At 40.8% G+C, this 69313-nt stretch overlaps 13 protein-coding genes across 16 annotated transcripts; 8 read left to right on the forward strand and 5 right to left on the reverse strand.

The window, feature by feature from the left end:
* Window positions 1-3025: 3025 nt before the first annotated feature.
* LOC308121543 (claudin-3-like) lies at window positions 3026-4029 on the reverse strand. Its single transcript, XM_080482818.1, has one exon. It carries the CDS (start codon window positions 3996-3998, stop codon window positions 3348-3350), a length of 651 nt encoding a protein of 216 aa, XP_080338944.1. The 5' UTR covers window positions 3999-4029; the 3' UTR covers window positions 3026-3347.
* A 3608-nt stretch (window positions 4030-7637) lies between these two features.
* Window positions 7638-9093, reverse strand: LOC308121536 (claudin-4-like; the record flags this gene model as incomplete). Its single annotated transcript, XM_080482809.1, has 1 exon — window positions 7638-9093. The coding sequence occupies one exon, from the start codon at window positions 9091-9093 to the stop codon at window positions 8419-8421; it is 675 nt and encodes a 224-aa protein (XP_080338935.1). The 3' UTR covers window positions 7638-8418.
* Window positions 9094-14746: 5653 nt separating this feature from the next.
* Window positions 14747-18748, forward strand: LOC308121537 (claudin-like protein ZF-A89). 3 transcript variants are annotated; one of them, XM_080482812.1, is made up of 3 exons: window positions 15063-15799; window positions 17196-17300; window positions 17380-18748. In XM_080482812.1, exons 1-2 carry the CDS (start codon window positions 15213-15215, stop codon window positions 17224-17226), a joined length of 618 nt encoding a protein of 205 aa, XP_080338938.1. In that variant the 5' UTR covers window positions 15063-15212; the 3' UTR covers window positions 17227-17300; window positions 17380-18748. The 3 variants fall into 3 exon arrangements, with proteins under 3 accessions (XP_080338936.1, XP_080338938.1, XP_080338937.1); XM_080482811.1 differs by having other exon boundaries at window positions 17064-17300; window positions 17380-18741; XM_080482810.1 differs by lacking the exons at window positions 17196-17300; window positions 17380-18748 and adding an exon at window positions 14747-14797 and having other exon boundaries at window positions 14943-16201.
* On the forward strand, window positions 17418-18053 carry LOC308121539 (claudin-4-like; the record flags this gene model as incomplete). The annotated part of the gene is made up of 1 exon (XM_080482814.1): window positions 17418-18053. One exon carries the CDS (start codon window positions 17418-17420, stop codon window positions 18051-18053), a length of 636 nt encoding a protein of 211 aa, XP_080338940.1.
* A 1137-nt stretch (window positions 18749-19885) lies between the features above and the next one.
* cldn29 (claudin 29) lies at window positions 19886-20518 on the reverse strand (the record flags this gene model as incomplete). Its single annotated transcript, XM_080482815.1, has 1 exon — window positions 19886-20518. One exon carries the CDS (start codon window positions 20516-20518, stop codon window positions 19886-19888), a length of 633 nt encoding a protein of 210 aa, XP_080338941.1.
* Window positions 20519-22072: 1554 nt separating this feature from the next.
* LOC308121880 (claudin-like protein ZF-A89) lies at window positions 22073-22732 on the forward strand (the record flags this gene model as incomplete). The annotated part of the gene is made up of 1 exon (XM_080483406.1): window positions 22073-22732. The coding sequence occupies one exon, from the start codon at window positions 22073-22075 to the stop codon at window positions 22730-22732; it is 660 nt and encodes a 219-aa protein (XP_080339532.1).
* Window positions 22733-24186: 1454 nt separating this feature from the next.
* LOC308121542 (claudin-4-like) lies at window positions 24187-26200 on the forward strand. Its single transcript, XM_080482817.1, has 2 exons — window positions 24187-24926; window positions 25089-26200. Exon 1 carries the CDS (start codon window positions 24319-24321, stop codon window positions 24874-24876), a length of 558 nt encoding a protein of 185 aa, XP_080338943.1. The 5' UTR covers window positions 24187-24318; the 3' UTR covers window positions 24877-24926; window positions 25089-26200.
* LOC308121881 (claudin-4-like) lies at window positions 25847-28093 on the forward strand (the record flags this gene model as incomplete). Its single annotated transcript, XM_080483407.1, has 3 exons — window positions 25847-25981; window positions 26782-27024; window positions 27671-28093. 3 exons carry the CDS (start codon window positions 25847-25849, stop codon window positions 28091-28093), a joined length of 801 nt encoding a protein of 266 aa, XP_080339533.1.
* A 2486-nt stretch (window positions 28094-30579) lies between these two features.
* LOC308121541 (claudin-4-like) lies at window positions 30580-31711 on the forward strand. Its single transcript, XM_080482816.1, has one exon. It carries the CDS (start codon window positions 30702-30704, stop codon window positions 31332-31334), a length of 633 nt encoding a protein of 210 aa, XP_080338942.1. The 5' UTR covers window positions 30580-30701; the 3' UTR covers window positions 31335-31711.
* Window positions 31712-32629: 918 nt separating this feature from the next.
* LOC308121535 (claudin-4-like) lies at window positions 32630-34442 on the forward strand. 2 transcript variants are annotated; one of them, XM_080482808.1, is made up of 2 exons: window positions 32654-33256; window positions 33341-34436. In XM_080482808.1, exons 1-2 carry the CDS (start codon window positions 32908-32910, stop codon window positions 33868-33870), a joined length of 879 nt encoding a protein of 292 aa, XP_080338934.1. In that variant the 5' UTR covers window positions 32654-32907; the 3' UTR covers window positions 33871-34436. The 2 variants fall into 2 exon arrangements, with proteins under 2 accessions (XP_080338933.1, XP_080338934.1); XM_080482807.1 differs by having other exon boundaries at window positions 32630-34442.
* Window positions 34443-35789: 1347 nt separating this feature from the next.
* On the reverse strand, window positions 35790-46610 carry LOC308121882 (uncharacterized protein; the record flags this gene model as incomplete). Its single annotated transcript, XM_080483408.1, has 10 exons — window positions 46345-46610; window positions 45946-46074; window positions 45606-45741; window positions 45047-45139; window positions 43555-43751; window positions 39459-39581; window positions 38945-39073; window positions 38615-38750; window positions 37305-37397; window positions 35790-35986 (listed from the first exon to the last, which is right to left on the reverse strand). The coding sequence occupies exons 1-10, from the start codon at window positions 46468-46470 to the stop codon at window positions 35790-35792; spliced, it is 1359 nt and encodes a 452-aa protein (XP_080339534.1). The 5' UTR covers window positions 46471-46610.
* A 1052-nt stretch (window positions 46611-47662) lies between these two features.
* Window positions 47663-50213, reverse strand: LOC308122204 (methyltransferase-like protein 27). Its single transcript, XM_080483897.1, has 6 exons — window positions 50062-50213; window positions 49145-49273; window positions 48835-48963; window positions 48542-48677; window positions 48355-48450; window positions 47663-48251 (listed from the first exon to the last, which is right to left on the reverse strand). The coding sequence occupies exons 1-6, from the start codon at window positions 50116-50118 to the stop codon at window positions 48049-48051; spliced, it is 750 nt and encodes a 249-aa protein (XP_080340023.1). The 5' UTR covers window positions 50119-50213; the 3' UTR covers window positions 47663-48048.
* Window positions 50214-51339: 1126 nt separating this feature from the next.
* On the forward strand, window positions 51340-60102 carry nf2b (NF2, moesin-ezrin-radixin like (MERLIN) tumor suppressor b). The gene is made up of 17 exons (XM_080483720.1): window positions 51340-51636; window positions 51807-51920; window positions 52488-52613; window positions 52862-52984; window positions 53284-53367; window positions 53682-53750; window positions 53893-53975; window positions 54104-54179; window positions 54396-54533; window positions 55344-55418; window positions 55504-55617; window positions 55694-55816; window positions 55903-56120; window positions 56649-56751; window positions 57235-57359; window positions 57453-57621; window positions 58447-60102. The coding sequence occupies exons 2-17, from the start codon at window positions 51831-51833 to the stop codon at window positions 58492-58494; spliced, it is 1764 nt and encodes a 587-aa protein (XP_080339846.1). The 5' UTR covers window positions 51340-51636; window positions 51807-51830; the 3' UTR covers window positions 58495-60102.
* The last annotated feature ends 9211 nt before the right edge of the window (window positions 60103-69313 follow it).

A 69313-nucleotide genomic window follows, 5' to 3' on the forward strand; every position in this document is an offset into this window, starting at 1 on the left:
TTCACTGTGATTTCGGTCCCTCGTTTTCGTCATCCCTTGTTTTTACCACCTGATCTCGTTCCTCCTGAGTCATTATAATAACCTTTTTAATAATCAGCATAATTGTGTGTTTTTTCTGCTGATAGTGTATCTGTTTTACACAACTTTACAGGCCATCAGTTGTGAAAGTTAAAATATCAGCGATAACCCAGGCTGAAGGTTCCTGGAGTCTCTATCAGGCACCTGGTGGACTTTGCAGCCGGATCACCTTCCTGCTGGTGAGAAACCGACGACCTGTCAGCTCCACGTGTTGCTGCTGTCAAGAGAGGTTGACAGATTTATGAGTGGCAACATGAATGGGCAGTTACCTAAAACGACAATGACCTTTACTTCTCAGAACTGCAGCTTTCTATAAAGTGACCTTTCAAGTGATTTCTATATTCTTTGAATTGTGGCAAACGATTCATAAAACCTTGTATTCAATTCGAAATCAAATCAAACAGAAATTAGCTATGATTCATTGAATCAAACAATCCTGATCCAAATCCAAAAATGATGCATTAAAGATGGCTGGCCTCTATTGACCTGGGCTCAGGAAGCCAGTCAGGATCTGGTGTGACGACCTTTTGCCTCCTGCAGTGCAATACATCTCCTTCGACCAGATTGTGGAATGTTGGTCCACTCCTCTTTAATGGCTGTGGAACTGGAGCACGCTGTCGTATATGTCAATACAGAGACCCCGATGAGGATGAAGAGCTTTCCTGAGATGGTTTCTGACAGTTTATGCAGAAATTCTTTGGTTTTTTTGAGTGTATTTCCTTTTATTGCGGCCAGCTTGAGGCCCACCTGTGCAATAACCCTGCTGTCTAATCACCATCTTGATATGAAACACCTGTGAGGTGGAGGGATTATCTCGCCAAAGGAGAAGCGCTCAGTAAAGGCCCCTGCATATTCCCTTTTTGAACCCATAAGAACAAGAAGAAAACTCGGCAGTGACGTCAGCCAGCTGCCGAAAAAAAAGCTTTTTCGGCAGGACTGTTCATGCTCCGATAAGAAGCTGCTGAACTCGCAGGCCACGCCCCCTCAAAGCAGCCACACGTCTGTGATGCGGCGTTTAAACTTTTCAACTGCACAGTTTATTTCTCGCCTCCAGTGCTTTCAGAAATACATTTCTCTGAACTGTTTCAGTAATAAAAGAGAGTTTTTGTCCGAGCGCCATGTTGGTCTGGTTTTAACTACAGGAGCTGCCAGCCGTTCGTGATGCATTCAGGTTCATCATGTAAGCCTGCCCTCCGACATTTTAACGAGCTGCGGCGCTCGTAGAGTAGCGATGTTACGAGCTAAATATGATTAAAATATGACTTAGTCATGAGCGAGCTGGAACACACATGCGCAGCACACGGCAGTGCAGAAGTTTCGGCAGTGCCGAAACAAATTCCTTAGGCCAGAGGGAGCTGGAAGAAGGAAATTACGTCATTTTGTTCGGCAGTACCCCGCACTGCCGAACTTTCGTCTGGTTCTTATGGAGTATGAAGAGGCCTTAACACAGATTTAGACAAATGTGTGAACAATATTTAAGAGAAACAGAACCTTTGTGTACAAAGAACAAGTCTCAGATGCAACAAACCAAAATGTTGCATTTGCATTTCAGTGTATTAATATATACACGTTATAATGTAACGTAATATCCAGCTCTTATTTTAGAAGTAATCATTACATCACAGTGTTCTAGTAGAAGGGAACATCGATGCTTTTTTGTTGTGTGACCCTGCTCAACACATTCTCAAAATACAGGGCTGAAAAACCGGTCTGCCTCCGAACTAATTATTTCTCTTCAAACTGCAGCTGACAGGTGGAACTGATATTTTTTCAACAGATTAACACGGCCTGCAGCATCTGCCACACCCGCCCACCAAAACAGCGTGTCTCTGGATAAACTGATGGGTGAATGAAACTCACCTTCTGGCTAAACAAAGACGCCCGACTCCCAAAGCCCTGCCCAACGTTTAGCTTTTTAGACTGTTTGATTAAAGTGGATCACTGTTTGCTTTGGTAGCAGGAGCTTTGTGACGCGCCTCCTGGAGTTTCTTTGAGCTTTCAAAAAGGGTTAAACATGTTTGTTCTGTAAAGCAGTTAAATTGCTTTTATTAAAATATTCAGACTATTAAAAACACATCAGAAAAGTCCAGTATAACCATTGGACATCCAGTAAAGCATCTTATCTTACGATACAGCAGTTTGAAAAAAACAAAACAAAACACAAACAAACAAAGAAAATAACAAAAAAACATTCCTCCAAAAAAATAAAAGCTGCAACCACAAAAAATATGCATCCCTTGGGATCACACACTCACACACTCACACATACACATTAACAAACTTGCATTGAAGACCACGGCTTATTCAACATACAAAATAATATAAATATATTTATGTACATGACCTTTAAAACAGGTTTGGCCTACAGCACAACATATCACATGAGTTATCGTTTTGAAACAGACATATAGGAAAATATGTAGCAATGTTAAAATACACCTCAAGTACATTTTTATAAGAGAATCATAATTTAAGTTCACACACATATATGGACACAAAGGCGTCTGGATTTTAGTGAAACTGTGAGGAGGCAGATGAAGTTTGTTTCCTCGGGCCAAATCAATGATCCATCTTCAGTTTCAGTCTCAACAGAAACTCTCCTAGTCAAATATTACATGCCAAACATGCAAGCGCGCGCACACATGCTGAACAATCACACAACCAAATTCATGTAAAATGAGAGCTGTCATTGTGAGAGAAGGACACACACAATGTTTTAACTGCAAGTTTCAGTGGAACACGACACCACGCGGCTAACGACAGAGCGAAGCAGGCAGGTAGCAGGTGTTTTCAGAGTCACACTCCTGGGGAGGATAGGTATATACACACACACACACACACACACACACACACACACACACACACACACACACACACACACACACACACACACACACACACACACACACACACACACACACACACACACACACACACACACAACAGGTGAACAACATTTCAAAAAGAATAAAGTTAGAATTTACAGTCTGTTTTCACAAGATAGGAGGATGAAGAAGCAAAGCAGAAAGGTCAATATTTGCACACACGCACACACGCACACACGCACACACGCACACACGCACACACACACACACACACACACACACACACACACACGCACACACACGCAGACACGTACTTCATCTCGGAGTCTTTTAAAGGGCTTCACCCTGTTGTTTCAGACATTGAAAAAAATAATAAAAAGAACAAAAACACCCATGTGCCACAATATTTTTTAACTTAATTTTTGAATCTGTTGGTCACACACTTCAAACATAGTCTTTTCTGTCATACCCTCCCCCGCCACTGGTGCTGCGGGGGGCAGAGTAGGCCATCCGAGGCGGCTTGTACTTCTTCTCTTTGGGTGGGCAGCTGCTGCACAGCATGGCCCCTCCGATCAGGAGCAGAGCGGCCGCGCCCCAGCCGATGTACAGGGATGCTCCCAGCTCCCTCCTCTGGCCATTGACCAAGAGCGGGCTGTAGAAATCCCGGATGATGACGTTGGCGCTCCAGGAGACGGGGATGAGAACCAAAAGGCCAGCGAGGATGAAGAAGATCCCGGATATGATCATCACCTTGGCCTTGGACGGCTCATCCTCGATGCAATTGGTGCACTTGGCGCCAACGATGGAGATCATGACCCCCAGTATCCCGAGAATGATGGAGATGATGGTCATCGCCCTGGAGGCCTGTACCTCTGGAGATAAGGCCAGCATTGAGTCATACATCTTGCACTGCATCTGTCCTGTGCTCTGCGTGACACAGTTCATCCACAAACCCTCCCAGATGGTCTGAGCAGTGATGATGTTGGCTCCAATGAAGGCCGACACCTTCCACATTGGCAGGGCGCAGGTCACTATGGCAAGGACGAATCCAAGGAATCCAAGGGCAATGCCCACAATCTCCAAACCCATCGACATGGTGGCTCTCTGTCTGGAAACAGGACAAGATTTAAATAGCGGGGCCGCAGATCGCCCAGCAAACGAAGCCCCTCCGAGCGCAAGAAAGAGGCTTCTGCTGTGCTGCTGTGAGTAACTGCGAGCACCTGTAAGAGGGCGTGATGTGGCTGTGGGATGCTGCCACGGAAACAAGAGATCCTTTATACTTCATGGGAGCGAGAGGAGGAGTCCCCTGGTGATGATGTCAAGGGAAACGCGTGTCCACACACACACACACACACACACACACACACACACACACACACACACACACACACACACACACACACACACACACACACACACACACACACACACACACACACACACACACACACACACACACACACACACACACACACACACACTAGTAAGGACTGGATGGAGGCAGGGCAAGAAAGGAGAGATGTAACAGAGGCAGGGTGTGCCCGTGTTTGGTTGCAAGGGGGTTGGGCTTCAGTAGATTAACTGGCTTGTTACTGTTTAAAGATGGCCTCCATGAGAACAACCATTGATTACCACATTGTGTATTTCTAAACATGTGTTAAGGCTTTGAGTTGACAATATGCAGAAAGCAAATATTGTGCAACAACTTTTCACTGAAATAGCTTTTAGTCTTTGACATGATTATGCTGAGTAGATTTGTTTTCAGACGGTGAACACTCTCTGTTTCTACGCGTTTGTCGTTCTTGTTTTGTAGAAAATAAATTGCTTCATGACTGTGATCCATTTGTGAATGTGTGTATGCTGCCATCGGAGCCCTGTGAGCAAACTACAGACCGACTGAATCGGCTTCAAAGCAGTTCACTACTGCCTCATTCTCCACCTGCAAAACTTTTGACAAGTTTATCTCTCTGGACTCTGGAGGGAGTGTGAATCTGTGATGGACTGGTGATCTGTGCAGCGCGTGCCCCGCATTTTTCATAGTTCGATTGGATCAGCTCAAAACCCCCAGGTTGGATAAATACATATAGAGGATAGATGCATGGGTGGAAGAGAGGAAAGCAAACGTTAACAACCTAACCATTTTCACAACACAATCTGTTAAGTGCGTCTGCTACAGAAACACATTGAAGGATCAATAGCGACAGATGATCCTGACGAGTTACTTCTACTTCACTGTTTAGCAGCAGTAAACAATAGTTTGGTTTGCCCTGGTTTAGAATTTGGAACTGAGTAAACTTGTTCCAGATGAACTGACGGGTTTTGGCCTCTCATGAGATGTGTTCAGGCCTGAGACCATTTAGTGCTTTTTAGACAAGTAACTAGATTTTGAGGACTATCCTTTGACCCAGAGGGATCCGTTGTAGAGTTACACAAAGCATTAAGCTCTACACAGTCCAGACCAGTTTTCTAAACAAATCGCCTCTTGAACTATTTCCTGTGTCTTATTCCTTTATGCACTGCTCTCAGATTGAGATGTTGGTCGTAGCTGAGAGTTTATGACTAACACATGACTATCTGCTCTGTTTGAATTCCCAGAAGAAGAGCTAAATAACTCTGATCTGACCCTGGTTACTGGTTAAAAACAAGTCATTAAAAAGCTTTGTTGACCGCTTGAAACAGTCACTCTGGCTACAAGCCAAGCCAACTTTTTCATCTTTATTTACTTCCTGCTTCCAGTGATGTGGGACTTTTTTTTTTAAACAGTAATGATTCGGTGTCAGGAAAACAATCGAAAAGCCTTTAGTGAAACTGGAGGAACTGCACCAAGAGCAAATATGAGCAGAGAGAAAACACAGCAGGCGGGTTCTCAGACACCTTTAGCATACAGACAAGATGATCTTCTTGGTTTCGTTAAAACTCTGTCCAAACACTTCTGTGAGCTCACCATATGATGAACTGAACAGGTAAAAAAAAAGAAAGAACATTAATTAAAAATTCGAACAAATCTCATGGTATTTGTTAAAATGTGCAATTGTATTTGGATGAACATGGGTGAATTTATAGTTGAACGGGTATTTGTTGAAATAAAATGTGATTCAGTTATTTCATAATAATCATTATTCACAAAAAATGTCAAACAAATTAGATTTCCATTAGATTATTCTGCTTAATATCTATAAAGTAATTATAACTGGGTTTGATTAAGAGGCTAATTCAGTGCTTTTGGCCTCCATACAAATAAATGCATCAAAACAGTTTGTACTCGATTGTCCTCACATTTGTGCACTGGACCTGTCACTTGAAAGTAAAAACACAAACAAACCTGGCAGGTGATCAACAAGGAGGCTGTTTGTTGTTTCATCAGGAGGATCTCCATTATACTTTCTCTTGTGTTTATGTCATAACATTAAATAGTGCAGCTCTTCTGAGGTAAAGGCCAAAAAGCCTGTCGGCAGCCTTTTCCTGTGTAATCATATCAAATGTCTTCTCTGTTAAAGAATGTACTATACAAACGGATACACTAACAATTAACAACAGTAAATAAAAAAGTCATAAAATAACAACAAAGAAACTATTCAGCATTATAAAAACTGCAATACACTTTTGTTTCCTCCATTAATTCCAATCAGGTAGTTTTGTAGCTTGACTCTTATCAAGTATGTGATAAGCATGTTTATTGTATCTGTGAAGGAGTCAATTATTTTTGATACTACTGATTAAAGAGACTAAAACCTGCAAACATGATAAGACATGAAGGAACAGTATTGTTGAAATAAACCTTTTTTGAACTCTAAAACTATATAAACCTCATTGAACCTCATAAAACGTCCTACAAATAAACCACTACGTCACGAAAAGTTGTACAATTGGAGTTTTTCTTAATGATAAGTTGAACAATATTACCTGCCGCTGAGAGCAGGCTTATCTTGTGTTTTTCAGAAGAACTGAAACCAGTAAAGTAATGTCATGGCGCAGCGCAGGCTGACCGCTCAATATTTGACTATTCAAAATAGGAAAAAGTTGGTATCTGTGGTCTAGACTCCGACTCAGACGACAGAGGGAATTAAACTTCCTCCTCATGATGACAATTGTAAACATTTTCGACCTGCTGGATGGATATATCACACAAAAAGACAACCGTGCATTTCTGTACACAACAATTTTTTTAAGCTTATGCTTCCTCCTTCTCCTTTTTCAACACGTTTTCTACTGCAATGTATCAGGTTTTTATTTTTAAATTCTACTTATTAAGTTCAAAATAAAGCAAAAATGAAAATGAATGAAATTAAATTAAATGAACGCACACCAAACAACATTAGTAAGTCAAATTGTGATTTCCATAACTCATACATGAGAAATGTTTAGGGAAACTTAGGGGACACTGAAGGTCAGTTAGATAATTCTATAAAAAGAAATGGTGAAACATACAGATATTTAGTTTTACACCACTTTGTAAAATTAACATGTTTTTACATTATCTTTATACTGGCTTTAAAGTAACTCTATACTTTATTTTAGTGAGTGCCTTATAAAAGCTTAAAATGCATTTTTTTTAAACATAAATACAAAAATGAATGCTGATGGATTATATGACGTAGTACTCATTATCAGTGACCATATGACTAGAATTTTCTTCCTTTTTCTTCCTATAAACTACCGAATCAAAGCCTGGTCACGATGCTAAGATTGTCTTCTCATTTCTCTTGAGTACTGAAAAACAACTCATATAATGTTTGAAAATCATTTATTTCCATTGTAATTTCTTTTTAAATCATCAGAAGATCTGTACACAAAAAACAACCAAACCAACAAAACAAACAATATAATAAAAATAAATGATATTTCACAGCAATAAAGTTAAAGACAAACGTTTCAAATACAGTAAAAAATGAATGAACACAAAACATTCAGTGCTATGAAATGTGATCCAGATGAAAAGTAAAACAAAAACAAAAATAAAATAAAAATGTTCATTTGAAACAAAGCAACTTTATATGACTTTCTTTAGTCTTTTCAAGCTCCACTTTTCTTTGGACCTACATGTGAGCTCGACTGTTACTTAGCCCATGTGTGTGTATTATAACAACATCCAGAAATGTATCTTACAAAACTCCTTCAAATGTCTCTATTTACTTTTGTATGAAATTTACTATTTGCAGACTGCTCACAATGATGAACATCCACAACAGATAACAATAAATATAGAACACAACATTGTTTTTCTTGGTTACATCTTCTCAATTCATCACATTCTTCTTTTAACCGTATTTTGCCCTTTGATAATACACTCCTCCTCTGTCATGCAAATGAAAGTGATGTGTAAACAATACCATCGAGTCTCGGTGAATATCTTCCAAATCTCCCTGGAAGAGTCAAAAACATCTAAACAAATTTATGGCATTTAACATCTACAAAAAGTCATTTTTTTCTTTTAGCTGAACAAAAGGATACCACCATTGTACCTGTACAAGGAAATCAATAGTGAACAAATAAGCAGGATAAGCATGAAAAGTCCTCACACGTAGTCTCTTCTGTTGTAGGAGCTCTGAGCCGTCGTCGACATCGGCGCCGCAGAGTACGCAAAACGACTCTGGGGGTGTATGCTGTACCGTGCTGGCTTCTCTTCTCTTGGAGGGCAGCTGCAGCAGAGAATGGACCCCCCAGTCACCAGCAGGGCTGCAGCAGCCCAACCTAAATACAAAGCCGCCCCGATCTCCATCTTCTGCCCCGAAGGGATGAGTGGACTGTAGAACTCGACCACGATGGTGTGCGCTGACCAGGAAACGGGCACCAGCTGGGCCAGAGCCGCCGCAATGAACGCCGCCCCGGAGGAGATCATCACCCTGGATTTGACCCCCTCTTCCTCAATGCAGTTGGTGCACTTTGCCGCCACCATGGAGAGGAGGAGCGCCACCACCCCCACGATGATGGTGACCACGGTGAGCGCCCGGGCGGCCTGCAGGTCCTGAGGCAGAGCCAGCATGGAGTCGTAGACTTTACACTGCATCTGTCCCGTGCTCTGAACCACGCAGGTCATCCACAGACCCTCCCAGTACACCTGAGCCGTCACGATGTTGGCGCCGATGAAGGCGGAGACCCTCCACATCGGCAGAGCGCAGCTGATGATACTGAGCAACCAGCCCACCACTGAGAGCGTGATACCGGCCAGCTCCAGTCCAAAAGACGCCATCGTGACCCTTTTCCCTCCTCTTGATTCAAATTCAAGTTAAGTTTCCTTTTCTCAGTTGGTCCTTCTGGTGGGTCAGATAATGCAATAATTTGTCCTTTGAGCTCCTCTTTGTTGGTGTTTCAGCAGCTTCGCGCGCTCCTGAGGTAGTTGCGACCACTGCTGGATCCACAGCTGTCGGTTTGCCACTTGGTCCGTCCGCCTCGATCTCTCCGCTCGGTGTACGTGTCTGCTCAAATGTTTCCTTCCGGTGATCTGAAGCTCTTATTGAGTCGATGATCTTAATCTGTATTTATTAACCAGAGGTCTGTCCCTCCTGGGAGATGACATCACTCGCCAATTCAAACCAATCAGATGAGCGTTGGCTTCGTTTACCACATGGGTGTGTTGTTGAGAATTTCTGAGTCTTTCTTTTTTTTCTTTTTTTCAAATGACAACAGTTTTTATGGCTTAACCTTTTGCCCATGGTAGCCCCGGGTGTGTCTGTTTTACTGCTGCCAGTAGGTAATGAGTGGCCAGAGCAGGCCTTGTTATGTGGTTGATAGGTGACCACACAAGACCGTAACAGATACACAAACATGCTTTCTACTCCACACATGTGTGGAAGTGGTTTGTTCATGTGTGGAGCAGGTGATTGCCGGCAAATACAGATGAAGGTGGGAGAGGGAATTCTATTCAACTGTACCTGCTGTTTTGGATATATATTCCTGGCTCCATTTATGTTTACTTGAAATGTCTTGTGAATTTATAGCCAGACCCATAACATGATGTGACAGTTTTTATAGGAGAAACATGATCCATCTGTACTGGGCCACACACTCAATAAAATGTGAGTTAATGACAAACCACAAGAGCTAAAAACACATTTTATAGATGTGTGACTGATCCTGTGAACTATACTCATCTACTGCATCTTTGTTTGTTTTTTTATATCTATGCCATAACTGGAGATGACACAATGTCTGTGCTCATTTAAAGACGCCTAAGAGAAAAGATTTGTTCGAGGAACCGAAATACGTGCAGAAAACCAATACAGGGGCAGAGAAAACATGCAAACTCAAGCCAGAAAAAACCCAGACAGGAAATGAACAGTGGTGTTTTCAAAATGTGAGAGCAGAGTGCAAACCACGACATCAAGTCGATTTGTTGGTAATCCTTCTGTACGCATAGTCCTCACTCATTAAAGAAACAAAGCTATTAAAAAGAGTAACAGATATACAAAACTGATTTATTGGATCAGAAATGTGACAAACAGAGAAGACATTTGGTATCCAGAGAGGCTGCACAATGCAGTAGATACTGTTTCCTGTGTATCACACTTATTGACACACTTAACAGTGTGTGTGTGTGTGTGTGTGTGTGTGTGTGTGTGTGTGTGTGTGTGTGTGTGTGTGTGTACATGCGCACATTATCACACTTTATCATTAGTCAACAATGTTTCTGTTAAAAGAAAAGGCACAGTGACCACAATGAGATAAAACCTATAAAATCTTTCAGTTTATCTTGAATTCAGGAAGTAAACATTCAGTCAGTTAAATCTTTACTGTGATTCCTGCATATCGGTGAGGTTAAACAGGAAATACATTCAAGTATATATCTATCTTTTGTAAGGATTAACAGGAAACTACATATTTCTTCTTGGTCAGTCACCTAATGCAATAGAAACCTCAGAGAGAAACTGCAAACAGCCATAAAAAGCAAACTAGATAAGAAATTCTATCAAAAATAACCCAATATCTCAAAGCCTTTGTGTGTCTGCAGATTTGGAAGCAGCTACTTTCAGATTATGTTAACCTCTTTTTGTGTTGGCCCTTGGTTTCTGCATGCCAGGGTCTGCAGTTTAACCAGTCAGGAAACAAGTTGCTCATTAACTGACGTCCATGCCCTGCAAAGCCTAGCCTGGAGAATATTAGGAACGAGTTACTAAGGTACAAATGTGTGTACTATAAGAGGCGTGCATACTGTGTGTACTGCTGAGGTTACTGAAATCAATTAAATTCCAATATAAGATGCATATGGAATTTCTCATTCAGGTAGTTTTGGGGTTTTATTTTTTTTTTCTCTTGAAATTTGATGTATTAAACATCAGTAACTTTCATATTGTTTAGAAAAAAATTGATATATACAGATATATATATAAAAAAAAAAAATAATAATAATAATGCTGAGTCACCCATTTCTCTTTTTCCTCATGTGACCCATTTGAAACGAATGGTAAAACTACAAATGTAGGCCACAAGCCAGACCAGAAACCCGTTAGAGATTCATTTGTATTAAAAACAAAACTCAAGAGTTTTTGGACTACCTGGCTTGACAAATAGTTGATTTCACTTTTAAACAGCACTTCTTATAAATACTATTACTGACATTTTTCCATGTACCTAAACTGGCTCAGTTTGGGGAGTTTTGCCGTCCAGTTTTATCTGTCAAAAGAGTTGATAAATGAGTCTGAGTTACCAGAAGGATTCGTGTTTCCTTGTTGTTTTCCTCTCTGTGTGCCAGAGGATTTGTGGGAACATACAAACAGTCGATCTTTTATCATGGGAAGCTGGAAGTGTTGAGAGCTTCTTCTGGGGGCACACTGCAGGAACAACAGCCTTATCTATTTGGTTGTCTGCCAAAGAAAGCTCAAATAGTGACTGCATAGGCCTGTGACGACTACCAACACACAGATCACCGTAACCTAAATACAGGAACAGTTAGAAAATATCCTTCTGAGTAGAAGTACAAAGGTGGATCTAGTGATACTGAAATAAACACACCATGCATGCAGATCACCTGACTCAGGTGTTGTCTTTCAGTGCAGAAATGTAAACGGGCTCTGACAGGTTGACTGATTTAGAAGGTTTGCACAATAGTCAGATGCAAATGAAAACAACAATGGGTCAACATCTACAGGTCTGGAAGGGAAGCAGGTGTTAGATTTCAGATCCGTATAAAGTACAAAGCTGTTAAAGACCCAAACTAAATCTGAAAGTTTGGATAGTTGAGTAAGGTTCTGTTTACCTGACAATGATTACCTCGAAACTTCAGAAAAAATTCCCGTACACGTGGAAATACCAGAAATGCTGTGAACACTCTCGTTTACATGCCAGGCCACTAGTTTGTGCCGTATTATTTGTGATACAACATGCAACCAGAAAACAGTACAATGGAAACTTCCTTTGTCGTAAAGTCCCACTCTGGTGAATGAAAGAATAGAAACCCAGATGATGGGGTAGAAAATGTACATTTCATTGAAGAAGCGCTGTTCAAGCTGTTTTCAGTGATTCCCAATGCCATTGCCATTTTTTTCATATTCAAATAATCCTAATTATAGTCAACAAAAATGAGCAATGTGCAAAAAGTTGACTATTTTTTTAAGGCAACCATCGCTGCTCTATATTGTTCTTGGCCTTCTCTGTCCACTTTATCCAGACCTGTCTTACAGAGGACTGGAGCCTGTCACAGCAAACACAGATGAATTACATCATAAACAGCTTGGTAGTTCATTGTGGGGCAAACACTGAGACACAAACAATCGCTCACAATGAGCTTCTTACACCAACAGCCAGAATGGAGTCAATCATTAAACCTGAGATCCTGAGAAAACTCTCACAGGCTCAGAAACAAGTGCAAGCCGCCACCCTGCTGCCCGTCTGCTCCACTATCACAGAAGTATTGATGCATTTGATTGCATTCCTAAACAGTTGTTAGACTGCCTGTAAATGCCTGTATGGGAGAAAAATGACATTTCCTTACATTGCACACTGTGATCATATCTGCATATGCCATCAACAATGATAAAAATCCTTTCAGATGAATTAATCAGTTAAAATGAGCGCCTTGTTAAATTCATATAAGACTGGCACACAATTAAACATGTGTTCGTGTGTCAACTGATTTCCAAACGTAACAAGCAACAGTTATTTTAGGTGAGCTCAACCTGAAGTTAAGGCAAGTCACTAAAGGCGAGTACTCGTACTGTTAAAAACCCATTTCTAAGATACATTTGAGATCATTGAGGATCGGGACACTATTTGGTGTTTTGACAGAGGAGGATGGTAACTCAAAGGTTACAAATTGACAAGCATGAAACTTGCGCACAGATACGACCGAAACTGAAACACCCCCGTCAATCCTATTAAAGATAGTAGAGCTCTTAACCTGCCCGGCCTCTATCGGGATGAGTGAGCAGCAGTTAAATGTTATGGAAACCGTTTGCCTGACTGAGCCTCATAAACGTGCTACACCCCATGTTTAAACATTGCAAACTAAATGAAAATGCACACACATACACACAAGCTGAGACATTGCACTGACTTACACTCATTTCCTGCAAACTCTTATCAATAGAATAACTACTGTTTGACTTCAGTAGCTTTAATCTAACTCGACGTTTGATGTAACCTAAAAACACCCAATGGTTTCAGAGTTTGATGATTAACACTCTGGGGGCTTGAAATCCTAATATATCGTGAGTGTGTTAACAGGTTTATATGCCCACAAAGTAGGTCAAACACACACACACACACACACACACACACACACACACACACACACACACACACACACACACACACACACACACACACACACACACACACACACACACACACACACACACACACACACACACACACACACACACACACAAATTAATTTATTGTCTCGTTTCTGATTGGCTGGAATCTGGAATTCCCCTGGCAGCCTGTCATTCAGTCACAACCATGCAGCCGGTGAATGGCGATTTAGTCTCTTTGTCTCTTTGAAGTGCTTTGAATGTCAGTCATCGATCACCTGGTCAAGCCACACTGTTCTGTTAGAACTTTGTGAGAAATTTTTGTTTTTATTTTCAGGATTTATTGTTGAAATGTACCAGCAATTTTCTGGGATGCAACACAAAAGTATCTAGGAAGAACACAGTAGTGGTCAGCACTCTCACCTCACAGCAAGTTCATTTGAATAACAGGTTTGGTGGAATTTCTGGGCAGTTTGCTTGTTGTTAAACTCACTGTAGAAAATGACAGACATGTTCACGCTCCAGGAGGTGCTGCCTCCTATTGGACCAAGTGGGGAACTGCTGGCAGAGGGAGGACCAAACTTGAGAGGTCAATGCTTTTCTTTCAAGTCTCTATTACAACAGTTAAAAGCAGGAAAAGCCAGACATGTCAAAGACGATGTTCATCGTCTCACTCACTGCTCTTTGTTGCCCTTTCTTGCTGCACCCATCAGCAGCTTCACATCAAGTCCAAGCTCTTTTACTGTGATCTTCTGTGAACAAAAGGTCTTGTGTGTTCACACTTAGTCAGTCCTAAGTGTGATTCCCAGAACACACACACACACACAGAGTCCGAACATGACAGAGCTTTACTTTGACCTTTAACACCGTGAAGTGTTGTAGTTTTATCAAACATTATTCTCTGTATATTGTTTTGCTCACAGCCTATCATCATGTTGTAAAATGACAGTTTGATTTCCCTCATAATGTGCCTTAAAAAGGAATTACTGGAAGACAGTTGAGCAATAGCATTCTGCATATTCATACGTTTACTCCTGTAGCATTTCATCAATAGTTTGAGCAGGTGTAATACAATAACGTCACTGCAGACGTGACCATATTTGGGCAGTCCAAAGCGGTTGTCACAGGCGATGAAGTCACTCACAACAATACTCCACCCACCTGCAGGTTAGGCGAATCTTGCGGGAGGGGATTGAGAGAGGACAGGTGAACAATGATATGCCCTTTAACAATAATGTGTTTTTTTATTATCTAATAAAATGTGTATTTTCACCCAGCTTGTGCAGTAAGGTTTGCTTGTGGTGCCACATGTGAAAGAGAGTGATGTTTGTTTTTGTTAAACACTACACAGGGAGGGTAAACAGGTTGTTGGCTGGTGGAGTTGTCCATGAGACTTGAAGAACAGGAGCTGCCTTCCCTCCATGGCTCCTCCTCTTTCACCTCTTATGTACCGACTCTGCTTCATATCCTCAGTCATTCAGCAAACTGATTGACAGAGAGATCACCTCCATCACAAAAGACAGACAACCTTCAGCCGCTCCAGGGGAAGAATTACATCACAAAGAGACTGTTTCTGAAAAGAGGAAGAAGTTTCATCTGAAGAAACTCAGAGAAATCCACAATGGTGTCTGCTGGGTTCCAGATTCTGGGTACTGCTCTGGGGATCCTGGGCTGGATTGGTGCCATCATCGTGTGCGCCATTCCCATGTGGAAGGTCACTGCTTTCATTGGCAGCAACATCATCACGGCGCAGACCTCCTGGGAAGGCATCTGGATGAACTGTGTGCACCAGAGCACTGGCCAGATGCAGTGTAAAGTCTACGACTCCATGCTGGCCCTCAGCTCTGACCTGCAGGCTGCCCGGGCCCTGATGATCATCTCCATCATTGTGGGCGTCATGGCCATCCTCCTTGCCATCGCCGGGGGGAAATGCACCAACTGTGTCGAGGACGAATCATCAAAAATGAAGGTGGGCATTGCATCTGGGGTCCTCTTCATCATAGCTGGGATCGTCTGCCTCGTTCCTGTCTGCTGGTCCGCCCACACCATCATCCGAGACTTCTACAACCCGCTCCTGGTCAGCGCCCAGAAGAGAGAGCTGGGAGCCGCACTGTACATCGGGTGGGGAGCAGCTGCCTTGATGCTTATCGGTGGGGGGATGCTTTGCAGCAACTGCCCACCTAAAGACGGGGAATCCTACACTGCGAGGTACAAAGCTCCCCGGTCCGAGGCCTCTGCACCGTCGTCTGAGAAAGGTTACGTCTGATACAGCTCCAGTGAAAAACAACCTCCACAATGGAGCATTTATGGGACAGAAGCACTGTTGGTACTGTCGGTTGAAACTTCAGGATCTGAGCTTCTCCTCATGAGCGTCTTGATGACAAAAGAGAAACCACACCCAAAGGAGAAAACCAGTTGTAAAGGCTTATTCCATGGGTTTACTGTATGTGTTTTATGAATATTAGCTAACCTTTTCTTGTTACTACACTTATTCCGTTTTTTATTTTTATTTTTTATGCTTATGTATGGTTATGTGGATTGTCTTTATGAACCATGTGTATGAGATTCATTATGTGAGTTTTACTGTAAATAAATTTTTTTTTAATTGTTTGTGAATCTGAGCTACTTGTCTTTGCCCTTCAATTTCACACAGTACAACTTATCTATTGGTCTCAAAATTATATAAATCAAACAAATTAACTTACTGAATGTATTTATATTTTTAACCTTCCTGTTTTTACTCACTGTCTGAGGCATAGATGTTAACGATTTGCTCTATTACCCGAAAACCTGAATCTCTTCGATAGAAAAAACACCCCAACGGTACTTTGAGAAGCATCTATTGTCTGACTATCCTGTTAATCAGGTTTAGGTGCGGCAAAGAGGGAAAGAAAAGAGGACAGCAAAATGACTGGAAACCTGTTCTTTGTTCGAACTGTGAGCCTACAGGCAAAGGAATTTGCACTTTGTGTGGATTCGAAAGATAGGGCTGGAAGAGGAGTAAAAATTACTTCCCCTCGTCTATGAGATTTAAGTTTAAGAGATTAAACTTAACTGTAGTCATGCAGATCTCATGTTTCATGATGAATCGCCTCTAAAATCTTCTCAATACCACATCGAAGTCAAATAGCGAGGCTACCTTGGTTTGTCTCCTGTTTTTTCTTCTATTTTGAAAGTATCCAACACCAAGTCATGTTAAAAAGGGGACATCAGAGGCCAGTCCTCTGTTTCTGGTTTTCTTGCGCTTCCTTTGAAAAGATTTTAGCTGAACATGCTGAAAAAAACCCTCAAGTTTCGAGTGCATGTTTGCTCAAGGTTTCGAGATGACCTGTGTGTGTGTGTGTGTGTGTGTGTGTGTGTGTGTGTGTGTGTGTGTGTGTGTGTGTGTGTGTGTGTGCGTGTGCGTGTGCGTGTGCGTGTGCGTGTGCGTGTGCGTGTGCGTGTGCGTGTGCGTGTGCGTGTGTGAGCACAGCTGGGATCTACGGCTATTGTTTCCTGTCTTAAAGCCTTGCTGGAGGTAACAAAGCCTGTATGCATGGGAACAATGAAAAGAGAGAGAACAAGGGTCGTGGATATCACTTCTCAGTTTTCCCCCTTTGTCCAGTAAGGACAGAAACTCCACCCTGAGAGTTTGAACCACAACGGGAGGCATTTATCTTCTCACAGTCGGACCTCAGTGCCTCACAGCACACTAAACGTCCTCAGCTCGGTAAGGCAGCGTTATTAATCCAACAGTGTTTCATTTACAGACAGTTTGATCATCTTTAATGCATGTTTCTTTCTTCTAGTATCTTGTGCAGAAGTTTGAGGCTGCAGGGGCATAACCATGGCTTCACAGGGCCTCCAGATCATGGGTGTGCTGCTGGCCTTTGTCGGCTGGCTTGGAACAATCATCACCTGCGCCCTGCCCATGTGGAGAGTCACCGCTTTCGTCGGGGCGAACATCGTGACCGCTCAGGTGATCTGGGAGGGCCTGTGGATGACCTGCGTGGTCCAGAGCACGGGCCAGATGCAGTGCAAGGTGTACGACTCCATGTTGGCTCTGCCTCAGGACCTGCAGGCCGCCCGGGCCATGGTGATCATCTCTGTGATCGTCGGGGTGTTCGGCGTCCTCATGGCCATAGTCGGCGGGAAGTGCACAAACTGCATGGAGGACGAAGTAGCCAAGGCCAAAGCCTGCATCGTGTCTGGAGTGATTTTCATAATAGCTGCTTTGCTGATCATGATTCCAGTGTCGTGGTCGGCTCACGCTGTCATCAGAGACTTTTACAACCCCCTGGTGACTGCGGCTCAAAGGCGGGAGCTCGGAGCTGCTCTTTATATCGGTTGGGGGGCCGCGGGGCTGCTGCTGCTGGGGGGAGGGCTGCTGTGCAACAACTGCCCCCCTAAAGACAGCAGACCCTACATACCTGCCAAATTCGCCCCTGCGAGAACCGCATCGTCAAATGTGGACTATGTGTGAGTCTTTTTTTCAACTTTCTGTGTAATAGATGCAAAAACAGATTCATTCCTCAAACCTCAGGAGTTTTATTTGTACGGTCAAGTTCCATATTTTCTATAACTGACGTATCTTAATGAACAGTTCCTGTCTTTGGTTTTTAATGTGAATCTTTAAAAAAATAAAAATAAAAAAAATTCTTATTTTCACTGATCAGTGAACAGTCTGTGAACATTTCTGAAATGGAGTAAAATGATACTTCTCATCTCAATACAAACAAGCTCTTAGGTTTTGTTTTCCTTTAACACGCCGACAATGACCCACAGCGTTGCTGCTGTCACACATCCATCAAAGAAGAAAGGTTTGGTATAATAATATCACCATATTCTTAAACTGTTGGTCAAATAATTTTTAGAAGTGTTAAACGTTGGTTATTTTCTTTTTAATCAATGATAGCCAGTACCATTAAGAATTAGCCTGAACAAAAGAGTTTTGATCAGAAAAGGATTTCAATTATTAGATTCATAAGCTCTAATTTTCCTTGTCGGAGCAAATGCAGTTTCCTATGGTTTGTCAAAGTTTGTCACAACCACCATCTTGACTGATTGCGTTTAAACTGAATTTGATAATGGAAAATACATGTGAAACTCTTTGTTTGATGTACTGATGACTGCCAGACTTCCTGTTGTCCTCAAATAAAGCTTCTTTGTTCATACTCCAGCTCACTTTTTCCTTCCTTTGCCTGCAGAAATGAAAAAGAAACTCACTAACGTCTCATGATAAAGCATGCAGGAATCCACAGGCGTTTACTCCCGAGACTTTGCTGTATCTGGTGGAGATGTTTGCCATGCTGTAATCAACGGCTCCATTATCAGGACGCTGATTTACAGTTTCTTTCTCGGGCAAAATAGATGTCGGTGTCAGAGGCAACACTGTGCTGTGTATGGTTGGAGTCATGTTGCTAAGGAGCTGTTTTATATCTGTAGAGAATGGATATTTGCACTTTGCTCAGTAAGAGTACATCTGCCAACTCCTGTCAGCACGATTTATCCAGGTCCTCTTTAATGGTTTTCTTTTTGTGTACGGATTTTTGGTTGCACCCAGTCTGACAAGAGAAACAGTGCAGCCCTGTAATTATTAACCATTGTTCAGCTGAAGTGGACACAATCAGACTTTTTTCAAAAAGGGTCCTCAACAAATATGGTATGGAGAATTTTTCACAAGCGTCTCGAGAAGCCAGGATAAAATTGTGAATGAATTGAGTTGCATTTTAATGCAGAATAGCTGAACCTAAATCAAATCTTTTTTCTATAATTAAATTGACCTGATGTGTCTATAATGCACGCTCTTCCTTTGAGACTTAATCACTAACAACACTTGATTTTACCTGTTAAATGTATGTTTTTTATAAACAAGTATGTTAATATCTTTAAACAGGGTCATTAATAAAGATACTTTGTTCTATTCTTCTAAATAAACAATTTCAAATCATACAAACAGAACTGATGACAAAAATATCTTTTATTGTCACAAATAAAACATTGAAAATTAAATTTAATCATCACATTACAAACACAAGTTATGTTTTAAGTGCTTTCTGTTGCAAAATATTTCTCAAAAATGAGAAGAATTCAAGTGAACACAGAAATCCTTATACAAAACAATAAAAACAAATAGCATAACTACATCCTCGCTGTATTATTTTAACATACCTTTGAGTATCAGGTATCGTTCGGAAACAGGAGATCACATTGTGTTAGTCAAAGGTTGTTAGTCAGAATGCAAATCTAGACTTGAAAAAGCAGGTGAAGTCTGGTCCTGGATGAGGTGTGCTGCCTCTAATGCGATGCAGCAGTTCAGACAAATTCCTTTCCGGGTGTTGTAGATTTTGGTGGGGAATATTTGGCCCCATTATAGTGGTCTCTCCTTGCTGGGCACTGACAGCAGAGGAGAGCGCCACCGATCAGAAGCAGTCCCGCTGCCCCCCAGCCCAGGTACAAGCAGGCGCCCAGCTCTCTCCTCTGAGCATCAGGCACCAAGGGGTTGTAGAAGTCCTTGATGATGTTGTTAGCGGGCAGAGAAACAGTTACAAGACACAGCGCTCCACCCAGGATGAAGAAAACGCCTGAGGAGATGGCCACTCGCGCTTTCGCCACTTTGTCTCCAACACAGGTGGTGCATTTCCCCCCGACAACAGAGAGGAGCAGGCCGAACAGAGAGGAGAGGATGGCGATGACCACCATGGCCCGTGCTGCCTGGAGGTCAGGAGGCAGAGCGAGGAGGGAGTCGTAGACCTTGCACTGCATCTGACCCGTGCTCTGCACCACACAGGTCATCCACAGTCCTTCCCAGATTGTCTGAGCCACCACGATGTTGTTCCCAATGAAAGCAGACACCTTCCACAGGGGCAGCATGCAGATCAGTATGTTTCCAATCCATCCTAGCACCGCAAGCCCGACACCCAGAATCTGCAGTCCTAAAGATGCCATCACTCTTTGCTGTTGTTACTCTTTTTCTCTTGCTGTGGTTCTGCTCTTCTTATGAGTGCCAACTAAAAATTTCTCTCGCTGCAGAGACGTTTTACGTGACTACAAAGCCCCCCCCCCCCACCACCATGTCACCACCCTCAAACCCTTCACCTCCGTCCTATGGGAGGGCTTGGCTCCACTGGTCAGATATAAACATCTATCAAGCAGCCTTTGACTTCAGTGGCGTCTCTCCCCCACAAAGAGGCCCTGCAGAGCCCCTGAAGAGCTCAGAGAATGAAAGGGAGCTTTAATAGTGTTGTTACATCAAAGATGTCCATAACTCAAACATAGAAACAGCATGAAATTACAAAAAACTGTTGTAAAATTAACCTTTTTCAATGGTGAGAGAGCAAATGTCAGATGTGTAGAAAGTCTCACAAATAACACATGGCTGCATATTAATATTATTTAAGGGAATAAAACCATCATTGCTAATTACTTGGAATAAAATCTTTCACAGGTCTCTATTTTATGTTTTTGTTTTGTGCATGGATGTTTGACACGTCCACATGAGTACATATGACAGACAGGTCTGCTGAAGCTCACAACGTAATGAACACAGGTCACCCAGCTTGACTTCTGTGCCACTAAAACATGATGAAATGTGGTGGTAAAGCTGACTTTAAGTGGCTGTTACTTGGGTTCAGTAGGAAGAATGAAAATATAAATGTTATTCTGATAAAATGCAAATGTGGAGACAATCAAGTTTAACTCAAGTCATCACAAGCACAAAAAATACACTGATTACAATCCAATGTGATCAAATGCAATATCTTAAAATATTACGAAAGAATTAAGGAAATATAGCTTTGTCTTGTGATTTGGGATGAATATAACAGATTAAATCACAATGTAATCTCTTCAACTGAAGACGTTTTTTTTTTTTTTTTAAATCAATGATAGCCTGTACTATTAAGTATTAGCATGAACAAATGAGTTTTGATCAGAAATGGACTTTGGCTGTTAGATTTATAAGATGTCATTTTTAAAATGTGTTGCAGTGAGTTTGTTGCATGTCTCTAGTTTCCTATGATTTGTCAAAGTTTGTCACAACCACCATCTTGACTGATTGCAATAAAACTGAATTTACTAATAGAAAATAAATGTGAAACTCCAACCCAACTGCCAGATTTCCTGTTATCCTCAAATAAATCTTCTTTGTTCATACTCCTGCTCACTTTTTCCTTCCTTCGCGTGCAGCCACACTTGAATGAAACATAAACTCACTAACTTCTCATGATATCTTCATATTTTCATGGTATAATTTAAGTTCAAGTTGGGTAGTTTATGTATCTGTAGCGGCAATCATCCAAACACATTCAGGTTATACAACGTTCCACTGGAGACTGAGCTGATGAGACTCACTAATTGACCACAGGTGTTTCTCATCAGGGCAACTCCAAAGAACCAACCAGAACCCAAACCTCCATGTGGATATAAAAGCTGCATGAGCGAGCTGCCTTCAGTTGATTTGTGAACTACATCAGACTTCTCCTGCCCTCTGACTGAGACAACATGACGTCTGCAGGTCTCCAGATTCTTGCCATTGCTCTGGCGTGCATTGGGTTTATGGGTGACATCATCATCTGTGCCCTGCCCATGTGGAAGGTGACTGCCTTCATCGGGACCAACATTGTGACTGCACAGACTTTCTGGGAGGGCCTCTGGATGAACTGCGTGAAGCAGAGCACCGGACAGATGCAGTGCAAGGTCTATGACTCCATGCTGGCTCTGCCTCAGGACCTGCAGGCGGCCCGGGCCCTGGTTGTGATCTCCATCTTGGTGGCGTTCATGGGAATCCTGCTTGCTGTGGCCGGGGGAAACTGCACCAACTGCATCGAGGACGAGCTGGCCAAGAGGAAGGTGGCGGTCGTTGCGGGGGTCTTCATCATCATTGGTGGGATCCTGTGCCTGATCCCTGTGTGCTGGTCTGCCCATGAGATCATCCGGACCTTCTACAACCCCATTATGACCGACGCGCAGAGGAGGGAGCTGGGAGCGTCGCTGTTCATCGGCTGGGGGTCTGCTGGCCTTCTGTTGATCGGAGGAGCACTTCTGATGTCTCACCTCTGCTCCCAGGACCAGCGGGGAAAGGACCGATACCCCTACAGTGCCCACTACGTGAGGTCCGGACCACCAAGCACCTCAGGACCAAGTGTGAATGCCTACGTTTGAATCTGCAACTTGTCGGACTGCACAACCGCAGCTTTGAGACACTGGACTTTAATCATTTATGGTGGATGCAAAATCTTATTTTATAGTTTTTTTAATAAAGTTCTTTTAAGTAAAATTTTTTTGCCTTTGTCATTTCAAGGTAGTCAAACTTCACTCATTTTTAAACTAACATGGATTTTGCAATTCTAACATGCAGCCTCTGCTCTGCTGAATGAGCACCAAGCTGTTCAAATGTGAGAAATGGCTTTGGCCAAACTTTAACACAAAGGGTTTTCAGTAGAATGACAGCCACAAAGGAAGTTCAAAATGCATTTTGACATTTGCACTTTTCACCATGGTGAGCAAAAGTCTTTGAAAACGACTCTACAATTGTCAAAGAAGCCACATTTTTTGCTTTGATCGGGTAGAAATGTAATCTCTAGTCTTTTGACCGGCCTTCATGTCTGGAAAGCGCCAACTTTAATGCATTCTTTAGTTTTTGGAAGGAACAATCTCTGCAGTCTGATCCTTAAGTCTCCATGGCAGGAAAAGAGCAGTTTAAGCTTTATTCAAAATGGCAGACTTAATTGTTGAAACAAGGGGTAATGGCTAAATTTTCATGCCATACTTTTTCTTTCCTCTTAAATCCTTTCATGCACTAATTGGCAAGATGTTGACTTATATTGATTTACTTTAGCTCATGGGGAAATCTCTGCATAAACCCATTTGTCTAACCTAATCTGTGCATACTTGGTAATGGTGGGCTTATTGTTCTGGTAAAACATTTAATGGACTCAAAAATACATTATAATTGCAATTTGTTTTTGATGGTGAGGAGTTACTCTAACATTTAGGAAACCTTGCAGAGGTCTCAAACTCAGACCCTGGAGGGCCTTAGCCCTGCATGTGTTCCATGTCTCCCTCCCCTGAATGTCCTGATGGTTCAGCACAAACCCAGACAAGCCGCTCATTGCAATCAGCTGTGTGGAAGCAGGGAGACATGGGGAAACATGCAGGACTGAGATTGAAACCCCTGAATGTGTTTTGGATAGTTGAAAGGATTACTGGCACATAATTGGGAAGTTCATCTTAAAGGCCCTAGCTTGGAATCAAAAATGGGATTTCTTTCCTTAAGCCCTTTAAGTCTTTCTCTGTACTATCCTGTTGTACCACTGCAAATTTCTCCACATGCGAGATAAAGGGATATCTTATCTTAAAATTCTGCCAGTAAAAAAGTCCAATGATTTGTTATAAATTTGGGGGAAAGTAAAGTCTAATGTGGATTATTCTTTACATTACTGGATGGGTACTTTAGTGCATTTAAACCTTGTTCCTTTAGTATTGAATCACACAAGTGTTTGTTTACATGATACCTTTTAACTTCTTTCTCCTACTTGTTCAGAATTCACTGTGAACAGGAATCAGGTCGAGCAGGAAATCCACAAACCAAGTCTCCTCCCTGTTGCTTCACTAATACCTGCAGTGTAAAAGAAAAGACGCACACTGCAAAACAAGTCGAGTGAAAGCTAAAATGGTGTCAACCAACGCTGAGGGTTGATTCCGTTGCTCCGGTCACTTTCAAACACTTGGACTATCTTTTGGACACCATGCAGACTCAGCTCGTCGGTGTGTGTTTGGCCATCATTGGATTTCTCGGCACCATCCTCATCTGTGGGCTGCCAATGTGGAAGGTCACGGCTTTCGTAGGTTCAAACATCGTCACCTCCCAGATCTTCTGGGAAGGTCTGTGGATGAACTGCGTCGTCCAGAGCACGGGTCAGTCTCAGTGTAAAGCCTACGACTCCATTCTGGCTCTGCCGCGGGACCTGCAGGTTGGGAGAGCTCTGATCTGCAGCTCCATCGGCGTCAGCGTGGTGGCCATCGGGCTCATCGTGGTCGGGGCAAACTGCACCAACTTCTTCCACTATGACAGGCGGCACAAAACCAACATTGGCCTGTCTGGAGGCGTGGTGTTCATAATCGCAGGACTGCTGTGCATTATACCTGTCAGCTTGACGGCTCACAACATCATCACAGGTTTTTTCAGCCCTGAAGCTATCGAGGAGAGGCGGGGCGAGCTGGGAGCCTCCATATACGTGGGCTGGGCTTCTGGAGCCCTGCTGGTCCTTGGAGGAGGGATACTGTGCAGCACTTTTGGATGCTGAGGACATGTTGCATTGGAAAGAAAGCAACAGTGACTGATGATATGATGAAGGTGATCATTTGCATGTGATGCCTTTTATTCTCCTTTAGAATTGCACTATTCCATTTTCTAAATGTGAAAATAATGTAACAAATCTATTCTTGTATGTTTCAAAATGATAGAAAAAGAATCGGTAAGAGTGCAGCTGATGTGTAAAGATTCTTTTCTTTTTAGGCAAACATCGGTGTTGATTCATCTTGCACTCCACATTGTTGACAGAAGAAAAAGACCAACGCTGTCCTTTTAACTAGAATCACTAATATTCATGATTGTATGCCTGTGTATAAATAAATGTTCTTGTATGTTTTACTTTGACCTACTTCTTTCAGTAACAGCACTCAGAATGTCTGAAATTAAAATAAATGATAAATAACAAACAGATTTAACATTCCAGTGTGATTGACCATCTCAGGTCTCATTTGATTTCTTCTGTCATTTTTTTTTACATCTTATCAATACATTTGATTGATGTGAGCTTCAACTTTTTACTTTTGCAACAATTTCTGTAAAATCTGCAAATCAAACATTTCTTCATATTTTATGTCTCAAAGAAATAGAGGGGAAAGCAATGTTACTGTAAAAGATGCAATGCCCAACTTCAGCTGCATCCTTAAAGGCCAGAGAAACTTGCTTATAGTTCAGCTTAGGGCTGTTTGAGTACTTTCTTTATTGACAGACCCTTTAAAGGTTGCCTCTCTCCAGACTGCATTTGCATTTCCATGTTGATCTTTGTGTCATCTGACTTTTTAAGTCTTTAAGGAAAACACCCGTGGAGCATCGGTTACTCTCTCTTACACCTGACAAGAGAAATGTTTTTGCAGAGTTTCTTTTCACAGAAACTGTGCCGGGTTTTGTATTTTTTGTGTTGACGGAGAGTAGCTTTGTTGTGTTTTTCTGGTTTTGCTGCAGCAGAACTGTGTATTTTCTTCTAAATGGGGGGTCAGGGCAGGATGATTGGAGGTCTGGCTTTTTGTCTCTTGGGTGTTTTAGGAGTGTGTTTGACGTGTGGGCTTCCAATGTGGCGGGAGACATCTTTTGTGGGAGCAAATATTGTGACTGCACAAACGGTAAGGCCATATGGTTTTTACATATTGATGGTTATGCTGGCAGGCAGATGTACTACTATCTATAAATGTTGATATTTGTTCCAAAATTACAGAATCAGCTAATTGGAAAAATCTGAATAAATTGATTCAAATCATTCTGTAATTTTCATTCCAATATTCATTACATTGAGTGACCGTATTGTTGGCCTGTTGAGGTTTACTCAGGATTAAAACTTTGAGAAACAATTGTGTGAGCAAGGTTTCCTTTACTACAGTTTGTCACAGATGTGCTCCTCCACAGGAACCTGTGTATTTTCCTAAGTTATTCAATTAAAAATTAAAGATTAAATTAAATATGGGGGCATTTTCAGGCTGATTGGCGACCAAGAAGTATAGAACTAGACATTATTACTTCAATTTATTGTTGAGGATATTTAAATGTAGATAAATGTTGCACTATGTGATATTTGACGGTGCTACGTTAATGTTTATTAGTGAATTCTTTTCACAGCTGAATCGCCTATCTTAAATAAACTGGTAGAGGTAGAATTAACAAAAGCAAGATGATGAAATAAATACAAAAACTAAACAATTAAAAGGTTTATTTCCATTCCGATCTCTAAATGCTAAAGAGAACTGTCAGTAGTGGTTTTATCTTTCAAATTAGTTTTCTGTGAACTGCTCACGTATAACTCTTGATACCCCTCGTGTATCTCCCTGACTAAATGATCTACATTCATCTCTGCTCTCCTGGATGTCATCATATATTGTGTCTTGTCCAGCTTACAAAATGTTAATGTTGGTCCTTATCTGTCTCTGAGGTGTGGGATGGTCTGTGGCTGCACTGCATTTTCCAATCAACAGGCCAAATGCAGTGCAAGAGACACACAACGTCCATCACACTGACCACTGACATCCAGGCAGGACGCGCCCTCACACTCATCTCCATCCTTTTCGGGATTCTGGGCTTCATCGTCACTCTCCTCGGAGGAGGAGTAGTCAACTGTAGCGGGGATCCCCCCGAACCACTGGAGCCTCCTTCCAATTCTTCCTCCAAAAAGAAGGTGATGACGCTGATGATCTGTACATTAGTTGCACAGATGCTACTTAAAAAAAAGCAATGACAAATGTAATTTATTGCTTCTGGACCTCCAATAAACCACAAATTACTACATGGTGTGATGCATGTGTATAATGTAAGTTTAGAGGTAATAGAGTAAGTTTCACTCTTTGTGTGACAGAGGTGGAAAATCTGCTTCAGGTATATTTTAAAATATAGAAATTCTGCATGCTTTGTCAGGTCTGCTGATGAATTTCCTTCAATAACAATGCACAGAATGTTGATCTGTGGATGTTCGATCCCTCTCACTCACACCTTGATGATAACACTCAATGCTTTTATACTGCTTGCATTTTCGTAGGTTTTCAGTTTGTACATTTATCAGGAGTTCAGCCTCCTTTGTTGTTCTCATTTTCTCTGCAAAATCCCGCAGTTACACACCAAAACACTGTATTTGTGAACCAGCTGACTTTCTTACACAGAACTAACTGGTCTCATTTTCGTATAATACTGATGCGGAAGACATGCAACATACTGACAGAAAAGGCCCAACAGGATTGAAATCAGGGATATTCTTGCATTTATCATTATCATTATTGTCATTTTCTGATGAATTTCACTTTGGTCTCTTGTTTGCTTTATATTGCCAGGTATGCTTACTGGGTGGAGTTCTGTGCTTGTTGTCTGGCGTCTTGAGCCTGATTTCAGTCAGCTGGTCAGCAGCAGCCACCCTCTCTTTGTACAATGACCCGTTTGTGCCCGCTGCCTTAAAAAGGGAGGTGGGCTCCTCCATCTACATCGGCTGGGCTTCCTCGGCGCTGCTCCTGCTCAGCGGCGCTCTCCTCTGCTTCGTCTGTGGGCGGGAGGAGAGACCTCTTCCCTCATACTACTACTTGCCGTACAACTCCAGCACTCAGTTCACTGACAGCTCATCCCGCATGGCTACCATGAGGGGGGATTTTATAAGACCAAACGACCCTACAATGGTGAACCTCACAGCTCAAGTGCATCAACAGGACTCCCTGAACTCAAGGATGGCTGGAATTTATAATCAAACTCAGAGGCGATATTGAGATCTGAGCAAGAGACTTTTGGCTGCATAATATCAAACAGATCAGTGTCAGCAGATAAGAGGACAGGACATATTTACGTATTTATAGCTATGCTTAACAAGAAACTCTTTCAAAATGTCTTTTTATAATGGAAGAATGTGTGTTATTTTCCTCTCTACTGATGTTGTGGTAAACACTAGAATGACAAAATGGAAAGTCACATTAATTTTCTTTTAGTTTTATTTCTTCATTTATGTTACCGGTGCAGTGCTCATTGATTAACATAAGAAAAAGCCATGTCCATCCTAAACAGTCTCATCTGTTCATCTCGGTCAGTAAAAATACAATAGTAACCTAAAACCAATTTTACGTGAAAGTAAAAATCCATCTATCCATATGACAGCAAACCACTAAATAGCTTTTTTTAAATTTTTTAAATTTTTTAGACTGTGTGTGAAAAGTGGAGGACATGGGATAAACACACACAGGGAAAACATGCAAACCTAAGGGTACCAAGATACCTTAATATGCAAGTCTTAAATATTCTCACCAACATTATCATACTTTGTTTACATGCAAAACTATCATGAGAAGATTTACAAAGTAAAAAAGCAAGTACTCGGGTTAACACTCAAACTCAAACCCAAGCATTCCACTCGCATGTTTACTTGCATTTATATATATATTTTTCTAACTTGGATGTCTTCACACACAATAACCTGGTCATAATTGTCCTGATCATGTTACTTGTATATTTTCCATTTTCCTTGTGTATGGTTTTCAAGAGAAGCTTGTACTCAGTCAAAGCAGTGCTAATAAAGACAAAGGGAATTATGGTTTTAGTGTGAGCTCTTTTAATTCTTTGCAGATATTTATTCCAACACTTCCTCATAACAAAACAACACACTGTACCGAGGTAACAACAACAACAAAAAAGACTCCCTTCACTGTCAAATACGTGACTGAATAGATTTTCTGAGCATTTGAGAGGAGCTTAAGAATGACTGAACACTCAAGTAATATTGTAAAATGCTTGCAGTTTGTTGGGTTTGGTTTTAAAATCCACTTGGATAAGTAAAAGACAAAATCATGTTTGTTGTGTCGAGCATGTGAAACACATTATATACCTCACAAACAGTGGTGAAGGTGAACTCCTCTGAATGTTCTATTTGTTGATCACAATGCAGTGACACAAACTCTATGAATGAATGAATGAATGAATGAATGAATGAATGAATGAATGAATGCTGAATAAAGTCATGTAATGCCAACATGTGCCATATTTGGTCCAGATGAATGAATCAAAACCAGTGATACAATTATACAGCTATTGAACACCTCATTTCAAATAATCACAAACACTGAGGGAATCAATCCAAATAACTTAATCAAACAAACTCTTTGCATTTATCACAGAAATAACACAGAAATAAAACATTGCATCCAATATAAAAAGCACAAAAAAACATTAAAAAGACTTGAACAATCACTTGTGGTTTGCACTGAAAAAAGAAAAATACAAATCCAGGATCACTTTATATAGTACAATTATGGGCATGTTTCATGTACAGCTCCAGGCCACATGACACAAACTACAACAGATTATCTGGTTTATATGGTGAGATACCTGATACCCTCATACAATTATCCAAATATTGACCACATATTTCCACCAATGCTGTGTTGTACAACAACAAAGGGAATTTTCCCAAAATAACTAAATTAACAGGCTGGATACTTCCCCTCCAGTACCAGGTTTTACCACCTTTAAAATGCATTAGGCTATTTCTACATATTGTATTGGTCTCTCTGCTCCAGCACACCTGATTGAAATGAATCAGCCATGATGAAGCCCTGAAAACACCTGAGGTCTCCAGCATAATGCCTGTTCTGTGGTTTTTCCTGATCTCACGGCTGCACACTGAGGAAAAAACCAAAGAGTCTGTCGGCTGCTTCCTGGACATTTAACCCCCCTTACAGCACTGAAGGTATTCAAACAACTTATTGTTTGATATGGAATATTTTGACTTAAATATATTTTGACTTCACTGTTGTCTCACCCTGAAATACTGTGATTAGGTCAAACTGCTCTGGCATTGAGAGGAGTCCTAAAGGCTAATCTGAATAACAACAGATTATTCTGGTCGCTGTTGTCTGTATAAACTGGGTTCATTTAAGCAATGGATGAGATAGGCTGGGGTTCTATTTGGGGCGACAGCCTTATTCTAGTTGGCTAAACCTGCAATTCAGTGACATTTCTTGAATGTTTGTCACTTAAAGTCCATTTTTGCATAAAAAGACTTGATATTTTTATAGTTAAGATAATGATTCAGGACAGTGTGCATGGCTCTAAGCTTGTGTGGTGTTGTTTTTTCTTTAGGGGCTTTGAAATGTCGTGTTTACTGCAACAGAATTCTAAGAATTCTTGACAAACCAGTTTCAGTTCCCAGATGACTGAAGAAAACTCCTCCTCTGACTTCCCCTTGAGTATCATACCTTTCAGAAGAGGAAACGGTCAGTTTCGTGTGGGTGAATTTTAAAATAAATCTCGCTGAGCTTCTTCACATATTACGTCATCTCCTGGAAGTAGATAACTTTTCTCATCCCAAGAGACCAGCGCAGCTTCAGCATGGTGTCTGCTTGTAGACAGATTCTGGCTTTGTCCCTGGCCATCATCGGGTTTTTCGGGAGCATCATCATTTGCGCGCTCCCCACCTGGAAAGTCACAGCCTTCATCGGTGCCAACATCGTCACGTCTCAGGTGATCTGGGAGGGTTTATGGATGAACTGTGTGACCCAGAGTACAGGCCAGATGCAGTGCAAAGTCTACGATTCCCTGCTGGCCTTGCCTCAGGACCTGCAGGCTGCCAGAGCACTGGTTGTCATCGCCATCATTGTCGGCGTGTTCGGGATCTTGCTCGGCGTGATCGGCGGCAAATGCACCAACTTCGTGGAGGACGAAGCTCAAAAGTGCAAAGTGGCCATTGCTTCTGGAATCGTCTTCCTCATTGCAGGTCTGCTGGTGCTCGTGCCCGTCTGCTGGACCGCCAACACCATCATTCAGGATTTCTACAACCCGATCCTGACCAACGCACAGAAGAGGGAGTTGGGGGCTTCGCTCTACATCGGCTGGGGGTCGGCGGGACTGCTGTTCCTGGGGGGAGGCATCCTCTGCAGCTCCTGTCCTCCTCGTGATGAGACGGACTATGATGTTAAGTACTCCAAGGCTCGCTCTGTGGAAAGCAGCAAGGCCTACGTTTAGGTCAAGGATTTTGTGCCAATTATCTCCACCGAAGCCTAATCAGTCAGAGGAAGTCAACAATATAAATATTTGTGAATTTTCAGTATGAATGCAGAACTTTGTGTGCGTGTTTGTATGTGGCAAACCTCCAGATCAAAACAATTAAACATGCTGTGAAATATGATTCTGTCTATATACATTTATACCTTTTTTATGGACTGTAGTTCAAATTTAAAGTTCCACATAACTGACTTTTATGAAATGTGATGTTGGGATGATTTTAATGTCAAGATGTGAAATGTCTCTTTGTTTAAACATTTTCTTTACCTCCACTTGAACGAGTTGAAAGTGGCTGAAAATTTATATATAATTTGTTTTTAATAAACATTTTATTCACATTCTGTTTCTGTTGTCATTTATGATTTGATGTTTTTTTTTTTTTACTTTCTGAAATCTAGCTATACTTACAATAATGGCAAATGCTGAAAACATGTAGATCTGGTTTTACAAGTGCTTAAAGAATCTTTCCAAACTGGTTGTGACGTCTCCTGGCTGCCCAAGAAATGAGGCTAAATATGCAGTATCCCCACTTTTCCATCTTGTTTTAGCCAATTAAAAACATTTTTTGCTGCCACTTTATTTTGAATGCATATAATTGTCAGTCTTAATAACTATACGGCAAGAAGGAAATTTGACTCCCGATTCTTCATTTGAACTCTGCAAGGACGAGATTAGATTACAGATTTTGAGCCCGCTTAGTTTACTTTGTGCTTGCTACCGTGTTGCGGGTGTGGAGGAGTTTTCTGCTCGTTTCAAACTGGTTATTCAGCATCGCGGATTCTTCCTGTGTGAAACTTGTTTGTCTCCTTTCTGAAATATTGGGTTCCCTCTCCTCTGGTTACAAAGCCTTTCTGTGTGCACACAGTTTGCGTGCAATGTTCAGTTAAGCCTGCACAAAAGCTGCGGTCCTCACTAATTACATTCACAAATCAGAATTGGCTTCGTCAAAGAGGCTGAACGATGCGAATGTTTGAAGCACAGAGGGCTTTTGTCCTCCTCCTTCCAAAGCTTTTTTTTCCAAAATAATCGGTCATTTTGCATAAATGACCAGAATGGATTGTCACTGCCGTTTCTCCCTCACTCTCTCTACCTTTCAGTTAAGCTCCTCCCCTTTTCGTTTCCAGTAGAGTGGGTGTGATACAGGCAGGTAGAGAAATGGAGACAGGATGGAAGAAGAGGTGAGCAGTTAGTGACACAAAAGGGGAGGGACAGATGGAAAATAGGCTGTAAACAAAGGAGAGACACACCTGGAGTCGAGTAAAAGCTCCCAGTGGTTGGACAGAGAGAAAACGACAGTCAGACGAGGCGCTGCGTCCTTGAAGAAGAAACTTTGTAACTTGCTGGAAAATGTTTCACACCAAAATGGAGCAGCGTGAAAAACAGAGAAAAATCCTGCCAGAGAAGAAAAGCTTTTTGTGAAATACCAAAAGAAACTGACCACAGAGACCAGGAGGGAAGGAAAGAGGCTGCACAGACGTCTTAAAGGACACCAGAACACGACACAACAAGGAGTTTTCCTTTCGACATCACCACCATGGCCTCGTTGGGGATGCAGATGCTGGCCAGCATCCTGTGCCTCTTCGGGTGGGCCGGGGTCCTCATCAGCTGCTTGCTGCCCTTGTGGAGAGTCACGGCCTTTGTGGGCAGCACCATCGTCACCTCGCAGACCATCTGGGAGGGCATCTGGATGACCTGTGTGGTCCAAAGCACAGGGCAGATGCAGTGTAAACCCTACGAGTCCCTCCTCGCTCTCAGCGCTGACCTGCAGGCAGCCAGGGCTCTCACCGTCCTTGCGATCGTGACTGGTGGCATGGGTCTCATTCTGGCGTTCATCGGTGGAAAGTGCACCCGCTTTTTGGATGAAGAAGGAGGCGGGGCAAAGGGTAAGGTGGCTGTAGCAGCGGGGGCAGTATTGATTGTGGCGGGGGTGCTCTGTTTGATTCCCTCCTCCTGGGTGGCCGGGGCAGTGGTCAGGAAGTTCTACAGCGCCTCCATAGACGCTCAGCGGAGGGAGATCGGAGCCTGCCTCTACATCGGCTGGGGGGCGTCCATCCTGCTTATTCTGGGAGGCGGTTTGTTCATCCAGTCATCGTGTCCCCTCAAAGCCCACGACCAAGACAAGAGCCCCTCCGTCCGCTACGTGGCGGTCCGCTCTTCTAACGGGTCCACCCAGATGGGTTCTCGCCGCAGCCAGATACCATCGGCTAGGTCGCAGCCTGTCACAATGCTCCCCAGGTCTCAGAGCTACGGGGGATCTACTTCAAAGCCCCCGCAGTATACACGGCCTCCTTTGGAGGATGGACCTGAACATTACTCGGAAAGGTCATGGGCATCTTCGTCAAAATCACAAATGAAAAAACGAGAATCGATCCAATCTGACCCCAGCGAGGCATTATCAACAAAATCTCAGCTGAAACGAGCAGAGATGGAAGAACATTCATCCCAAAAGAGCGATAATGAAGATGTATCTTCAAATCCAGCAAGAACATACATATAATATGAGAAAGACACTTGAATATAATGCATGCAGTTATGTTTACACACATTGTTTACTGTAAGAGGTATATGAAGAAATACTGTTTGTTTTTGTGAACATTTACTGTTGAGAAGTCATTCAAATATAGTTATACTTTATTATTAAGCTTTGTTTTTAAAGTACAGATGAATATTTCTAATGTTTACTGGACGGAAGGACATTTTTTTTATATGTGAAATGTAATAAGATGAATTGTTGCAGTCGATCTCGTCTTTTGTAAAGCGTTTAGTTTGATGTGTAACGTGAACCATCATCACATTGAGATGCACTAATTAATAATGAATCCGTCTATACCAAGAATTTTACCTCAAACCTTTTATCTTTTTGTTTATGCTAGACTTTGTGATAAAGTAGCTTCATTGGAGTTTAACGTTGTCAATAAGAACATGTGTTGAATGTACAAAATCTGACATTGTTATTATAACAAAGAAGTTTGCAATGTTTCTGCTTGTTATCACTGTGAATTGCCGTTGTGATTTGTGTTTAATGGGACGCATGTTTATACACTTTCCAATAAAGGACTTTTAGTTTTAATGATGAAATCATTATTTTATGTGGTAAATTGTATTGGAAGTGCAATACGAAATTGTGATGTAGTTGTTGAAGGGCCTCTCAGCATCCCCCCGAACTTCCCAGGTTAGTAAAATCCACAGGACAAACAGGTTTGACAGAGACTCGCAGGTGTGTGTGTTGGTAGAGGAGGACACACAATGTGTGTGTGGTGGATTCAACATTGAGTTTCAGTGAATCATGTTTACAGAGCGTGTTGTTTGGTTTCATTTGTTCAGACATTCTGCATTCTCTCATCATAATACAATGTCGTGGTGATGCACACACATGATGACTCAAACGTTCAATTCTCTGAATGCTGTGGAGAGAAACAACAAACAAGCGAACCAAAACAACCAAAAATAAATGGAGACAAATATATCTACTTAAAGGAATAATACTTAATACTCGTACCACGGTGAAATTTTGTGTCATTGATACAGTTTATTTTAGATGCATATTATCCAGAGTGCTAAATGAAGAAGGTATAAAAGATGAGAAGACGGTATACACAGAGGTGGAAGGAATACTTGCATTCTTCAGATAAATAGAAACACAGATATTGTATATGTTAAAAAGAGACTTTGATAGAAGTAAAAATATTTTCTGACCCTTGTACTAAAGTAAAAAGTTCTGATATGTACTCAAATCAAAAATGTGTTCAAACATGGTGCTTTGTTGAAAAATACATCTTGAATCTTTAGTAGTGGTCATATGCATGTATATGAATGTGCATGCTCATAGTAACTATTACTGGAATACTAAGATACTGACTTGTATCATAGTTGAGTCAGAAACAAGAAAAAAAAAGTTTTTCACTTTAACTCAATGAATTCCACTCAATACTAATACTTTTTTCAAGAAACAATCAGATTTACCTTATAATATTGCTTAATTGGCCGACCTCTGCACCTTCAGCTGCAGCTATAAATTACATAAATCATTTGTAGACGATAGATTGTGATTGAAATGGAAAACTGCTCAATGTGACATGAAAAATTATTTTGTTTGCAGGAATACACTCAGCAACAGCAGTCGGTAGTGTTTACAGAAATCTCATCAGTAAGTAAATCTTATAACAGATCTGCTTTTAATTTAAAGCCTGTGATCAGTGAGTATATGCAAAGTCAAGCAGATGTTTTCAAAGATGATTTTGAATCTAAATTTTATAGATTAAAATAACATTCACTAAAATAGAATATATGTTGCCTGGTTGTTTACTGTTTTGAAAAAATGTGTTGGAAGCACTAAAGATATTGCCTAATATCAGCAGATTTTGACATTTGAGTTGTGCGTTTGCTGATGAAGCTTTGGTTGCATTAAACGGATCTTCATATTTTCTTGTAGAAGTACACCGTGCCAGATATGTAGCCAGTTCCGGATGTTGCCTTCTCCCAGTTTTCCACCGGAGTAACTGCTACTTTTGTCCAGAACCTCTCTTCTTCCATCTTCTTCATTTCAGACTCCAGCTCAGCTTTGTATTGAAGGTTGTCTTGACCATTTCTGGAGGTCATGCAAATGGTGCCACCTAATGGACACAGAAGGAAAAACATTTTAACTGGCAGTGCAGGGAGATTTAACAAAAGGCCCAATCCACTCTAATATAACCTGCATTTCTCCTTATAAAGCATTAATCTGAACAGTTTCCCTCTGTACTACAGTTTACAGAGAGTGTGTTAGTGAGGGAGAGTGCATCAGATGACCAGATGACCACCAGTGGATTAATGGAGCCAGTTATTCAACATATCATGTTTAATGATAGAAAAGGACTTTTATGATTTCTACCTGAAAATGCATTTGAATTGACAATATTTGAAGAATGACTGCAACTGGTATTGTGTTCAAATGTGGTTAATAGATGTGCTTTGCTAAGAAAGCAAACAGGAGGTCACCAGTTTTTAATGTCACTTGTAGGGATTGAAGTAAACCAGTGAATGTGTGAAACATTTTGTCATTATATCTGCCTACCAAGAAGGAACATGTTCTAAATTGCATATTTCTCATAATTAAGGGATTTAAATACTATTAAAGTAATCAAATCTCAAGTTTGAAAAAAATATATTGTCAAGAAGGCTTTTCACGAGTAAAATACATGCAATCGCTGCTCCTGATATTTGACCCCAAACATTTGAACTCATTAAGGATAACATTCAGCTTTGAGATAACTCGTATTATCACTGTTCATATCATTTGCAGGCAGGCAGCTGGTTGACTGGTCAGCTCTGTTGCCTCACAGGCTTGGGGCCTTTCTGTCTGGGGTTATGTTCTCTCTGTGCTGGATTGACTGTAAATTCATCCAAAGTGTGAGTGTATGTGTGCATGGATGATATTATGCCAACCTGTCCATTCGCTCAACATTGACTAGAGTATACCTCAGCCACATGCAACTCTAACTTGAATAAAGTGAATATCAAATATGGAGGGATCCTGTAGACCAGAGGTGGTGCCACATAAATAAACAAACTAAAAACTGGAGCTTGTGTTGGGACTGTGCCAGTTAAGTCAAGATTTGTCCTTTTGTACTTTACAAGATCTGCCTGTTCTCACCGATGTATTCTTATGACATAGGGAAAGGTCCATACAGGAACAAGATTAAAAAAAAAAAAAAAAAAAAAAAAGCTGGAAGGCTTCCACCCTCAAAATGAAAGAAAAAAGTTTATCTAGCATTCATTATTTACACTTAATACAGGTAAGGGACCATCAAAGTGCTGCACAAGGCCTGTGGAGTGTTCTATTGCCCAGGTTTGTTTTAGATTAAAATCTGATCCAAAAGTGTGTTTTACTAATTCTAACAGTATAAAGTCAATTCAGAAGATAAGTGCTGTTTAGTGAACCAGATTTTTCACCTGGCTTGCAGACGTCGCACAGCTCTCTGATAACCAGCACAGGAACATGACCGACACTGAGCGCTCCAGCAATCACCACCACGTCAAAGGATTCTGTTGAAGAAAAACAAGTTAACGCAAAAAATAAATAATTGGAGCGAGTACACAAATTTTGACAGGACAAACTTGCATTTGGTTTAATAAGTTGCCTGGTTTTGTATTTTCATGTCCCCTTTCCCCTCACGGTTCCTTCGTTCATGTCCACTTCATGTTTGATTCACATCTGAGTTGATTTGCATTCTCTCTCTTCTAATTTCTGGTGTCTTGTTTCTCGGCTCACCTCACGTCTCCTCTTCATTACTTTCTTTGAATTCATTCCCAAAAATATCTCTAAATCTGTAGTAAAGCATTGTTTGATCTTCGATCCATATATTGAAGAAAATTAAAGAATTGTTGAAGATTCATATTGAAAAACTAAATTAGATTTTCTTAGCTTGTGGACGAGACCAAATAATACTCTGGAGACCATATAAGGGCTCACTGAATTATTCAGTCACTGAATAATTGTGGTGTAAATTTGTAATTCATATAATACACTTTGCAAGCAGTATGGATGGTTTTGCACTTTGAAATTCTGGTAGTAGGCTGGTTTCAAGTGGCTGGTTTTGTCTCACAGACCTGGCAACCCTGCATCTTGTTGTTTGTGTACATTACTCTACTTCAGGGGTGTCCAACCTCGGTCCTCGAGAGCCCCTGTCCTGCAGGGTTTAGCGCTCTCCCAGTTGCAACACACCTGATTGCAATGAGGGGCTCGTTATTGGGCTTTTTCACAACCTTGGTGATGACATCATCATCAGATTCAGGTATTCTGAAGCAGGGAGAGAACTAAAACATGCAGGACAGGGGCCCTCCAGGACCGGGGTTGGGCACCCCTGCACTTAATCAGCGATCAGGTCAATCTTGCTCTTCTTGCTCTTGCTCAGTTTGTGTCCTCATCATCCTCAAAGATCACCTTCCCTGAATCTGCCTCTTCTTTCTCTGCTCTTCAAAGCACCAGCTAATTTTGTTGAATCATCTAGTGAAGCTGACGTAACGCTCACAAATTTTTGTGACCTTCAGACGGCTCCGTCAAGGTTGAAGACAAGTTACACAAACAAAACACTGCAGTGAACCAACGCTCCTCTTATCCTCGTCTGATTACAGCAGCAGTTCTCCATATCTCTGAAAGACGGTGCATACGTGACCAAAAGCCCAAATTAAACAGTCATGACACTTTTTCTTTTCTGTTCTGTTCTAAAAACTAGTCGGAGCAGCTTCACAAACATTTGCACCTTTTGCTACAGGTAGTGGCTGCTGTCCCAAAATGCATTGCTTGAGATCTTGGTAGAGCCTCAACTTTCGGGCCTTCTCCAACATCGCCGTGCTTCCATCAATACCCACAAAGTTTTGAAACCCGTCAGCTTTCAACTGAAAAACACAGAAGCGATTAGTTTATTCAATTTACAAAGAGAAAACACAGATAAATAAAAAATAAAGCTGCTCAACATGGATGAACATTTAAGTGGCTTTGTTTGAAGATGGTTCTGCAATTAATGACAATTTATTATTTTTACAATTTTGATTTTCATTTGTGTAAAATGCGATGCTGCGATGATATTTACATGCACAGCGACCCTTCCTGTGCCGCAGGCCACGTCCAACACGTGAACTTCTTCACGGTTCCCAACGAAATGGGCGGAGATGCTGTTTGCTGCTTCTTTTGGTGAATGAAAGTCCAGAACACTCATATCCTGCAACACAACCACCAAACACAAAGTAAAAGCTCATATTCCTGACCTCGTGTATCTGAGTCACCCTGTGATTAAATGGTGACAGACACACACAAGGTAATTTTCCTGAAATCAGACACATGCGTTCAGATAAGTGAGGCGATAAGGAAAAGGTGTTCAACCCTCAATACTGATTTTATAGTTAACGTTGTGGGTGAGTGGAGGCAAACTAAGTTGTCATTATGTGAATTCCAGTCACCCGAACATGCATGTCTTTCACTGCGGTAGGCAACCAGACTGCAAGGAAATAATCCTCATAAACACACGAGGAAAATGCAAACTCCACACAGAAAATCCTCCTTGATGCCAAACATCTTCAGTACAGTGGCGGGAGCAGTTCCATTACTTGATCGTAGGTCTCGGCCCAGATGTTGTAGAAGTCCAGTTTGTCTTTGACCAGAGTGCTCTTGTGCACTGACTGAAGCACTTTCCTTGCATTTTCAAATGTTCTTGGTATTGTTGCATCCATCTGTTGAGATAAGAGAAATATTCTAAGTTAAGGGTTCGTCAACCAGTCAGGGATCAAGAGCCACCCAAATGACCGGGGCGCTCACTCTCACACATTGGAAATGACATAAAATAAAAATACATACATTGCCGGGCCACACGAATTAATACCCATTAATACACACACACACACACACACACACACACACACACACACACACACACACACACACACACACACACACACACACACACACACACACACACACACACACACACACACACACACACACACACACACACACAGAGTATGACATGTTTGTGTCTTACTGATTCAATATTATTCAATAAAATATAATTCACACTGGAATTCTGTTTCAATGGCACAATCCATTATTTCTCATTAACGTTCAACAGAGAAAAAAATAAATCACTGTCCCATTCTGCGAGAATTGTCTTGTGTTCACCTTCATGCTTTGGCTCAACCACATGTTTCTGCCCTGTCCAGCACTGCTCCTGATTCAGGGGTAATGCAGGACCACTCCCCTCCCTTCACCTGACCATGCAGCCATGCAGCAGTAAAGGATTACATACCCTCATAACATAAAGGAAAGGAACTGCCACTCTTCCCTCTCTCTTGTTATTGTAATAACATTTTGCCAATCATCTAACAAGTTATTACATAAAAGAGTGGCATTTAAAAAAAAGAATAATTTCAAACCTGTAATAACTGTGGCCAATATTGCAGTAATACATACTACATTTATTTTTGCAGGTTTGTACAATTATCAAAAATGTGTATTGTGGGTGACATAGTAGTCGTATTAATTCATCAACACCCTCCTTCTATTGTCGTCGTATTTTTATAATATTTTTGTCTTTTTGATCACATTACTGGCAAGATATTACAATATTGGTTTGATTACATCCAAAATGGCCAAAATGTTTACATACCTGACAGTTATTTTGACCATTATGACAATATTGGTTGTTACACATCTTCTTGCTGCCCCAGAATGATTTGATAGCTGAAAGTAAAAAAAAAAAATTTGTGTCTTGCTCGCACTCACCTCCTCCAGTCGTTGAGGTCTTCACCGTTGACAGCTGAATCAGTTTCTGATGATTTATCTTTTTCCCACGGCACATTAAACCACAGGGTTATCTCGTGTTGGTCAAACATTAAACAGTCAACCTTTCAGACTTACTTTGTTGTGAAATTGATACATTTTACCCTTCAAAGTTCACTGCCTATTGTAGGTCCACGTGTCAAACTGGGTGACGTGTCAAAGATCGAGGGCTGAAGGATTCTAGCATTTTTAATGTCCCGCCATTACCCGTTTTTACATGTCTTGGGTCTTACCGGGGCAGAGAGTAAGAATAGATTCACAATCATAATAAACACCGTCTGTCTCTGTCCTATGTTTTTCTCTCTTCTTGTCCTCCAACCAGTGCAAAATGTTGCTTGAGATATTTTCCAGCGCTGGCTCATATTGGAGTATTGTTTTGGGGGAAGTCAAAATACCATATGATGACTATGTTGTAAGACATCTGATGTACATTTTCCTTTCTTATTTCCAGCATTTTGCACGTTTGTGTGCTTTAAAAAGATTCCAAAGACAGTGAAAATGCAAAACTGAGGTCACAAGTCCGGCGGTTACCTATCTTTCTAGATAAGATGAGAGAGGATTCGGATTGTAAGCTGGGAGGATAATTAAAACTAAGTAAGTCAAAAACATTTGATTCAGTAAAAGTTTAAACCAAGCTCCTTTTCTTAGAATATAACTCGATCTTTCTGCTTGCTAAAACGTAGGTGAAGTATTCTCTATATATTGTCTCAAGTGAAGATGTCACTTGAGACATCTTGGCATATTTATAAAAAAAAAAAAAAAAGAACAAAGATTATTTTGTTCTGTATTCCCCGTTTACAGAGTAAACTATAAAACTGGCTAAGGAAATGAATTTGAGGACTGTGGTTTCTAATGTTGGTTTGTTTTCTTTGTTGCCGTTTAAATGACAAGTTTCTTTTATTTTTTTTATTATTTAGAGTAAAAAAAAAAAGTGTATGTATGGAAAACTGTTGTTTTCTTCATATTCTAAAATATAAAGGATTAGGAATCATTACTTTCTAGTTTGACATTCTGGAACCCCAAACAGCATCTTTCCTAGGGCCCCTATGACGCTACAAATGGCCCTGAATGTGTTACTTATTTCAACAAGTTCGAATCAATTACTTTTAATCTAGTCAAACATTTTCATGGGTAAGGCACTACTTTTTAAAAAAAAAAAAATGTTTTAAGTTAAATATTAAGGAAACATTTCCACTTACCTTGTAATTTATGTCCCAGAGAGGCCAACAACTGTTTCGTGAGACAGAGCCAAAGCCAAGGAGTCAGGAAGGGTTTATTGAGACTTGCAGAGAATAAACCAGCTGGATGAGAGCAGGTCTGAGAAAAATACCCCCCCCCCCCCAAGAATGACGTGTTGTCTTTCCGTGCGGCGTCAAGGTCGTACACTAATCAGAGTTTACAATGCCTCGGAGGCACCTCTAATATCAGGACAGTTTGACCTTTCTGACAATGGTGATATTCTGAAACCCAAATATTCTACTGAAACCCAAATATTCAATTTCAGTGATTTCTACTTCGTTCTTGCCTATTCCTGGTAACCTCATGACATTTACAGCTGACATGACTCAGCCACCACGTAAAATGTTATCTGAATATGCCTCTTGATGAACTCCTAAAGCCCTGTCCTAACCTTCAGAAAAACATTGAAGCACTTTAAACATGTCTTTGTTATTTCAAGCTCATGATTGCATGAGTTTTATTGGAATTTAAAATGTTTGTACTTGTGAAAATGTGATGATATGCTACAAATAGATGTAACATAACAATATCAAAGTGGCTTTAAAAGCTGCTTTGGCAGTAACTAAAGCTTTATAATGTGCACAAACATAAGCAAACAAGCAGAGTTTGTGAAACAGGATTGAAGTTTGTGTTAATTAACTGACAAAGCACGATGTTTGACAAAGGATATCAGCAATAGCTTTTTGTTTTGGTCTAAAGTAGATTTCTGTAGTTAAACACAATATTATGTTGAGTTTTTATGAGGCCTAATATACTTTTATTCACACAACAAAATTTATAAAAATGTTGGTGTGGGGCAAGGCCTATACATACATAAAGGTGGTGGGAATAAAGTGGAGGTTTGCTGGGACACAGAATAATAAAAGTTACAATATATTGTGAAGTGAACGGCGTCTTCAAGACAACTGACCTTGCAGACTTTCAGACACAGACAAAATACATAAAATTGTTATCTTTGAATCATTGCAAGACGTAGGCCCTGTTTACACGACAACGTTTCACGTGACAACACCTAATCCGCAAAAAAAAAAGGGGTCCGTTTACACTGCAGCAGCGGACACATAGACAACGATGTAGTTAGTATGCCAGGCCACTGGAGGGCGCTGTTGCTTGATTTTGTTATGAAACTACACAGACGTGTATGCAGAGAACAATACACTATAAACATGATGAAAATGGAGAGAACCTGACATCCGCATGGACTGATGACACACCGGATGCTATCAGGGGTGAGTCTCAACTATTAAACTACTGATATGAAAGAATCTTTCCACCTTGGGAGCCGGATTCAAAACTTTGCGGATACAGTACATCTGCAAACTGGTGCCGTGTAAACGGAACTCCCCAAAAGTGAAGAAGGTTTTACGGATACACTTGAATTCGTTGTTGTGTAAACGGGGCCTAATTAATTTACTGTAGGAAGACAATGCTGTGATATTTTGGCAGGTTTTTCTGTCAAGAAACCTGCTCCATACAAAAAAAGCCCACTCATGATATCTGAAACACAGTTTTTCTTCATTTATTTATTCATTCACTGCTTCCTTTCCTTGCAAATTAATTAATTAATTTAAAAAAAAAATTTTTATGGCCTCCACAATGCACAAATGAATTCGTTTCTAGTCATTACACTTTTTTGTAGAGGTACACTGAACCAGAAATGAAGCCGTCCTCAGACTCCATCACTGCTTTCGACCACTTTTCCACCACAGAGATGTTCACACAGCTCCAGAGCCCTTCCTCTTCCATCTGCTTCTGTGTGCCCTCCAGGGCAGCCCTGAACTCCTGATTGTCTTCGCCATGTCTGCACGTCATGCACACGTAGCCACCTGCAAGCACACCCAAACACATTTTTCACTGACCGTAAATCTAAAGTTTGCACGTTCTCCCTGTGCAGACGTTGGATTTTGTTGGGGGCCAGCTGTGATGGACTGGTGAACTGTCCAAAGTCTCTAGAGAGGAGACGTCTGAAACCTTTCTGATCAAAAGAGACGGTTTTGTCACTTTCCAGCAAATAAAAGTCTTCTGGAGCTGCAAAGCACATCTAACCATAAAAGATAGTGATCACACAGTTTAGAAAGCTATTTACATAGTTATGGTATATGTATATATGGTAGATTTCAAGACTACGATTTAGAATAAATTTTGTTTTAACCTTTTTTTTCTTTTCTAGCCTACTTTAACTGATGGAGCTCGTTACTTATTTTAGTCATTTTGACATTCAGCCATTTTTCTTTCCATTCTCACTGGTTTCATCTACTCTAGTCATGTTAGTCATTTTAAGAAATATGATCTCTTTTTGATCCATTCTTGACCATTTCAAACATTTTGGGTGTTTGTTGTTTTTTCACCTGCCTGGCTGTTTTTTTCTTCTAACATTTTTTTAAGCTGTTTTAGTTATTGCAGCAGATTTAGCCAGTGAAGTCTTCTTAATAAAGTCATGTAGACATATATGAATAAGTCATGTAGGCAAATGAAACAAAATAAAAATAACCACTTGATAAAAGGATTGAAATTGATTTACAGTACCTATAATTATCAGAAAGCTTCAGAGAGACAATACAGAGGAGCTAAAGAGCCGCAGGTTGCAGGCCCCTGTACTATATGACAAGATGGGGCAACATAATGTTGTTCTGGTTAGTATTTCTGCCTCAGAGCAAAAACCCTGGGGTTTGATTCCTCAGGACCTTGAATTTGAATGCTTTCATGTTGTTTGCTTGAATAGATTTTTCTTCAGTTACTCCAGCATTCTCTCACAGTCTGAAGACATGAGTGTTTATCTAATGTAGGTCAATTTAAATTGCCTATACATGTGAATGTGAGCATGTGTGATTTGAAAACTTCTGTGTTGGCTGTGTGTTGGACAGGAGACCTGTCTGGGACTTTCTTATTGTGATGTACTAAGTTGTATACAGTAGGCAGAGCTGATGCAAAGCTGTTCTACAGACAGTCAGCGCTCCCTCAACATACTTCATTTTACTGTGGAAATGTAGTTAATGGACGTGATCATAGAGTGCTTTGTCTAAAAAAAAAAACAACTTATGCCTGTTTACACATGATAAAATGGACAAAATAAAGAATGACAACAGTTATGCAGAGTGGATGAGTGCACCCAGTATTTCACCTGGTTTGCAGGCACTCCACAGCTCTTTAACCACATGCACGGGAACATGACCCACACTCAAAGATCCACAGATGACAACCACATCAAATGATCCTGCAGGGTGTGAAGAACCGGCAGAAAACAGTGAAAAAATAAACGTAATTAAAGACAAGACGTTATGACAGTACCATACAGGTTCAGGTTGGAAGATTTGACTGCATGACATTGAGATTCATTTTGAGCATACGTGGGCGCTGTCCAAAACTCGGGCTGTCCCTCAATGGCCCCAAAGGTGTTACCGTAAATACAAATTATTAATCAAATGAAAATTACATGATGCATGTTGTACAACTGCTTTGCTGTTTTTTTGTTTTGAAAGAAATAAGGGAACATTCTCACTTTCTGCAGATTTAAAATCAACCTATGGTTTAGCTCCTTACATGAGTTCACACGGTAGTACAATCGATAGCAGAATGACTGACACGTTTGGTTTGGTTTTTTCCACCCAGCAAAAAACAAAAAACCAGTTTGGTTACTTCCGTGAAGAGGGGAGTTAAAACAAGCTCTGTAGTTACACAACCTTTTTCTGCAGGTAGACGCTGCTCTCCCAAAAAGCAAATCTTAAGATCTTGGTACAGTCCTTTCTTTTGGGCCTGTTCCAGCATCCCCTTGCTTCCATCAATACCCACAACATTTCCAAAGCCATACACCTTCATCTGCAAAACACACATATTCAGTTGGACTCAGGCCACTCGAGTTAAAGAATGGACAGAAAATGATATAACAAGAAAGAAGATAACAACAAAAGAAATTAATGATAGAACATCACTTGGAGTTACTTAATCTACTATTTTAATCTTCTACAGTGTCTTCATTCACTGTGAACAAACAAAGCTGTGCTGTCTTTTTAGTGACCATACCTGCTTGGCCACCAGTCCAGTACCACAGGCTACATCCAGGACAACAGCTGCTCCACGGTCACCAGTGTAATGGGAGGAAACTGTCTTTGCTGCTATAGTTGCTGCATAGTAGTCCACCAATGCCACATCCTTATAAAATGTGAAAACGGGTTGCAATTTGGTTAAACAACTTTTTTTTTTTTGATTAGTCAGATCTAACAAAAAAAAACACAAAACTCTCCATAATTATAAATATGAACGATACAACCGTTGATGAGTCCTATATTTGCGATCAGATTCTCTTAGCTCATTCTTACAAAAGACACAGAGACTGAAAGAAGACCACTGATATAAAACAGTGGGCAGATCATTTGGTTTGGATTTGTTAAATAAAAACAGTATTTCTGAATGAAACTGTACCTGATCGTAGTTTTCAGCCCAGGAGTCATAAAAAGACATTTTATCTTCAACAGTGGCAGTACTGCGAGCTGACCCAATCATTTCTTTCACAGAATTGAGGTTTCTTGGTGGTATCACTCCTTCCATCTCTGGACAAGTAGGCACAAAGGACAATAATAAAAAGCCCCCCCAAAAAAAGGCAGAATCAACACACCAGTGTGGATGGGTACTGGCTCTGCCGTCTTTCAGTTGAATATTTTGCTTTGGAAGCAGACAGTAACCTTGCTGGTGACACTATTATTATCTAGAGAGATAAACTACGCCCTTTTCTATTATGAATTAAACTGGAGCTCAAATTTCAAATGCAGCTTTTCTGAGCTACTGACGTCAATGGCGAATACAGCATGAACATACCAGAGCTGTTATTTAGCTGAATTCTCCAAGAGAGACACGTCTCCTACCCCCCCCCCCCCCCCCCCCCCTCACCTCACTGTGCCCATTTCGAGGCTTGTTGAGCCAAAATAGGATACAAAGTAAACACTAACTGAATTAAAGACAAACAAATGAAAAATTACTAGAGATAATATCTCTAGTCAACAGTGACACCTACTGGACCTAAACAGTACAAACCCACAAAGCCCCCAGATGAGTGTCAATTAACAGGTATTTATAGAAACTACAGTATTTTACACCATTGGATCAATGACCCACTTATCTTAAGAGACTGGCAGACTATATGCTTGACAGAGAACCCCCGAAATATGGGAGGAAAATGCCCCAACTATGAAATAATATCACTCATTACAAGCTAGTATTCACATGGCTTTCAGCACACAAGCACAGGAGCAAAACATACTGCAGCAACTTCCAACATACGATGAGCACTCTGTAAACAACACATTGACATGTAATCAAAGTAACTCAGAAATACTTACAATTACACAAGAACGCACACTAGCTTCACTCTCTTCCATACCCACATGGCAGCCCAGCACTAGAAAACAGGTGGCACACTGATAAACACCAACTCAACTCAAACACAATCCACATAATCAGTACACACAATAACCATCAGTATTGAAACAAACATGCCAAACTTCAGTCCCCTCACTCTCTGTCCAAGCCTTCTAACCAGGGGGGGGGGGAACACCCATGCATGTTCTCCCCTTCTGTGTGGAGTTTTTCTGTCTCGTCTGGTTTGCTTCCACAGCCCAGGAAATCCTAATTTAGGCTAATCTGTGACTCTAAAATGTCAGCGTGTGCGAGTTTCTCTGTTTGCCCTGTGATGGACTGGGAAATCAAAAAATAAAAATAAAGATGAATGAATGACTAGTTAATGTACATTTCCACTACATTGTTTGTAAAACTTTAATAAAAAACCCAAAATACTATACACAATTTTTTACTCGTCACTCTTGATCTTATGACTGGTAAACTGCTTTTACTGCTTTCATAGGTTTACAGACATAGATTTGAATTCAAGGAGAGTTGCATGGTGATACTATTCATTAACCAAGTAGACAATATACAGACAAAAACCACAGATATTACAAGGTTGTATTTATTCAGGAGGGAGAAATGTACTGCATATCTATAGAATAATGCATGGAAAGTATTCTATAAGAGCAATGTGCTTCTGTATCTAACATGAATATTATAATATATAGAACAGTGTGAACATCTCAAAGCACCAAAATGTGCAGGAAAATGTTTATTGAGTTCAGGCTATAGTTTCTTATAGAGGTACACAACACCAGGTATGTATCCATCCTCGTCCTCTGACACGGCCCTCTCCCACTCCTCCACCTCAGTGACCTCCACACGCATCCAGAGCCCCTCTTCCTCCATCTGCTTCAGCAGACCCTCCAGGCTGGCTTTGTATTGCAGATTGCTTCTGTTGCCTCTGCTCGTCATGCAAATGTAGCCACCTAGTGGAGAGAGGCGGTAGTGCAGGAGTGGTTTTTCAGCTCACAATGAGGAAATTGCTGGATTAAAAGTCCATCATCAGAACTGACACGAACACACACTCACCAGGCTTAGTGGACTTGCAGAGATCTCTGACCACTTCAACAGGAACCTGGCCGTCACTTAGAGCTCCAATGATCACCACCACATCAAACAAACTGACTAGAAGAGGTGAAGAAGGAAAGGTTTCAACATTCATTGACCATGGGATCGGGATGATCGAGGAACTAATAATGTTGATAGATTGAATTACCCCATGTAACAGGAAATGGCTCATCTCCCAGTATGCACTGCTTCAAGTCCTCATATAACCCACTTTCTCTGGCCATCTCCAACATGGCTTTACTTCCATCGACACCCACAAAATGTTCAAATCCATATTTCTTCATCTGTGCAACAGAAACATTTGCTTCTGCATTACTGATACTGACAGTGATTGGGTGATATTTGCACCAAAAAGAACACATTACATCCTGATGAAGAAAATCATTGATTGTAATGACTTTAAAACAGTGATTAAGTGTAGACTGGTAACTCGATGTTTACCTGTTTGGCCATAAGTCCTGTACCACAGGCCACATCCAAGACAACAGCTGCCTCTGTTGCACCACTGAAATGGGACGAAATTGTGTTTGTGGCCAGCGTCGGCGCCCGGTAATCCAACACAGCCAAGTCCTATTCAAAAGAGTTCAAACAGTAGCTTTAATAACAGCATAATTGGTCACACATGAGCAAATACCAGAGTATATGAGGGGGGATAAAAAGCATTGCCTCATTAGTTCTCACAACGTCTTCAGAAATTGATTATTTGTAGAAAAAAATAAGAAAAAAACATTTAATGAAGGACTTGTCTCACCTGCTCATAGTTCTTTGCCCAGGAGTTGTAAAAACCGATCTTGTCTCTTGCTGTGGAATTTTTATGAGCTGATAATACAACAGCTTTCACATTTTCAAACGTGCTCGTGACAGAAGACATGATATAAACCTGTGCAAAACCATACAAAGAAGTCAAGAAATAACATTTACAATACAACAACATCAAATGTGACCAATTAGAGTAAAATAAAAAAGTATTACCTCTTCTCTTAAACTGATTTAGCATTTAGTATTGAATTTTTAGTATAGTATAGTATTTTTTATCCTTGTGTGTATACATAACTCATTACACAACTCGTTTGGAAGTTGAACCTTGCTTACTGCTTCTTTGTTTTCGTTTTAACATCCATTCCTGATTTTTGCTGTTTTCTTTCTGTTGTAGTAAAATACCTTGTAACACTGGTTTTGATTAGTCTTATATCATCAATATCAATTCTGCCAAGTAGAACAGAATAGAAAATGCTCTATTAACCCCAGAGGAACATTCTTTTACAGCGTTACTCCACACAGAATAGAATACAATAAATGGATTAGAATGTTAAAAAGTCAAATGTGTTACAATAAAAAATTAATATTAAACAATTAACGTATGCAAGGCTTAAATGCCCCCAATAGTTAGAGGAATAGGCAAATCAGCCATTTATTACATAAGAGGAGATTAAAGCAGCAAAAGTGGGAACTTTTTGTCGAGAGAAAATAAAGACACTTAATCAATTATCGAAGTAATTTTTTTTCAACCTTTCAATCTAATGCAGACTTAAACTTTTGCAATAAAGCCAATTTAAAACGTTGACTGTGGAAATGTTGTAAACGAGACATCAAACTGAACGTAACTACGTTAGGTAGCTCTGGAGTCCTGCTGGTGAAGCAAACGTGCAGAAGCAGACAGTCAGTTACCGCAGAAATGTCTCCCCCCTGAGTTGATCCGATTCCGATATTTTTGATCCGATTCATTCATTTATATCCATGAAATTCACCAGGAAGCAAAGAACAGCGTGCAGCGAGAATTCTACTAACTCTATTACCCCCAGTTCAGACTGTCAGGGGAGGGTGCGTTCAGGAACCCTCGACTTTTCCATGTCCTTAAACTCTGGACCATCAATTTATATTCCAAGAGATGGTTTTCCTCTCCAAGAGTTTGTAATTGTATTTTTTGTTTTTCCATAAATAAAGGTTAAAAACAAAAAACTAACAGAAAAACAACTTATATTCCAACACTATGTTGTTGTGGGAAAGTTTTCAAATGCCTTTCCTTCAAATAAATGTTATTATTCAGATTTAAACAAGCATTTTTCTCTCACCAATGCGATTAAATACAAATGACAAAACCCTTGATTTAGTAAAGTTCCTTCATTTAACATGCTTTACAAACTGTGAACCATAATCAAAGTTCTGACATGAAAGAACGTTGTGACATCAAACTATCTGATCGTACAACTTTGGCCGAAACAATAGATACAGTGTTGTTTACCATAGTGTTATTTTTGTAACTTTTCTATTGTAACATTTCCATTTGTGAAATATGCCTAATGTGAATATATGTTCAAATGTTTTCATATCTGCCCAGTTTCTGTAGTTGTTTACTTTCTTAATGCTGCAAAAAAACTCTTTAAGCTATTAAAACTATTGTGAACACAAATTACATTGGATAGATAGATAGATAGATGGATGGATGGATGGATGGATGGATGGATGGATGGATGGATGGATGGATGGATGGATGGATGGATGGATGGATGGATGGATGGATGGATGGATAGATAGATGGATGGATTCATATTAGTGTATATCAATTTTCAATGTATTTGTATGTTTTTCCGTACATTGGTTTTGACATATCGAGAACAAATTATAAATAAACTAATAAATGAAACTATTACATTAAACTATTACATTAAACTATTACATTAAAAACATTTTTTAAATGAATTAAATATCACCAACTGGATTTTAGTGTTGTAGTTTTAGTTTGACCCAAAGATTAGTTGTTTCTTCATTTAAATCAACTGTGCTTGTTTGTATTTTATGCATCGTAATCCCCACAACAATTCATACAGTTGACTGGGTGTGGCGCGTCCAAGGTCACGGCTCCTGACGGTACGTGAACGCTGCTTTTTTCCGACGCCTTTGAATGCGTCCTTGCGCCTTGAATTCTTGCGCGTGCGCAGTGTTGCTGCTGTGAAGCGTCTCGGAGTCAAAACAAAAAAAAAAAATCAGGTTCAGGCTAAACCACGTAGCAACACACTACGCGTTAGCACTGATTTACAAGGAGTTTTTTAATATTTGCAAACAGTTTGGGAAGTGACGTTGGACCATGGAGGTGCTTAAAAAGTTTCCCTCCCTCCACAGTTTGTTCGGGAAAGTTTTCGTGGCTTCGTTGGAAAGTTGTTGAGGAGCAGAAACAGTTAGCTTAGCATCCCAAACACAAAACCTCTTGTCAGCCTCGGATGACCGGACAAGTTTTACTCTCTGGTAATCTCCCTCATCGACTTTCAATGTTTTATATAACACGTACGATGTTTTGTATTGGTGTAACTGCTTAAAAAAAAACCCATTTATTTAAATCTTGAATATAAAGAGCAGCACATCTGACCCAGTACTCAAAGTGTTTAAAAGTTTTTTTTGTTTTTGTTTTTTAACAGGTTTCTCGTAGAAATAACTTCAAAATGTCCATCCTGGGGTTAAAGAAGAAGCAGCCCAAGACTTTTAAAGTTAAAGTTGTTACTATGGATGCTGAGATGGAGTTCAGCTGTGAGGTATGGACTACTTTAAATAATGGTTTTGTTCATATCTGATTTTTATTAAGTGTTTCAGACTATACTTATATACTGTGTGCAGCATATATGTCAACCTCTCATTTGTATAAACTGACTCACACAGATTCTAGGGACCCTCTGCCATTTATAGTGTCCTTGTGCAAAACCATCAAAGATGCAATAATTGACTGAGAAAAACTGCAATATAACAGAAATCCCGCTTCAAAAATGGCACTCATCCTAATTAGAAGGTCACATCTATATTAAATCATCAGCTGCATAGATGTTGACATGTCTTGTGATGACATTTAAAAGCAATGTTGTCAACAGGACATAATGTTTTTTCTCCGTGGCGATAACTCCTTTTTATATTGTGTGGTGTTTATAAATACATATAACCTGCATAAATCATATTCAACATGTGCCTCACCAGAATTTTGACAATCTTAGAATTATTATTATTATGTAATTGCCATCTCATAAGTGGTATGGAACACCAGATATAAGAAAGTACAATAACCTTTTGCATCATCAGTCTTTTTTATTATTATTCTATGTTTCATTCAGGTAAAGTGGAAAGGTAAAGATCTCTTTGACCTGGTGTGTCGCACTGTTGGATTGAGGGAAACCTGGTTTTTTGGACTGAGATACATAGTAAAAGACACCTACGCCTGGCTGAAACCAGAGAAACGGGTAAGTTTGGAGCTCAGCTGAATGGTGAGGACTATAAATGAAATAAAAGAAAGTGACATTAGTGGCCTGGAAAGAAGTCACCCTCTTTGATTTTAACTTTTTATAAACTGTTTAGATATTTTTTCTAACTGCTCTGTTAGTATTCCACTCCACAGACATGGATAGTGACAGGGTTGGGAGTAATATTCTCATCATTGGTGACTTCTTCGTTGCTCTGCCCAATTTATTTATTTATTTTTTCCACCAAGGTTTTGGACCAGGAGGTTCCTAAAGACTCTCCCATCACATTTCATTTTCTGGCAAAATTCTTCCCAGAAAAAGTAGAAGAGGAACTAGTTCAAGAGATTACTCAACACCTCTTCTTCTTACAGGTAATTGACATTTACAGGCTTCATGAGAAACCTTTTTCTGGGCCTCTGCATTTTTGACAAACAAACTTAAAGACTGAAAAGTGACTCATGTCCTCTACAATCTGAATATCTTCATTCAGTACTTTACTCTATTTACTGGGCTTGTTTTTGTGTTTACTACTGGCTGTCTTTGTGTCTTCTTACTGTCGCTGTCTGTCATCTATTGTGCCAAGGGCCTTCCCCACTGCTTTTATGAGCGTGCCAATCAAATCTTGTCACCACAATAAAGCCTGCTTATGCCATCTTGTTTGTTTCTTTAGGTAAAAAAACAGATATTAGATGAAGAGATATTCTGTTCCCCCGAAGCCTCCGTTCTGTTGGCATCTTATGCTGTTCAAGCCAAGGTAAGAAAGCCACGAAAGACTCAAATTCACGTTTTATGTGTTGTCTCGAATCATTTCCTGCTTTCGAGGTTCAACGGTTTCTTCATGCGGGAACAAAATGTTTTGAGAAGAAACATTTGGAGAAATGATTTCATTGTGTGCATCAAATTAACAAACCTAAAATAACTCCTGCAGGCTTCAGATTCAGAGGAAGATGTAGAACCTATTTGCAGCCCAGATGTTTATGATGGCAGGAAACTACTTTTTAACTGTGCAACATTACTTTTTTTTTTTTTTTTTTTTGTTCTTTTCCACCCCCTCAATCTCAACCACAGTATGGAGACTATGATCCAAACTTTCACAAGCCGGGCTTCCTGGCACAAGACGAGCTGTTGCCTAAACGAGTGAGTATATAATGTAGTGTGCATTTCAGAATTGTATTGTTTTCCTTTCATGACAGGTTTCTTTTCATAGTTGTTGGTGTTTGTGAGTATTTGTGCGTCAGTGCGGATAATGTCTGTCTTTGATCTTGCGTCTTTGTCTCAGGTCCTGATGCAGTATCAAATGACAGCTGACATGTGGGAGGAGAAGATCACTGCCTGGTACGCTGAGCACAGAGGCATCGCCAGGTAAGACAGCCCCCGGGAGGGCCGCTGGGATCATGCAAGTGAAGATAAACACTTTGTTTCTGAAATGTGATTTATGGATCATGGTTTATGCCCCCTTGTTGCTAAATTTCCCCCCTGGTTTTGTGCAGGGATGAAGCTGAGATGGAATACCTAAAGATCGCACAAGACCTTGAGATGTACGGTGTCAGCTACTTTTCCATTACCGTGAGTGGAATTGTCTGCTTCACATTACTGTCGAGCCAAACTCTTTATCTCAGAAACCTCAGTGCTCCTCAACACATCATAGATAATTCCCCGAATGATTCACCGTCCCATTTTGTGTTTATTTCAATCAGAATTGTAATCAGACCTATTTGACATGCTGAAATGTGTGTAATTAGGACTTAATACATTGTTGTGTGTTCTATTTCACATCACCAGCAAAATAAAAGGGACACAGAACTGCTACTTGGAGTGGATGCCCAGGGTCTTCACATCTACAGCCCCAACAGCAAACTCAACCCCAACAAGTCCTTCCCCTGGAGCGGCATCCGCAATATCTCTTACAGTGAAAAAGAGGTAGGAATAGACAAGTAGCTGTAATATATCACTTATATTTTTCTATAGTTGCAATACAAATGACAGTAAACATCCGTTTCCTTCTTTTCCATCACTTTCTGCTGCTTGAACTGATTTTAGTGCATTTTGAAAGTTTTCATGACACGCATTTCATCGACTGCTGAAATTTGCAAGGATCTACATGGATCTCCACAAAAAAAGTGTTTGATCCTAAAATTTGGACTTTTTCTAAATTGAAAAATTACCAATCAAATATTTTGTAGTAGTTTATGAGAGAGGCTTTTTTTCCCCCTGGAGATAGGTCTGAAAGTGTCTGGTCGTGTTTCATCCGGGGTCAGATTTCCAGCTCCCGTTCAAAAAGCAGCCTGGCTGATGCACTGTGGGAGGAGCAGATGAAAAGTTTTCATGAGAGCGACGATAGCTGAGAGAAACCAGCGAGGCAGGAGATCTGGGGACGCTGGACTCCGTAGATTGTATCTGAAACAGTATCCAATCGAGCAACGTTTGGAAAAAAAAAAGTGTTTTCTTCTACTCAGGGCTGTCTTATATTCAAACCTATAAAATATTTGCGTTTCACATCTTGGTGAAATGCTGTGATATTTTTGATGTTGCCGCACTTTTGTGTTCTGTGCATCTTTCCAAGGACAAAGACAAAAGTTGATTTTTCTTTATTAAAATGCAAACTGCTTTCATTGTTTAAAAAAAAACGTGAAAAACCCTTAAAGCAGTGAATTGAAATTCATTAAAAGTCTTCCATTTGCAAAAAAGAAAAAAAAAAAGTCTTCCATGTTTTCATTTACTTTTTTGCAGTTCACAATCAAACCTCTGGACAAGAAAAAGGATGTTTTCAAGTTCTACTCGTCTCAGCTGCGTGTCAACAAGCTGGTTGGTTTTCATCTTTGTCCATGTAAACAATCATCTGTTATCAAGCAGCATGTTTGGACTTACTGCGTGTGGCCCGGCTCTGTAGATCCTGCAGTTGTGCATTGGGAACCATGATCTATTCATGAGGAGGAGGAAGGTGGACTCTATCGAGGTGCAGCAGATGAAGGCTCAAGCCAAAGAGGAGAAAGCCCGCAAGAAGGTTGGACCTCTGTCAGCGGTCGGTTGTGGTCATCATGGTTGATTTCCCTGACGATGAAAGGGTTTCTTGTGTTTAGATGGAACGACAAATCCTGGCACGAGAAAAACAGATGAGAGAGGAAGCTGAACGAGCGAAAGAGGAGATGGAGCGACGACTCTTCCAGCTGCAGGATGAGGCGCGGCTGGCCAACGAGGCGTTGGTGAGAACTTCCTGCTTGGCCTGAAGGATTTTCTTTAGCACAATTTTCTATATATTTTTTTTTAAATGATTGATTCCATTGTCCAGATTCGGTCTGAGGAGACTGCAGACCTGCTGGCGGAGAAGGCCCAGATCGCTGAGGAGGAGGCCAAGCTGTTGGCCCACAAGGCTGCGGAGGCCGAGCAGGATAGGCAGAGGTTGGAGGTCACCGCCATGAAGACCAAGGAGGAGAAAAGGCTCATGGAGCAGAAGATGAGGGAGGCCGAGCAGCTGGCCGTGAAGCTGGTGGAGCAGTCGGAGCGCAGGTCTGAAAACATCATTCGCTGAATTCAGTCATTGCTCTCCTCAAAGCTTCACATGATAACAAAGCAGGGATTTTATCAGAGCTATCATCTGTTTTTATCATCGCGTCTCTGTTGGAAGCTGCTGCAGCACAACTCTACACCTGAAAGCTCTTCTTTCTCAACAGATTTCAAATCTAAATTGTGCTCAGGTGCAACTCGTTTGCTTCAGTTATTCTAATTCCAATTTGATTAGGGTGCAGCTGGAGTAAACTAAATGTAACTGATATAGTTTAGAACTGGGCAGCTGTGTGAGGTCCCACAAGCCCAGTACTTTGCTTCGATCTTTGATCCTAAAATCGTATTTAACAAAAAAACAATAAATTAACTCACCCATCTGGTTCCCCATGCTGGTGCTCAGAGTTAAGTCTTGACTTTCAGTGTAGTAGAAGGGCATCCAGTGTAAAAACTTGCTACGTCTACACTGTTTGTGCAACTTTTGTAAAACGGGAGCATTTAAATAAGACTGTTGTCATGGTGACCTGTTCTCAGGTTGAAGGAAGCAGACCACCTGAAACAGGACCTGACGGAAGCAAAGGACGCCGAGCGGAGAGCCAAGCAGAAGCTGCTGGAGATCACAAAGACCACCTACCCTGTAAAGACAGTCAAGTTTTTAATCCCTAATGAATGATGTCGTAGTTGTTACGTTCAACTTCATTATGACTGACATATCAATTCAGTTGATTACAGTGCAGTTTTAATAACTGGGACAATTGATTACTGCTGTGCTTTGAAAGTGATTTATTGGGTCAGAGTCTGAATTCTTTGGCTCATTTATTGCTCAAAGTTACTGATTTCTTATCCCTGATTGAATTAAACGGCCAGAGAAGACGCGGAGGTTTATTCTTCTGTGGTTTTATGAGACTTGATGATGAACAAGAATGGAATTTTCCTGATGTTTTTGTCCCAACATCAGACACGGAAAAACTTTGTCGAGCAGTTAACACAAGAATGAGAGAAGACGTCGTCTGTGCTGATCCTTTGCATTAGATGAACTTAAACCAGACAGGCGCAGTGCATAATGCTTCATCTTCATCTATGTGTGCACTTTGCTGACAGCAGTTTACTTGTCTTGCAGCTCATAGCAGCCTACTCTCCTCCCCCTGCTCCTCCTGAAGCCGCCGACTTTGGCTATGAACCCTCCCGCCTCGACTTCAAGGACTCCGACATGAAAAGGCTGTCTATGGAAATCGAGAGAGAGCGGTGAGCTGAAGTTGAACGCCTCCTGCCGCGACGCTTTAGAGAGACGGCTTTGGCCCCGAGTGCTAACGCCACCCTGGTTGTGCATTACTGCAGGCTGGAATACATGGAGAAGAGCAAACACCTGCAGGACCAGCTCAAAGAGCTGAAGACGGAGATCGAGTCCCTCAAGCTGGAGGAGCAGCAGCAGCAGGCCAGCCTGTACAGCCTCCAGAGCGAGGCCCGGGGATACATCCAGGAGCCCGTCTACATACCTCACAGCAATGTACGTACGATCGACACGTCTTCTGGCTCCTGGTTTATTAATTCCAGGGAGAAAAAGTTGTGGAGTTTGATGGCCACAGGAAGGCAGGATCCCCTGTGACTCTGTAGTGGAGTTTGGCATGAATCTGTTGCTCAAGGTGCCCCTGCTGTTCACCACGACATCATGGAGGCTTTGAGAGGTATTATTCAGAATGGATCCCTCTGATACCTCCTGTACAGAGTTCATGTTTTTCCAGTTACCTGTTTGTGTGCGTGTGCTCGACATTACAACTGCGACTCCATCAGGATTAAGTGCATTTCTTCTCTTTCTCATATAACATTATGGGCAGTTTTGAGTGTTTATTGTTATCATTATTATTCGAATCACTCGGGGAGCTTTAGCCAGCAAAATATGTGATATAAAGTCGTTTTTTAGATCTTGGGCCCTATTTTGTTGCATTTTGATTGTCCGTTTACATGATCAGCGCTCGGAGTCACTGAAAACTCAACTTTTTGAAAATGCTCCGATTCCGCCTTTGTGTAGACGGAGGAAATTCTGCTACCGCGCATGTGTACCACGGCCGTAGAAAAGAGTTGTTCTCCACATGCTCAGTAGATGGACAAGAACAACAATGGCTCCTTAATGTGCAGAGTACATTATGAAGTACACGTTCCAGCTACTTTCACACTGTAAACCTCTTGATTCTCCAAATTGCTGCAGATAATTATTTGTGCTGAAACTCTGAAACATGTGAAAACATTGATTTCTGCTTCCTGCTACATTTGGTTTTTACGGTACTTTCTTGGTTTCCTGTGTTTCACAAACCGCTCACGACTTGTCTTGCAGCGAAACTCCGCCTACATGTCTCAGATGACCTTCTTTGAAGAAGTGTAAACTACGTTCCCGCACGACGAGGAAGGAGACGCCTCCCGCTACTGTGACTCGGTGCTTTCCCCGCTAAAACGTAACCCCAGGCAGGCCGACGTGAACACACACACAACGAGTGTGTGCGCTCCGCAACAGACACTATCACGCTAGGTTGTACCACCTGCTACACTGCAGCACCTTTGACATTTCTTTGACGTGTACAGAACACAGGAATGTGCGACATACAGGACATGCAACACTACTTCAGGATGTTGTGTTGAAGATGGATGAATGAGGTTTTTTTAAAAAATTATTATTATTATTATTATTTGATGATGTTTTTTGTGTGATTTTTAAGGGATGTTCAGAAATACGCCTGCCTTAACGATGACTCCAATGCCTTAAAACTCTTTGGAACAGGGAAGCTCAGAAACCAGCTTCAGATAACGTTCCTGCATCAGGTGTATTTAAATTTTTTTTTCTTTTTCTTCTTTTGGGGTGAATTTTGTAAATATGGACGTCTCGGTCTCCCTGTTTCAAAGTGGCGCCAGGGTCTCTCACCAAGTGCATGAAATAAAACCCCCAGCAGGCTGAATTTGAGATGAGCTGAGCTGCTGTTGAAAGCAGCTCCGAGCACTAAACTGTTGTGAACTTTGAGGTGAACAATAGGAGTGTGTCGGGATCCATGAGAATATTTGCTGATAGTTGTGAGCCGTCCGTGTGCGCAGGGACGATACCAGACACTTGGCGATGTTAAAGTCAGTATTTGCTCTTTGCTTTTGGTCCTTTTATCTGTAGACTGCCTTTACTGATCACAACACACACTTTCTCACTAGTGCCGGTTGAATCACGGTTGACGTTCAGTACACAGCTACAAGCTTGTGCTCTGCCATTTCAAGTTTTTATACTTATACTGCTGATGTGCCTCTAACGTTGTTCTTTGTTTTTCATATATCTTGAGGTTTTATTTGGCATCATCATGCTCACGTGCCTTAGAATAATTTTAACTTTGGGGTTGATGTGTTCCCCTAATTAACAGACGAAATAGCAGACTGATGGCTTTCCTTTCAGATCAGAGCACTTCTCAGGGTTTGTGTCGGTGACAATCACTGCCGGTAGTTCTTTTTAGTTTTCCCATGAGGTGTTAGCCATCGGTTATTTCATCTTTGATGGGTCTAATAGTGATTCATTAAGGAAAAAAGGGAGGGAGCAGCAGGTTGTCAGACACACTGACAGAAACTCAGCCTGTGGGACTGGTTAAATCATGAACACATAGAAATAATAGCTCATCATTCAGTAACACTAACCTTAGTGAAAAGCTCCTATCTACTTCACTTTGCTCATTTAACCTTATTTATTTGTGCTTAAAAAAACAACAACTAACATCACCATCCAGAGGTCTGCGACTGTGGGAGGAAACTGATTATGTAATTTAGAGTTTGTTTCTTCATGCTGCGATGGGACTTTCCTGCCAAATTCAATTGCAGTGTTTAAAAAAAGACTCATCTGAAAGCAGAAGGAGGTTGTGTTTACTTTGAAGAGACTAAAATGTTACAATTCCACAGCATGCCTTCGGCAACGACTTTGTAACCTCATGTTATCATGTGTATATCATTTCAATACAAAAGTGACGATACGACAGTGTGTGGGTCTTTTCACTCGTGCATTATTGTGGTTTCAGTGACGGAAGCCTTGTTACAGCTTGGGCAGTGGGCCGAGTCCTGAGGTCAGGTACACAATGTGGAGAGGGGTTCCAATTTAATCTGTCAATATATAGTTTGACATTCTGAAACCAAGAGGATATATTTAAAAAAAAAAAAAAGCACAAATAATTAGAAGAAACGTTTAATCTTTCTTTTTCTTTATAATTGGTAAATAATCCCTCAATTAATTGTCAGTCTCAAGAGAAATGAACATTTCTCATCTCATTGCCATGCAGTTTAGGGACTAAAACATGAGTAGAGGTGGACATTTTCTCCTTTTCACACAAATATGACCGTGTGTCACTGTTGTTTAGCCTTCGCCTGCATCCAGCTGGTACGAGCTTCAGCGCCTCGGAAAAAGCAAAAGCAGTGCAGTAAATGAATATACCGGATTTGTAAAGTCGAGCTGCTTGCATTTTGTCATTAAGTGACATGCGGATGTACATTGGCCCTTTATTCTTTAATGACATGATAACATGGGCTTTAAAAGGGATGTCGAACTAATTTTAGTTCAGGAGACACAAACAGCCCGAGTTCATCTGGAGTATGCTGGACCAATGAAATAGTGCCATAATAACCTTTAAATTTAAAGTTTTGCTCGGTTTTGTAAAAGCCTAGTTTTGCAAAATGTTCCTCAATTAGTACTGAAATTTACTACAATCTCAACATTAAGCCAATTTTAATGATACTCTTGCGGGACGGTTTTGGCCCACAGGCCCTACGTGCTTGAGGTTACACGATGAGGTTCAGAGGAGAGCCATGTTCTGAAGATGAATTGCTTTTTCCCCCTTCAGTAAATTAACAGCAAAGCTCAACAATCACAGATTCCAGACAGAAGACACATTTTATATTTAACATTTCAAAGTGAAGTACAGAGTGCAGCAAAGGCAAGGGACTTAAATAAATCAGATATCCCTCAGTCACTGTGAAAGGCCGTAACATGCGTGTAAGTGGATTTCTGTGCACATGTGTGTGTTAACAAAACACTGCATGCCCTCAGCTGAAAGCGCAGCAGCATGTGGAACCTTTTAAAAGTATTACACCAGCTTTAACAGTTTGCGTTTTCATGTGCTTTATGTAGAATACTTCCAGGAAGCCAATTCTTTGTAGATATCGGCACATATACAAAGTAAAGATTTGTTTTCAGATCTGGCCTCGATATGTAAAATATATTTTGTTTGTTTAAATGAAGTGGATTTATATAGAATAACATGAACTGAGTAAATATTTACACTGAAACCTTCTCGATAAAGTCAAACCCTGAAGTCTGAGTGACACTAAACTGGCTGACGTGATTTAGTTCATGTATTACCCGCAGCAGGGGTCTGCGACCTCGGGCTCCCCGGAGCTGCGCTAAATTAAACAAACATTTCATGTTTTTCTTATGTTATTAACATACCAGTCATTTTCAAAATGACTTTAATCTCTTGGATAAAAATGCTTAAAAAAAGGCCCAATAATTAAAATGGGGGGGGGGGGGGAATCTTTAAAATGGAAAAAACAAAATAAGCTTAGAAAAAATAAAAAAAATGGTTACATTGTCTTTCCTCCCTAACTTCATCCTTTCTGTGCTTTTCTCACCGCCTTGTACATATGAATATTTAAAATAACTTTTTAAATTTTTATCTTTGTCTTGTCTATTTATTCTGGAGCAATGCTTCAAGGAAATTCCTTCTGGGATTGATAAAACTTTTCTATTATAAAATTTCAAAATTGTCTGAAAATTGCTGAAGGAGGAAACTGCTGGTACATCAACAGCTGAGAAATGTAATGGAATGTTTACCATCCTAATTTGTAATTGAAACTTCATAAATGTAACATAAGATACAGTTTTTGTACGTGTTTCAAAAGTACTGTATATTTGAACATTATAGACGGTGTCAGCTTCGTTTTAAAGATTCAATGTGTTTTGTGGCTCCAGAGCCTAAAAATGGCTCCGTTGGTCATAAAGGTTGCAGAGCCCTGAGGGGAGGGACTCACCGGGGAGTTGCTGGTTCAAATCCCCACCGTGGCACTCTGAACAAGACTCTCAATATTCACATCCCATGATCCTTTGATGAACCCAGAAAGAAGTACTACCACGCAGGTTTAAATTCAAGTATTTTCAAAATGATTTGGATGTTGTCTAACCTGAGCTCACAGATCTTAATGGGTGGCTTAAATAAGATATTTGGTTTAAAATCCAACAAAATATGATGTAAAGTGCATGAAAGTAATGAATGCTCTGCCATCAGGCCAGAACTGACGGAAGATGAAGTAACATTTTTAACATGACAAGTCATAGCCAAGTTAATTTTCCATAACATTCAAACTTTTCAGTCATAAAACAGAAATTGCTGCAGAATAACTTTATTTTGTTAATATTCAAAGTTAAGCAGGATTGAAAAAACAAAAATATTTCCTGTCCATGTATGTTTTTCTGTTTTCTTCATCACTTCTGTTCCCAGACATTGAAATTAGCCAGGTGGCATCATCACTCACATACATCTGAAAATGAGACTTTTCCATATGAATGATAACTCATAATATATTTGTGATAAAAGGCTTTTATATAAATTAATCCTGAGTCGTCTTTCTGAATCCTTCTGTTCTCCATAGAGAACAGGATGCTGCCATCTGCTTTGTTTTAGAAATCTTTTAAGAGGGAGAAGGAGCAGGAAAGTGTGCAGTCGTCCCCTGAATCAATACTTTTGTAAATCATGGAACCTTCATCCTCTCGCATAAAGAGACGAAGGTTCGACCAGATTTTCAAAAGGCAGGAGAGGTCATTTCTAAATTCTGAGTTTCTTTTATTTCTCTGAATATTTCTCCTCGGTTCAGTCTGTTCTGTTCAAGTGTTCCTCATGTTTTATGACTTCCTGTTTCCTCTCAAGGTTTTTGGTCCAGGGTCTCTTCATTTTTCATTGCTTTGTGTTTGCAGCCCTGTGCTACTTTGAAATGTGCATTAGTCCCTCCCCCGACTGATTCGTGCCTGTGGAGTCATTTTTCTTCATGCTGGTTTGTTTGTTCTAGAATAGATGTTTGAGCCACGTTGTCAAAGTTTCATGTGTAAGTGACTTCATGGTTGGAATGAGCAAGTCGTCATCATTGATTTTTAAGTTAACTGTTTTCAGGGAAAAATATGCAAACTTCAACTGCCTACTGTGAAGCAACAGTGCAAACAACACACACACACACACACACACACACACACACACACACACACACACACACACACACACACACACACACACACAGAGTCATAATTTGTCAGCATCAGTGAAACGGACTGATATTTATATTTTTTCCATATTTATTATAGATGTCATATCTAATATAGCTATAAAAAGTAACTGACTTTCAAAATTTACATTTTGTTTGGCTCAGGGTTGCAAAATCCTCGGTATTTTTGAAGCTGGACGCTTTCCATAGAAATAAGCGAGAATTTATGAGAATGAATGTGAATAAATCTCGCATAATTTAGCATAATCCAGACTAAAACAAACCAGGTTTCATGGAAGTCCAGTTGAATATGCCATTCCTCAATCACTTGCACATGGCACACAGCTTCCTGCGGGGCTGTTGAGACCACGCCCCCTACATGCACTGTGCATTGCTCCCTCACGTGCACATTGGGCAGGTGAATTTCTACAATCCTGGATCACAATTTTGAGCCCAGAGCAGAAGAAGCTACACAAAGTGAAGTAAGTTTTGATGATATTTTGTGGGGATATATTGAACACATTTGATTTAGTACTAATTTTCAAAGTAAAAATATCACAACCTTAAGGGTGTTGAATTTTATTGTTTCTACACTGCATCGCGATGCGACGGTTCTGCATAGATGCAGCAACAAAACAATTATTATATGGAATATTTCCAAGATTTGCCTAGCTGAACTTCCCAAGGAAATTTACGGGAAACTTCCATGGAATTTTCTGGAAAATGTCCACCCCTCTTCAACCCTAGTTAGCATTAAGATATAACAATTACAAACCCTTCTTTGTGGTATTTATAGGATTGTAGATTCCCAGTATGAAAGCCAACGCTGTGAAGACAGAGATGATTCAAAAGCTTCAGAAGAAGCAGGAACAGACTTTTATTTTTTGCTTTTATGCGATCACATCATTGATCCCTGTTGTTTTTCCCCCCCCGATGCTGCTTCATAAATGAATGCCAGCATTTCAAAAAAGGTCGACAGTACAGCCGATAACAGCATGGAGTGCGACAAAGAGTCACACAGCAGCCTGTTTGCTTCCCTTACAATGTGAAGAGAAAGGAGCCACTGAAGGTGGAGTGGCTGTTGGCATCGTCATCGACTGAGCTGTGTGAAGGAGGATTCAGCTTATTTCGTCTCCAGCGTTGAGTTCCAGGACCACAGAGTTGGTGAAATACTACGGCCCTGACACCTCCTTCCACTCACCGTTACACATGATGATGTAGTTGTTCTTCAGCACTTATACACCCATGGAGCCCAGGGAGGCACCAGACAGTGAGCTGGAAGTAGTAGACACTTCTGACTGCTACTGTCAAGAAACCTGCACTGCAGGAGGAGAATGTAGTTCCTTATAACTGATTACATCGTTTTATGCTTTGCAGTATTTTACCTGTAGATGGGTTGTAAGCTCTGCTAACGTTGGTGAAGACTTTGTTGTACTTCAGAGTGACATCGACGTTGTACGGTCCAATACGTCCTGCGTTACTCAGAGCGGCATAGAAGCCCACATTCGGTTTGTCTGGTAAAACGCAAGTGATCATGTCAGTAAACTGAGCGTTCAGAATATGTAAATATGTGGATGTGAGAAGATTAAACGGATTCAAAAACTTACTGGTGGTTTGTTTCTCCAACTGACTAATCCTGGTGTTGAAATCAAGAAGCTGGCTCTGTTCTGCAAGCCTGCGTTTCACACAGTGACAGTAAATCACATTATTTACAGTCCGCCGGAATGACCACAAATTACTTGGAGAAGATGCTAAATGTACGCAACAATGTTAATTCAAAAGTCTTCATTGTGGAGATGATATCTTCACCTCTCTGCTGCCTGATTTACAGTGTTTTCCTTTTCTGATTTCAAGAAGCAGTTCAGCTGAACGTCAATGTTTATTTCCGCTTCACCAGCACTCGCTTTATCCAACACATCAGTGGCTGGGTAAGGCCCCTCAAGTAAACGCTTAAGGAATTATTTACTACTTTTATGTAGCAGGATGTTGAGAATTCATGCATTCACTGTAGGAATTGGTCTTACGTGTGTTGTGTGACTAGTTTATTGAAGTAACTTGTGAAATCATCACCTGCACTCTGTTTTTCCAGTGAACCGAGGTGGCAGTGACTTCACTTCTGTAAATTGAGACAAAAGAGAAGATTATTTCTGTGTCGATTGCTCAATGTATTTCTTTTTTTTAAAATACTGAAATAGTTTTGTCAATATCAAACAGCTTCATGTGGAATTTCCAAGGATGCTTAGGTACCTGAAGTTTCTTTCTCCACTTGTGTCTTGGTGGCAGTCAGTTCAGCTTTCATGTCCTCCACCTTCATGTTGCTCTTTCATACTGGTCTCCATGTTTCCCAGCTGCCCCTGAGCTCCACCACCACGCCGTTCAGGGCCTTCACCTCTTCCCAGAGATAAGGAGTCGTCTCGTTAGGGGTCAGTCCACGGACTGCGAGCGCCCCAGCCTCTCCCTGAGCACCATTCTGACACAGCAGCACCAAAATGAGTGCAACCCTCATGATTCACCTTCACGTCTTCCACAAAGGTCTGTGGAGTCGCTCCGGTTTATATCAGCCTTAAGGTGTGTTTCCATCTAGGCACGATGAGTTCCGAACATCATTTTCCCGTCATTCCCGGCACATTTCTGACATTCTTCATGTGACGTAACGCATCTGAATAAGGTGCGTGAAGTTTGCAACTGAGCATTTCGATTAGTTGTGATGGGTGTTGACGCGTTATACAGCGTGACTGCATTCGCTCCCCTGCTGCATCCTCCTCTCTGCACAACTCTATGGCATTTCTCTGGATGTAGAGCAATTTGGAGCGTGTGAACTGTTCAGCAGCTGATGGTAGAATGACTGGGGTGTGTGTGGGGCCATATAAATACCCAGTAGCGGACCTGGCTCGTTTTACACCCTGGGCGAACACCCGCACCCCCACGAGACGCATCCGAGACGGGTGATCCTCTTTTCGTCTCGTGTGCAATGTGCGCCTTCATAGATTGCGCCCTGAGTGGCTGCCCACATCACTCATAGCAAAATCCACCACTGTGTAAATCAAATCCTCCCGATTCGCCACATTCAGGACAGATTGTTGAGAGAAAGTGACGGAGCACAGCAGCGTGGAGCCGTGGGCATTAGCGCACAACACCGTGAGAAACAATGTTGGTGACCGTGCCTAATGACTCAAAGTGACACGCCACCGTTTAGTGCTTTTACTTGTAACGCATGATAACAGGTTCCGACTGTCGCCTCTGCCCTGAATTATATCATTCAATTGAAGATAAAGATCCGCGGTCAGGAATTGAGATTCGTGCCATTCTCGTTATGTGTAAATGTACCTTTAAACTGAGTCTGCAGAACAAATGGGAAGCACAACAGCTGCAGTAGTTCGACAGATTTTTCAGGGTCAAATGAATATTTTCAGTGAGAAAACTCAATGTTCAATGCACACATAGTGTTGGAAAACATACATAGACCAAAACATACTTATACTCCAGTGCCACGGCCCTTTAGAGTGACTAAAGTAGGATTTGCATTGATTCAGTCTCCATCCATAAATTAATCATTTATTATAGAGACCTTTTCTTCTGGAAAGTAACTTTAGTCTCTCTTAATCATTTTTAAATTGCTGTAATATTGTGTTGTTACTGTGACACATTAGCTAATAGCTTCATTTGGTTTAATTCTCAAAAAAAAGAATCGAGTTGCAATATAAGTTGACATTTATTTAAGGCTGCTAATGCATTTCAGGTAATGTGGTTACAGGACTAATGCCGATGTTACTTATGGTAAAACATCTTTCATCTCGCACATCACCTTCAGTAAACACAGATTTAGTGAAATAATAACGGTCCAGATCACAGCTTTGGTTCCCATCCACAGTGCAGGATATTAAGTTCACTAAAGCTTCCCTAGCTGTTATTAACTTCATAATAATGAGCTGATAATAATGAATGATCATTCAAGTATAGAGCTACTTTTGGCATCTTTACAGAACCGTACTCTACACACAATCACACCTACGGGCAATTTGTAGTTATTAGTTAACCTGAAATGCATATTTAGAAACCGTGAAAGGAAAACATGCAAACACCTCAAACAAAGCCCTACTACTGTACTCGCCCTCGTGCAGCCTCGTCAAACACTTTTAACTCAGCAGAGTTATTGAAACATTGAATAGTTTGTCTTCCTTCTTCTCAAGATTATAGAGCAGATGTAATGGCCGATTATTCTTTCTCCAACATTACATTCAATACACCTGATTGTGATGATGACACAGCTCGACTCTCTCACAAAGTGTTTTTTTAAAATAACAATCAACATGACAGAGAATCATTCTGCTTTTGATGTCTTGATAATAAGTGAACCTGTTGGCAGTACTTGAGGAAGTTTACACGGTAACCTTCGATGATTCTTGAATCAGTTAAAACCCCAATAAAAAGCCCCCTTCGGCTTCTTCAGGAGCATTGTTCCTGGTGGTCTGCACTGTGCTTCACCACTTCCTCTAAAAACCTGTTGATTACATCCACCTCTCCGTGGCTGCAGCCTCCCCCTCAGTTCAAACTGTATCAACAGTACAAACAAGGCTCATCCGGATTTCAGGGATTTGATGTGCTTCTTCCTAAAAATGGATCTGCTCTAAATGTGCATGAAGCTAATAAATGCTCTGAGATGTTTGGTAAGAAAATACTGTCTGACTCAAGATCATTTAACGGGTTTACAACGACAAGCCATATTCTACAGATGCAGCTGTGCACACAAAGTTTGAGATAACACCCGCATACTGTACCTAAAAACACAGTGATCATACAGCGGAGGTCATTTAGAGTCCTGTTTTCTTTCTAATTCAACTTTGTTTACGTGTATAAGGACCATCAGGCTGCTCCTGTTTTGCTTTTGTTGTTCAGCCGGAGAGTGGAGGTCTTGTTGAGATGGATGAAATCAACAAGGTACAAGAGCGCAGTCACATAAATGCAGTAGAAGAGCTGATAAAGAGAGTTAAAATGGAAACCACCCCTGACATCCGGGTCGCAGTGAGAGAAGTGAAAGTTATCTTGTGAGAGCCCAGTGAGTAGCTGATCAAACTAAGAGGTTTATAAAAATGTGGAGGAGCTGCAAACTGAGTTGCTGATTTGTGCAAATACTTGTGCATTGTTTCTCTTTTAAAGTAGTTAATATGATATGGATGAGTCCAGAGGGCTCTGTGACCAAAACAGCCATTTTTTGCAGACTTTCCACCAGATAGATTTGCCTGAAGCCAAGTCAATTTAAAATTCTAAAATGTTATTGTGTCGACAGTTTCAGTTGTTACCTTTGCCAACAAGAGTTGGGGTGAAGGTTATGTTTTTGTCTGCGTGTATTCATTTATTTTTTGGTTTGTATGTTTGTATGGATGTATTTTACCAACTTTTCGCAAGAACTATTTACCCAAATTGCAATTTTCAGGGATGATATGGAATTTAATGGTTCCATTAAATTTTGGGAGCCATTGGGTCAAAGGTCAAGATCTAGGTCAGAAAAAGGTCAAAAATGTATTTTCGTCATAACATCATCAGTTTCAATCCCATTGATGTCAAACCAACGCCAAAATGTCCGGTTCATTACCCTGGTTAGTGGTTGGGGGGGTCGAATATCAGGCGGGGGTCACATGGAAATTGTAAAATGTGCGTACATCTGTGTTAAACAGTGATAACATGAATTCATTCAAACAACCATGGCAAATAATGGAAGGAGTGGTGTGGTGAATCAAATAGCCTTGTAATCCATTGGTTTCCATGGTGACAGATGTGGCGTTGGTGAAGGTATGTGCTCTACTGAGTGCCCGTCCTAGTTTTAGATGTTTTGGTTCTTTTATCTCTTTCATAGTTTCCTAATTGGGGAAAGGCTATAATTTGAAGCATATTTTAGTAAACAAACTACTAAACCCATTTTTCTAAATGTAAAAGTCACAGGG

The sequence above is a fragment of the Lipophrys pholis genome (assembly GCF_963383615.2).
Source record: "Lipophrys pholis genome assembly, chromosome: 16".
NCBI classification, from domain to species: Eukaryota; Metazoa; Chordata; class Actinopteri; order Blenniiformes; family Blenniidae; genus Lipophrys; species Lipophrys pholis.

What these genes read in the sequence shown, in the direction of transcription:
- LOC308121542 (XM_080482817.1), top strand. Translation starts at nt 24,319, where the DNA reads ATGCAGACTCAGCTCGTCGGTGTGTGTTTGGCCATCATTGGATTTCTC.
- LOC308121541 (XM_080482816.1), top strand. Translation starts at nt 30,702, where the DNA reads ATGGTGTCTGCTTGTAGACAGATTCTGGCTTTGTCCCTGGCCATCATC.
- nf2b (XM_080483720.1), top strand. Translation starts at nt 51,831, where the DNA reads ATGTCCATCCTGGGGTTAAAGAAGAAGCAGCCCAAGACTTTTAAAGTT. An exon ending in AACACCTCTTCTTCTTACAG is followed by an intron (nt 52,985 to 53,283) that starts GTAATTGACATT and finishes TTGTTTCTTTAG; the next exon opens with GTAAAAAAACAGATATTAGA. An exon ending in TCTACATACCTCACAGCAAT is followed by an intron (nt 57,622 to 58,446) that starts GTACGTACGATC and finishes CTTGTCTTGCAG; the next exon opens with CGAAACTCCGCCTACATGTC.
- LOC308121535 (XM_080482807.1), top strand. Translation starts at nt 32,908, where the DNA reads ATGGCCTCGTTGGGGATGCAGATGCTGGCCAGCATCCTGTGCCTCTTC.
- LOC308121543 (XM_080482818.1), bottom strand. Translation starts at nt 3,998, where the DNA reads ATGTCGATGGGTTTGGAGATTGTGGGCATTGCCCTTGGATTCCTTGGA.
- LOC308121537 (XM_080482810.1), top strand. Translation starts at nt 15,213, where the DNA reads ATGGTGTCTGCTGGGTTCCAGATTCTGGGTACTGCTCTGGGGATCCTG.
- LOC308122204 (XM_080483897.1), bottom strand. Translation starts at nt 50,118, where the DNA reads ATGAATCGGATCAAAAATATCGGAATCGGATCAACTCAGGGGGGAGAC. An exon ending in GGGCAAAGAACTATGAGCAG is followed by an intron (nt 48,964 to 49,144) that starts GTGAGACAAGTC and finishes TCTTTTGAATAG; the next exon opens with GACTTGGCTGTGTTGGATTA. An exon ending in CTGCAAGTCCACTAAGCCTG is followed by an intron (nt 48,252 to 48,354) that starts GTGAGTGTGTGT and finishes TCTCTCCACTAG; the next exon opens with GTGGCTACATTTGCATGACG.